Source organism: Oryza sativa, chromosome 5, assembly GCF_034140825.1.
Source record: "Oryza sativa Japonica Group chromosome 5, ASM3414082v1".
Taxonomy (NCBI): domain Eukaryota; kingdom Viridiplantae; phylum Streptophyta; class Magnoliopsida; order Poales; family Poaceae; genus Oryza; species Oryza sativa.
Window position 1 is genome coordinate 13,203,374 of NC_089039.1, and position 71,762 is coordinate 13,275,135.

Here is a 71,762-nt window from a genome sequence, read left to right on the forward strand (position 1 = left end):
AGGTCCCACCTGTCGGGGAGAGAGAGGGGAAAACGGGCGAGGGAGGTAAAGCAGACTTGAGGGAGGAGGCCGGCCCGAGAGGGAGAGAAAAGGGGCGCGCGGGCCGCGGGAGAGAAGGAAGACTTGGGCCGAAAAGGGGCCCAAAGAGAGGAAGGAGGATTTTATTTGTTTTCTTTTTATTTTAATTGATGCAATGATCTTTGTGCTATTAAAACTATTTCTCGAGCTCCGAAAATTCACAGGAAAATTCCGGAGAGTACATTAGGGCACAAAGAATATTACAAAATATTTCCGGCCAATAAATTTTAAAGGGAAAATTTTAATTCTCCCAATAATTCACTTGATTAAGTTGATTTAACTTTTATTTAATTTCTAGAAGATGTATTATTAATTGATTTTTATTCCCGAACGAAAATCGGGGCGTTACAACAGGGACCCTCTCCAGCTCTATAATAGAAGAAACTTATCATCTTATACACATTGCAGCAAGGGATCTAGATAAGAACATAGGAATAGGGTGTTACGCTTCCGAGTAGTCCAAACCCATATAAACCACATGTCTCCCTCTGATTCTCACGTAAAAGAACTTTTGTGCATACCTACACCCTGGCCGAATCAAAAAGAGGAGTATCACTACTCCCCGCTATTCACAACCCCCTCTACACACAACATCAACTATTCGCAGTGCACTTATAATTGGTATAAGAGCTTTTAAGCTCTCCAATTGATCTTTCACATGGCACTATAATATAAGTTGTCAATCTTTTTCAGAATTTTTCATGATAAAGAAAAAATTTAGCCAAGTGCATTGAAGTGGTGGGGGAGGGGGGGGGGGGGCTCCCGCAGCCCATTGGCATGAAGGCCACAAAAAGCACACATCCCAGAACCAAGCCAAAGACAGGCAGACACCAAAACAGATGTCACGCCCGGAAATTCACTAGTAATTTCCGAACTTATTTGTGCATAAAATCCTCGTCCAGGAATCAGCCGAGGTACACAAACTGACAATTTAATATACAGATTCATCAATAACTAAAGCGAATAAATACTTACTTAAGAGGCACTTAGTCCTCAACATGAAGAAAACTGCAGCGGAAAATAAAATCTAGCGAAGCTCCAGCTCCACTCCCACAGGCAGCTCAACTGGGGTATAAGCCAAACGTCTTCTCCTTCTGGATCCTTTTTCTTCAACTGAGGTTGATTGATTATTGCAAGGTGAGCATATGACATACTCAGCAAGCCACACAGCAAATATGCAAGTGCACAAGGATACCAAAGGATGGCATAATATTGGCTCATTTGCAAAAGCAGCATTTAGCAAAACATTTAAGAGAAGTAAAACAGTGGAGTAATTCATCAGGAATTTTAATCAACACTGAACAGCACACCCATGCTGCACAGGCCCAACCATCCTGAACAACCATACCCGGCTGTACAGATCTAATCTCCAAACCAGGAGCTAAGCAAATTATTATCAGGTATAACATCCATAATTATTGTGAGAGGTGTGGGACTAATCACGAAAAACATTGCTCAACTCGCCCATAACCGCGGGCACGGCTATTCGAATAGTTTTACTCTGGCCAGAGGTGTACCACTGTACCCACAAGACACAGCCTCAACATCATGTCTACCATGCGTCGCGATACTGGAAAGTACCCGAATAGAGGCTGTGACAATACCCTCTGCATAACACAACTCACCACAGTGCACCATTCCTGGATCATAATCACCCCCTTATAAAACAAGGCATGGACTCTCCAGCGACCCCCGTGGGCTTATCTCCGCCACTTCTCAGTCTGGTGCTCCGCAATGAATCATGTTATACAAAAGGTAAAGCCGTTGCCCACGCTGGCTTGTGGTTGGCACGGTTAATGTTTCACAACAGTAGCTCGCGAACCGGTCCTTAATTGTCATAAGCACGACTCTCAAAACCATGTGCTCACAACCCACCATTATCAAGTTTTAGTTGGCAAGTAATTAATTAACCAATCACGATTGACCATCGTGAGCTACCATTAAACATAACCATAAGTGATAGTGAAACATTAGTTATCCCAATTGTGTGCTAATGTTTCTAAGCATGGCTAAGCGATCACATCTAATATCTAGCTGAACCAATATATAAAGCTCAACTAGTCAAATTATAATAACCCAAGGTATCAAGGATTAAAGTAATCAATGCAAACAGGCCATAACAAAGGAATAGGTTCACACCACCCAGTGACATTCGAAAATAAATGCACAGTTGAAATAAATAGAGAATTTAAATATAGGATCAACATGCTCAAAGGATTGTGTTTAGGATCTGTGTGACTTGCCTTGCAATAATCGGTCTTCAATTAATCTTCTTGAATACTTCCGGCGCACTCGCGAACCTTCGCAACGACGGAAACGACAAGCTATCACGCAAAACGAGGAAAAAGACTAATAAAAACCAAATAAACAATACATAAAAAGTAAACAAACATGTAGATCATATTTTTAGATGAATTATGAGACTTGAACGGCCTCATTCTGACTTCAAATGAATTTATTATAAATTTTACAAGATTAAATCTAATTAAAGCCCATTTAAAAAGAATTAAATAAATTTAATTCAATTTATGGACAATTTTAATATGTAGATCTTTATTTTATACAACTTTTGCAACTTGAACCACATTAAACTGAGTTAAGATGAATTAGTTATGAATTTTTAAAGATTAAATCGGATTAAAACCTTTATATAGATTTTAATTGAATTATGACGCAATAATGAATTATTTTTGAAAAGGAAAAGAAGGATTATTGCGTCAGCGGCTAGGGTTTCGGTGGACCGGGCGCACGGGCGACGGTTCACGGGAACAGACGGCCGAGATCAACCCTATCCAAAACGGACGGCTGAGATCGATCGGTCCACGACCGGCTCACGGAAGAAGGGACGATGACGCCAGCGATGACGTCACTGACAGCGGCGGCGGCTCGGCGGAGCGGACAGCTCGGGCGGCGCACGCTCGCCGGCGAACGGCGGCACTTCGGCACAAACGGAGGGCACCAGCACGTAGAGGACGACGCGGCGAACTCACCGGTGACCAAAACGGCGGCGGAAGACCAACGGACGGCGGCGGCGACGAGGAGGAAGCGGCGAAGCTCTTCGGGTCGACGACGGCGACGGCGCTCCGACGGTCTTCGGCGGCGGCGAAACGGTGGACGGGGACGGCGATGACTTGGCGAACCCGATGGTGGCGACGGCGACCGACGACGGCGACTGCAACGGCGGCGCGGCGCGGCTGAACCGACGGCAACGACGGCGGCGACTAGGGCTACGCGGAGGCGGCGCTAGACGCGACGGCAGGCTAAGGCAAAGGAGGCGACGGGTAGAGGGGAGGCGGCGGCAAAGGCCCACGGCGGCCGGCGACGAGAAGGAAAGCTCGCGGCTTGAAGGAAAGAGGCCGATCCGAATCGAACTCTATTCCACGAACTTCCAAAACGATTTAGCCGATGTTTCCAAAGGAGAAAAGGTAGAGGAGATCCCGGAGATTGTTTCCCCTCAATCAATTCGGCCGGAGAAGGAAAGGAGCGGCCGGATTTGGAAGGAAACGGCGACGGCGGCGCGCTAGGGTTTCGGGCGGCAGCAGCGGCTCGAGGAAGACGAACCTGACAAGTGGGGCCCACCTGTCAGCGGCTGAGAGAGAGAGGAGAGCGGCGGCTCGGCGGACTGGGCCGGCTGGGCCGAGGGAAAGAGAGAGAGAGGTTTTGGGCCGACTTTCGGCCCAAAGCCAAAAGAAGACTTTTTAAAACCTTTTTCAATTAAATTATTTCTTAAATGCAATTCCATTTATTAAAAATACTTCCTTAGCTCAAATAAATCCCAGAAAAATCTAGGAATTATAGAATTAAGCAAAGTATTTAATGAAATTTTATCTGGCCCCTTTTTATATTGAGATTTAGCAAATTAAAATTAGATCTTCTCTTTTAGGCTTTTAAAATCATTTCTAATAATTCCTTTTAAACAACAATTTATAAGTTAAGGATTTTTAAACAAGAAAAGCTCTTAACAATTATACTTAGATCATTAATGATCAAATAATTACTAAACTGTTCTTTGTATTATTTAAGAATTGAGCTCTGAAAAAATCCGAGAAAATTTCAGAGAGTTGACTTAACCATGGAGAATTTAACAAAAATTAAATCCATCCATGCTTTAGATTTAAGAAATTTCATTTCCCACATTTTACTTCACTTGAAAATTAAAGATCATTTAATATAAATTCTATTAATAATTTATTAAATAATTTATAAATCCTGAAACGAAAATCAGGATGTGACAACAGAACATCAACATTGTCAGGAAGATCATCGAAATTCATATTCTCACGCTTTTATGATCACTGAAAATCATATTTTCACGCTTTTATGATCACTGAAAATCATATTTTCATTGCATGACCCTTAAAAAAGTATTCAACCCACTCGTCATCTCGAAGGCCTCATAGTAATTTAGCATTAATACATGAATTAAAAGAGTTGTTATCTAAGAAAGGTTAAGATTTTCTTTACCTGTAGTAGCGTTCAGAACAAAGAAACATGCCATAGGGATAGGCTCTGGCGGTGGCCGGGCGACCGGGAGACGCTGACCGATCCTCAACCTCTGAATTGGCTATGGATGGAGTCCTTCTCCAATCTGCTATGGAAGTCTGCAGGGGCTACGCCTGCTATCCGGTTGAGCCGGGAGGAATCAGGATCTGATACGAGATTGAACTCTGCCCTTGGGTTCTTCGTGTTCTTTCTGAGAACTATATGCAACTCTTGGAAAGATATACATGGGCCTGAAGGATTTAGCCCTTCTTTTGAAGTCCGAATCAAACTTGATGTACCTCAGATTGGTAACCTAAGGTTGTTTTGGAGTTATGATTGGTGGAGATCGGATTGGTCTGATATCGTGCGGGTAAGGGACTTGTTGCTGAAACTCTTTTTAAGGGACGGATCGGTGGTGCGGCAAACGCAGGTTGCAATCTCCCAGAAGCCAAGTTCTCTAGATCGATTCTCTGTTCGTCCTCAAGGTTTCGGTTCTACTTCAATGGTGTCCGCAGGCGGTGGGGGTGACAAAGGGATCATCAAGGCGATGATTACCCACCCGAAGCCGTCTGAGGAGGCTCTGATTGTGCCGACGAACAAATCCTTAGTTCTGCAGGATTCGATGGTGAGAACAGATTTGCCACCCGGAGCAAAAGTGGATCCCAAAGTGAAGACTATTGTGCAGAGATTGTTGTCAACGTTAGAGCATGAAGGGGCTAGATCCCAATCCTAGCCACAGGGACTAGAGGCCTTTACATAAGGGGAAATTGAAGGGGAAGAAGATAAGGTGGTTGAAGTGAATATTGAGGAAGAGGAGTTGAAGCAGGCAGGGCAGTGAACAATGTTGGCTCGTTTCTACTCTCTTAAAGTGCCGAAACAGAGTGCTCTCTTTGATGACATGGGTCGAGCGTGGAGGCTGCGGTCTGATATGAGCTATAAGTCCCTACGTGATAACCTGTTTATCATTACATTCAGCACGGAAGGGGATTATAACTTTGTTCTCCAAGGGGGGGGGGTCCCTGGCTACACAAAGGAGATGCTTTATTGGTAGCTGCTTTTCCTGACATGCCCCTCAAAAGTTCCATTGGAAGTGGTTCCTATATGGATCAGAATATACGATCTTCCGTTAGCCCTGATGATAAAAGCTAGAGGTCAGTTGTATGGCAGTCGGTTTGGTCATGTGAGGAAGGTTGATGTGGAAGAGGATGGTCGCAATAGGCATGATTTCTTCCGTATTCGTGTGGACTTGCCAGTGAAGAAGCCTTTGAAATCCAAGCTAGCAATAAAAATCAATGCCCAGGGCACTGAAGTAGTCATACGGTTCGATGTTCGTTACAAGTGGATTCCATACTTTTGCTTCTGCTGTGGTTTTATTGGACACTCGGATAAGGATTGTGAGAAAAAGGTTGCTAACAGTGATGCCCCCTACCAGTTCTCTGAAGAATTGCGGTGCTCCTTGCTGAAGGCATATGAGAGGAAGGTTAGCAAAGTCAAAGCAACGCATTCTACCATTGTACCTCGTAAGCTAGTTTTTCGGGGTGCAGGGAGTGCAAACTCCTCTTCGTCCAGGAATGCTCAGGAGGAGAAGTGGGATGAGGCTATCCCACCAAGGGTGGATGCACACGATGGGTTTGATACCAGGGAGGAAGCGGGGGATGAACGGGTTGATGATCAGTTGGCTAGCCAGGCAAATAAGCTTTCTGTTTCTGGCAAATCTCAGGGATAGCCTGTACAGGTGAAGGATCCAAAGGATATCACGGTTTCTGCTAGTAGTCTGAAAGGAGATATGATTCCTGCAATTGCGAATCTACATCAACCTGCATCCTTTTGGGAGACGTGGGCAGAAGATACAACCAGTATACTCAAGAGAAGAACTCCAGACCTAGTAGCAATCAAGGAAACAGGAAGAGTTAAGCAGGCTCTTCTTCAATTTGGGCAGGAGGATACAGCCTCTAGGAAGGATCAAGCTGAACCCAGCCTTCAAGGGAGGCAGCTTAAGCGTTTCAAGCAGGTTGATACAGATAAGCAGGATTTGGAGGATATGGAAGCAACCAGCCCCGGGGTTGTTGGTAAATTGGTGGGTCCTACGATGGGATCCCGCCAGGAGCAATGAGTTGCTTAAGTTGGAACTGTCGTGGTATCGGGAACGCCACGACAGTTCGAGATCTGTGTGCCTTGGCTCGCGAGGCAGGATCTAAGCTTGTGTTCCTTTGTGAGACCAGACAGAAAGTTGATAAGATGCGTCGTATTCGTAATAAGATAGGTTTAAGGGGGTTTTGCTGGAGTTGATTGTGAGGGTTTAAGTGGTGGTTTGGCTCTGTTTTGGGATGAATCGTTTCATGTGGAAATAAAAGATATGAATGAAAGATATATTGATGCGTATGTGCGCTTGTCTGTGGATGATCCTTTGTGGCATGTTACATTTGTGTATGGTGAAACTAAAGTAGAGAACAGGCACCGGATGTGGTCATTATTGAATTTGCTAAGACAGTCATCCAATCTTCCCTGGCTGGTTATGGGTGATTTCAATGAAACCTTGTGGCAATTTGAACATATGTCCAGGAGACAAAGGAGTGAACCCCAGATGCATAGTGTCAGGGTTATGGATACCACATACCTAATACCTTCAAACCGCCATGTCGACAACAGTTAGATAGGCTACCCCACATATTGTACTGGTGTGATTATGGTGAATAAGAGCAATACCGGCTCCGGCCAACAGGATGTAGGGTTATTACCTGACAATTCAGGGGCCCGAACCTGTATAAAAATCCTCGTCTCCATCTCTTTTACCTCAGTCTCGCATATATCTTAGCACCGACGATCCCCATACTATTCAAATACCATAATTGCGACATCAAACGTCGACAGTGGCGCGCCAGGTAGGGGGATTTTGGTGCTTCAGGGTTTCGAGGAGATGGGTTTAAGAGATGGATTCTCCAATAACAAGCTACTCAACGACTTCGGCTGTGGAGATCTAACCTGACCAGAGCATGTCTTCCGACGAGATTGGAACCATTATCGTCATCGACAACTTGGTCTATCAAGATCACCCAAGCCTCAAGATACGCGGTGTACCAAAAGATGTCAGATCATATGATGTCGAACGAGTACGCAATAAGGTAATTGGTAGATGGGTTTCTCAAATTGATCTACAAATTCCGTAGATACATCCGGTATGTATCTACAAAGGTACGCAATATTTTATATGCAATTTATCGTACCTATTCAGATGATACAACATTGTCAGATCTATAATTTATTATGTTTACCTAGAGCATGTTTTTTATACAATATCTATTGTGCGAGTGTTTCCGATGTTAAGCCGACTACGGTCTAACACTGGGGGCTCGCTCTGTTTTTGTCTGTATAAATCATGTTTGTTTACGGTTTACATAATGCCTGATATTTACATCTGCTTGTTGTCTCCTGATAAGACTAGAAGATTCATGCAGTTTTTCAAATACATACTCGATATTATCTACTATATGTCTTGCCTTCTAGAAAATAATTTTCAGGAACAATTGAGCATTCGAGTAGGTTGTGGTCGAGTACACTCCATTATCGAGAACATTCTTGACAAATGCGGAGTCATCGCACCCAACCTACCAACAAAGACCGACGACCTATCTCACAGCACCAGCCATGGCTGGACTACTCGAGAAAAGGTTGTCAACGGATAATTCCTCGCGAACGTCGTCGGCTTGATCACCCGACATGATTGCGAACGGACATCCGGATATGCTATAAGTTGGGTATGTGAGTCATGCTGGCCACATGAGATACACATGTAATAAACCAACTCTAGCACTTTCATTGGTGTTCGAGAGATAATTCTACTCGCTCACTGGTCCTCGCACCAGTACGTAGCAATCTCTCGCACCGCAACTTCCATTGGTGTTCGAGAGATAATTCTACTCGTTCGCTGGTCCTCGCACCAGTACGTAGCAATCTCTCGCACCGCAACTTCCGTTGGTGTTCGAGAGATAATTATACTCGCTCATTGGTTCTCGCACCAGTACGTAGCAATCTCTCGCACCGCAACTTCCATTGGTGTTCGAGAGATAATTCTACTCGCTCGCTGGTTTTCTCGCACCAGTACGTAGCAATCTCTCACACCGCAAACTTCCATTGGTGTTCGAGAGATAATTCTACTCGCTCGCTGGTTCTCCAACCAGTACGTAGCAATCTCTCACACCGCAAACTTCCATTGGTGTTCGAGAGATAATTCTACTCGCTCGCTGGTTCCCGCACCAGTACGTAGCAATCTCTCACACCGCAAGCTTCCATTGGTGTTCGAGAGATAATTCTACTCACTCGCTGGTTCTCGCACCAGTACATAGCAATCTCTCACACCGCAAACTTCCATTGGTGTTCGAGAGATTATTCTACTCGCTCGCTGGTTCTCCAACCAGTACGTAGCAATCTCTCACACCGCAAACTTCCATTGGTGTTCGAGAGATAACTCTACTCGTTCGTTGGTCCTCGAACCAGTACGTAGCAATCTCTCGCACCGCAACCTCCGTTGGTGGTTGTCACGCCCAGAAATTCCCGAATAGAATTCCAAGCAGAATGTGCATTAAAATCCCCGTCCAGGACCAGCCGGGGTACACAAACGACAATGTTGACATTCAGATCCACGTCTTACAAACATCATAAAAGTCTTACATAAATGCAGCGGAAAGAAAGAAAGACAACAGGAGCTAAGCCTTGACTTGAACTGCAGCGGGAACACCACTCCACAGGCATCCTCGACGGTACGGACAAAGCCTACTCCTCGGAGAAACCTTCATCTGACCCGAACTCGAACTCTGGGGGTTGGGAAAAGAAGAGCAAGACTAAGTACTACCCACTGTACTCAGCAAGTCATACCGGAATAGGGGTATGATGCAGGGAATCATCAAAGAAGAGCTAAAGTGGTTCATTTGCATAAAGCGAGCATTTATAAACAGAGATTGAAAGATTTAAACAGTTGTAATAATTAATTAATATTAACTATCCACTGTCCAACGCTAACCCACGTTGCGACAGAACCAACCATCCACCTAAACTATCCAAATTAAAGGATTACACTAAGGTGAGACTAATCACGGTGAATCTGGTTGACCGCCCATAACCGCGGGCACGGCTATTCGAATAGTTTTACTCTGATCAGAGGTGTACAACTGTACCCACAAGACACAGCCCCACGACACGTTTCCGTGCGCCGACATGTCACCACGACATACCGGAAAGAGGCCGTGACAGGACCATTCGCATAACCCCCTCTAACCAAGCACACCACACCTCAGGTTTCACCCCCACTCCTCGCAAGGCAGCGGGCAGTCCCCTCTCGTGCCTAGGTGAATCCGGAAGCCGCATAGGCCGTCGCAGGGCCCATCCAAACTCCATCACGCCCACCCTTGCCTGGATGCGTCGGCTAGAGAAAAGTTACACTACAAGCCCAGCCGTTGCCCACGCTGGCTTGTGGTAAGTACTATAAGTTCTTCCAGGGCATCCCGCGAACCGGTCCTTAACTGCCATGGGTGCGACCAGCAAAACCATGCACCCACAGCCCACCATGTGATTCATTTTAATTAACCAACACCAGAGCGGTGGTACTAATCCAACATTATCATTAGAACCAACAGTCTAAACATTAATATGATTTTCCCTATTGTGAACTAGTTGAACTAAGCATGGCTAAGCAATTCCTAGTCCAAACTCTAATCATGTTATAACCCCAAGCTAACAAAGGAGCATGATATCCAAAAAGCATGGCTGTAACAATAGGTAACCATCCCATAGTAATATTATAAAACAATGCAATATTTGAAAGAAAACAATAGAGCATTTGCAATATAGGATCAACATGTTCAAGTGACAAGCATGACTTGCCTTGCTCTGCTGCTGGAGGAACCTCGGCGACTATCTCAAAGTACACCGGAGCGTCGAAGGAATCGGAATCTAGCGACATACAAAGCAAACATTGCAAACAGGCTATAAGACTACTGAAACAGGGAACAAAACCATTTTTAATGGATTCTACACATTTTTCTTGATTTACTGAGACTTGAATGGGCTTAAACGGAGCTCAGATGAATTAGTTATGAATTTTAGAAGATTCACTGTGTTTATTACTATAAAAGAAAAACCTTAAATCATTTATTGCGCAATATATTCCAGGGCTGACGTCAGCACGGAGGGGGGGGCGCGGCGCCGACATGCGGGGCCCACTGGTCGCGACACACGGGTGGCCGGTCTACCGTGGACCGGGACCACGCGGGTGATCCACCGCCGGTCCACGGGATCGACGGCCCGGATCGGCCTGGGGCCGATCGGACGGTGCGGCGGCGGCCAGGCTAGGCTCGGCTCGGCACAAAGCCGGCCGACCGGTCACGGCGACGGCGCGCGCACGCGCATGCGCGAACGCGTTGCCGGCGACGCATGCGACCGACGACGGCAGCGACCGGCGGCACGCGAGGCGGCGGCGGTCGAAGGCGACAGCGCGCGACTTGAAGCGGCGGCGCGGCACTAAGAGGAGAGAAAGGGGAAAAGAGGGGAGGGGATGCCTCACCGAGGGTGGCCGGCGCGGAGGAGGACGATGGCGAACGGCGACGGCAAGCCACGGGAGGACGACGTCGGCGAGCGGACGAGTTTCGGGGTGCCCTAAGGAAGGAGAAGAGAGGGATTAGAGAGAGGGAGATGGACCACGGCGACCGGAAACCATGGCCGAAGGCGGCGGTGGAGGTGGTGCTCACCCGAGTGCGAGGGAACGAGGGCTCCGGCGACGAACCTCGACGGAGGAGAGGTGGACGGGGTGGACCTCGGCCACGCGAACCCGACGGCGGCGAAGGCGCGGCCTGGCGGCGACCCTAACGGCGGCTAGCGGCGGCCGGAGTAGCGGAAAAGGCGGCGGCAAGGGGTTGCACGGCGCGGGAGCGATGGGAGGCTCGAGAGAGTGCGGCGAAAAGGGGAAAAAGTGAGAGGGGACGACGGCGATGCTTAAGTAGGGGAAGAGGGAACCGGACGTGGCCGGGAGAGGCGGGAATCGCCGGCCGACGTGGGGAGTGGGGGAGGAGAGAGAGGTGGGATTCGAAAATCGAATCCCGGCCATCTCGGGCGCGGCGCGAGCGGGAGAGAGAGGAGAGTGGGCGCGGGAGACGCGGCGCACGCGCGGGCGTGGTCGACGTGGCCCGGAGGAGGCGGAGACGTGGGCGCGGCGGCGGTTGCGGACGCGACGGCGCGAGCGAGATCGGCGGAAGGTGGGGGAAGGACCCGACAGGTGGGCCCCACCTGTTGGCGACCCCGAGAGAGGAGGCGGCGGGGCGGCCTGGCTGGGCCTCGGCCTGCGGCCGGCCCAGCAAGGAGGAGGGGAGAGGAAGGAGGGAATGGGCCGGCGGCCCATTCGAAAAAAAAGGAGGAAAAAGAGAGGAAAAAGAAAAAGAAAAAGGAAAAAGGATTTTCCCTGGAATTAAAATATTGCTTGCTCAATTTTAATTGGTTAAAATTATTTCTAGAGCTCTGAAAATTCCACTAAAAATCCTGTTAATGAATTTCGACATGTAGAACTCAAGAAAAATTCCACATGTCAAATCCGATTATTATTTGCATTACTTTCTTAGGGTTTTCTCCTGATTTCACCAGCATTTTCTTAGGGTCATTTATAAAAATTACAATTTTGGCTTGGGAGGAAAACTTCGGGGTGTGACAAACCTACCCCCCTTAAACGGAATCTCGGCCCCGAGATTCGGAGGAGCTGGTGAAGAGGTGCGGATGGGCGGCTTTCAACTCATCTTCCCTTTCCCAGGTTGCTTCCTCTTCCGAATGATGACTCCACTGAACTCGGCAAAACCGGGTGACCTTGTTTCTGGTTCTCCTTTCGCTGGTATCAAGTATACGAACCGGCTTCTCCACATATGTTATGTCCTCCTGGATATCAATGTGTTCCGAATCAGCCTGTTCTTCAGGTACCCTTAAGCACTTCTTTAGTTGGGACACGTGGAACACGTCATGGATGCCGATCATGTTGGATGGAAGTTCTAGCTGATAAGCAACTTCTCCCCTTCGTTCCAAGATTTTGTATGGTCCCACGAAGCGTGGTGCCAACTTGCCTTTCGTCTGAAACCGGTGTACTCCCCGGAGCGGAGTGACACGAAGATACACGTAATCTCCTGCCTCAAAAGTGAGCTCCCTTCGACGGTTATCCGCGTAGCTCTTTTGTCGAGACTGGGCAATTCTCAACCTTTCCCTGATGATCCTGACTTTCTCTTCTGCTTCCGCTAATACCTCTGTTCCGAACAGTTGACGCTCGCCTGTCTGATCCCAGAAGAGAGGTGTGCGGCACTTCCGGCCGTATAAAGCTTCAAACGGTGCCATCTGTAGACTGGCCTGGTAGCTGTTGTTGTACGAGAATTCCGCATATGGCAAGCTTTTGTCCCAAGCTCCACCAAAATCAAGAGCGCAAGCTCTCAACATATCTTCCAAGATTTGATTGACTCGCTCGGTCTGACCATCAGTTTGCGGGTGATAGGCCGTGCTGAAATTTAAACGGGTCCCCATTTCTTCCTGCAACTTCTGCCAGAATTTTGAGGTGAACTGACTCCCTCGGTCAAATACAATCTTTTTGGGTACTCCATGTAGGCACATGATTCTCGAAAGGTAAAGCTCCGCCAAACTTTTGCCCGTATATGTGGTATGTACTGGTATGAAGTGAGCAACCTTAGTGAGTCGATCCACGACTACCCAGATCGAATCGTGACCCGACGATGTCCGGGGCAGTCCCGTTATAAAGTCCATTCCAATCTCCTCCCATTTCCATTCCGGGATTTGAAGAGGTTGGAGTAAACCTGCTGGTCTTTGGTGCTCTGCCTTCACTCGTTGGCAAACATCGCAGAGTGCGACGAATTCAGCTATTTCTCTCCTCATGCTGACCCACCAAAACTTTTCTTTGAGGTCTTGATACATTTTAGTGCTGCCTGGATGAATGGAGTACTGGGTCTGATGGGCCTCAGTGAGTATCAGATCCTTCAATTCCTTGTCGTCAGGTACACATAATCTTTCTCCCAACCAGATTGTGCCGTGTTCATCTTCGTGGAAATCCCGGGCTTTCCCGACTCTCATATTCTTTTTCAGCTCTGCTATTTCAGAATCATTTACTTGAGCTGCTCTGACTTGATCCACGAGCGTAGGCCGTGCCTCCAGAGCGGCTACGAACCCGTGTTCAACAATTCCCACGTTGAGATGCTCAAACTCCTGCCGCAATTCCTCACACATGCCTGCGATGCATAGGGCAGTGCAGTAACTTTTCCGGCTTAATGCGTCTGCCACCACATTGGCTTTACCCGGGTGGTAGTGAATGCTCATGTCATAGTCTTTGATTAGTTCCAACCATCTTCGTTGTCGGAGATTTAGGTCCGGTTGGGTGAAGATGTATTTCAGACTCTTATGGTCCGTATATACTTCGCAGCGGTTGCCAATCAGATAGTGCCTCCAGATCTTCAAAGCATGAACCACTGCTGCCAATTCCAGGTCATGAGTTGGATAGTTCCCTTCGTGTGGGCGCAACTGCCGTGAGGCATACGCAACCACTCTGCCCTCTTGCATTAGGACACATCCAAGTCCGTGACGGGATGCATCGCAATAGACTTGGAAGTCTTTCATCTGGTCGGGCAGAATCAAAACCGGTGCGGATACTAATTTCTTCTTGAGCTCCTCAAAACTCTTATCGCACTCAGCTGTCCATTTAAACTTCTCATCTTTCTTAAGCAACTGAGTCATGGGTCGGGCGATTCTGGAGAAGTTTTCGATGAACCGGCGGTAATAACCTGCCAGTCCTAGAAAACTTCGAATCTGCGACACGGTCTTCGGTGGGGTCCACTTGGTGACTGACTCTACGTTCGACGGATCAACTGCCACACCCTGGGCTGTAATGACATGGCCCAGAAATTTGACTTCCGTCAACCAGAAGTCACACTTGCTGAACTTGGCGTATAGCTGGTGCTCCTTCAACTTCTCGAGTACCAGACGGAGATGTTGCTCATGTTCTTCCTCGGATTTTGAGTAGATAAGTATGTCGTCGATGAATACCACAACAAACTTGTCCAGAAATTCCATGAACACTTTGTTCATCAGATTCATGAAGAATGCAGGTGCGTTAGTAAGTCCGAAGGACATAACCGTGCACTCATATAGCCCGTACCGAGTGGTGAAGGCCGTCTTCGGAATATCCTCTTCCCGAATTCTCAACTGGTGGTAGCCTGATCACAGGTCTATCTTAGAAAACACTTTAGCTCCTTTCAGTTGATCAAATAAATCGTCGATTCGCGGCAAGGGATATGTGGATATTGTGGGTACCCCATACCCATACGGCATGGTTATCCGACTAGTCATAGGGGATAACTTATATCTATGGAATATGTAATAGATCATGACTCGGGTATTACGTTTCCTTGTATATTACGGAACGGCCTAAAGTCCTGGTTTGATAATATTGTAAAGTAGATTTAGGAAACCGATACCGTATTGGTTAAGGTTTCTATCTTGTAATCCTGCCCCCCATCCTATATAAGGTGGGCAGGAGGCCCTCTAGGGGGCAAATGACATAACCTGATCGTCAGATCAATACACACCCGGCGGATTCAAATCCCCAAACAGGAGTAGGGTATTACCTCTCATTGAGAGGGCCTGAACCTGTCTAAATCCTTTTTCTCCGCATCCATCCACTTTTAGGTCTCGTGCGCTACCCCCTTTTATTATTGCCGAATTCATGTTTCGACAGTTGGCGCGCCAGGTAGGGGTTGCGTCGAGTTTCCTATCAACGAGCGCGATGGAATCAATTTCATGAGTCGCCGACTTCGCTTTCGCTTTGGGAGTTTTCACTTCCTTTCCGTCGACCACTTCTTCAAGCTCCTCTTCTCTGACTTGATCCAAATCAGTCAGGGGGAAACTCAATCTGATTTTTATCATTATTTATCATATTGATTTTTAATCTCAGATTAATTTCTTGCTATTTTTTGTTGTTGTTCGCATATAACTACGCGGCACTATTGAGGCGATTGATGCTGGTCATGGACTCGAGGCGTCTCAGCTTTCCGGTCGATCGGCCGCGAGTCCACTCCGCCGGCTTGTCCTCGCCACCGCCATTGCTGATAGCAACAACGACTTCACCGCCGGCCTGCCTCCGTCGCCGCCGACTGGTGTCATCGCCTATACGGTTGGTCGGTCACACCACCGTTCATGGGCGTCCATGTCTTCACCGACCGGCTGGCCTTCGCCGCCGCCGACTGGTGTTTCCGCCTGCACGGCTGGCCTATTATGCCGCCGCTGTTGGGCATTTACGACTTCACCACCGGCCTGCCTCCGTCGCCGCCGAGTGGTGCCTCCGCCTACACGGCTGGCCTATTATGCCGCCGCTGTTGGGCGTCTACGACTTCACCGCCGGCCTGCCTCCGTCGCCGCCGAGTGGTGCCTCCGCCTACACGGCTGGCCTATTATGCCGCCGCTGTTGGGCGTCTACGACTTCACCGCCGGCCTGCCTCCGTCGCCGCCGAGTGGTGCCTCCGCCTACACGGCTGGCCTATTATGCCGCCGCTGTTGGGCGTCTACGACTTCACCGCCGGCCTGCCTCCGTCGCCGCCGAGTGGTGCCTCCGCCTACACGGCTGGCCTATTATGCCGCCGCTGTTGGGCGTCTACGACTTCACCGCCGGCCTGCCTCCGTCGCCGCCGATTGGTGCCTCCGCCTACACGGCTGGCCTATTATGCCGCCGCTGTTGGGCGTCTACGACTTCGCCGCCGGCCTGCCTCCGTCGCCGCCGATTGGTGCCTCCGCCTACACGGCTGGCCTATTATGCCGCCGCTGTTGGGCGTCTACGACTTCGCCGCCGGCCTGCCTCCGTCGCCGCCGAGTGGTGCCTCCGCCTACACGGCTGGCCTATTATGCCGCCGCTGTTGGGCGTCTACGACTTCACCGCCGGCCTGCCTCCGTCGCCGCCGATTGGTGCCTCCGCCTACACGGCTGGCCTATTATGCCGCCGCTGTTGGGCGTCTACGACTTCACCGCCGGCCTGCCTCCGTCGCCGCCGATTGGTGCCTCCGCCTACACGGCTGGCCTATTATGCCGCCGCTGTTGGGCGTCTACGACTTCACCGCCGGCCTGCCTCCGTCGCCGCCGAGTGGTGCCTCCGCCTACACGGCTGGCCTATTATGCCGCCGCTGTTGGGCGTCCACGACTTCACCGCCGGCCTGCCTCCGTCGCCGCCGACTGGTGTCATCGCCTATACGGTCGGTTGGTCACACCACCGTTCATGGGCGTCCATGTCTTCACCGCCGGCATGCCTCCGTTGCCGCCGAGTGGTGCCTCCGCCTACACGGCTGGCCTATTATGCCGCCGCTGTTGGGCGTCCACGACTTCACCGCCGGCCTGCCTCCGTCGCCGCCGACTAGTGTCATCGCCTATACGGTTGGTCGGTCACACCACCGTTGTTGGGCGTCTACGTCTTCACCGATCGGCTTGCCTTCGTCGCCGCCGACTGGTGTCTCCGCCTGCACGGCTGGCCTATTATGCCACCGTTGTTGGGCGTCTACGTCTTCACCGACCGGCCGCCTCGTCCGCCGCCGACTGGTGTTTCCGCCTGCACGGCTGGCCTATTATGCCGCCGTTGTTGGGCGTCTACGTCTTCACCGACCGGCTTGCCTTCGCCGCCGCTGACTGGTGTTTCCGCCTGCACGGCTGGCCTTTATGCCGCCGTTGTTGGGCGTCTACGTCTTCACCGACCGGCCTGCCTTCGCCGCTGCCGACTGGTGTTTCCGCCTGCACGGCTGGCCTTTATGCTGCCGTTGTTGGGCGTCTACGTCTTCACCGACCGGCCGCCTCGTCGGCCGCCGACTGGTGTTTCCGCCTGCACGGCTGGCCTATTATGCCACCGTTGTTGGGCGTCTACGTCTTCACCGACCGGCCGCCTCGTCCGCCGCCGATTGGTGTCTTTGTCGCGTCCCAAATCGACTCTAAAATCTATCCTCGAAATTGTGCAAAGAATAATTAAAAATCATGTGAAAGCCTCCAACAATTAAAATGTGCAAAGATAAAAGTCAAATGAGGCTTGGAGGATTTTTGTATATTTCCTAAAAGCCTAAAATGCTTAAATAAATTTTAGTGGAATTTTCAGAGCACAAATAATAATTGAAAAGAAATAAACAAAGTGGAAAAGGTTTTATAAAAAGAAAATCCTAAAAGAAGTCTGTTTCCCCCCCCTTTTCCCTCTTGGGCCGGCTCTGCCCATTCCCTCCCTCTCTCTCTCTCTTTCCCCCCCCGGCCCATCGGCTCCCCGCGCGCGCGCGCGCCGCTGACAGGCGGGCCCGCCCGCCACTCTCGCTGACGAGTGGGACCCACCTGTCATCCCCCTCCTCCCGCCGCGTCCGCCGCCGCGCCCGTGCCCTAGCGCCGCCGCCGCCGCGAATCCCGCCGCTCCCGTCCGCCCCGCATGCAATCAAGAGGGGGGGAATTAATCCCCGCGATCCCCTCCCCCGTTTCCCCCTCTTTCCCCTCTCTCTCTCCCTCGGATTCGCTCGGAATCAAGCCCGAAATCCTCGCCGGCGTATTCAATGGAGCCGAATCTTCCGCGCCCGTTTCCTCTCTCTCCGGCCGCTCTTTCCTTCCTCCGGCGCTATTTAAGCCCTCCCCGAGCTCCGCCCTTCCGTTTCCGCCGCTCATCGCTCGCTCTCGCCGTCGGAATCGTGCTCGCGCCGCTTTCCCTTCTCTCCGCCGTCGCCGCCGTGCTTCGGTTAGCCGCCGCCGTCGCTCCGCTCTTCCTCCCGGCTCGGCGCCACCTCCCTCGGCATCGCCGCATCGCCGTCGACCTCGTCCGTGCCTCCGTTCCGCTCGCCGACCGTCGGAGCGCCGTCGTCGTCGTCATCCCGAACCGCGCCGCCGTCTTCCTCCGCTCCGGCCGCCGTTCCCGTCGTCGTCGTTGTCCCGGGGTGAGCCGAAGACCGCCGTTCGCCTTCCCCCTTTCCTCCTCTCTCTCGGGTGCCACTCCGCCGCGCCGTTGGTCGCCGGCGGCGACCATCGGGGCGCGGGTGCGCGCCGCTCCCGTCGGCCGCGCCGGCGAGGCCGCCCTTGGGCGCGCCCTCGCGGCTGCCAAGTGGGCCCGGCCGTCAGCCGCCCGCGCCCGCGGGTGAGGCTGACGCGCGGGACCCACGGCGCCGACCGCCGCCAGCCGCGTGCGCCCGGTCCACCGTGGACCGAGCGGCTGACGCGTGGGCCCCACTTCCCGTGGACCCGGTCCGCGCGCCCGCCCCTCGGCTGACGCAATAAATAGAATTTTTAATTGAAAATTAAATGAAGAAATTCGCAAATATCCATTTAAAGAGCATATAAACTTCAAATGGCCATATCTTGGCCATTTGAACTCGGAATTGGACCGTTCAAGTCTCTAATTTTTCCTTAAGATGTAAAGAACCCATTTTTGTGCTTTGTTTCTGCTGTTATGTGGAGTTATTTAGTGTTAAAGCCTTTTTCTTTTCCGTTGGTCGTGTAGACGCTGCAGCTTCGGAAGATCCGCTCTTCGTTGAAGTCGAAGCCGTCGATTGGGAAAACGAGCAAGGCAAGACACATCATCTTGATCATATTGAATCCCAGTTTACAAAATTATGTTGATTTAAATTATTGCATTATCGCTTTATTTAAATTCCCGCGTTATCACTGTTTTATTTAGCCATGCCTATTTACCTTTGTTATGACCATATTATTATTGTTATTGTTATTATTACTACCTTGTTCACCCTAGACAAACAAAACCTCAACTAGTGGACACTCTACTCATAGTACCACTAGTATAATTCTAGGTAGATGCTTCGCAAGTTAATTAGGCAACATTAGGTGGTTTTACAACTCTAGACTTGGGAAATTCTCATATCACTTGGACACTCTGGAATTGTTGGATTATTGTGGAATTGGCTTCACACCGCCCCCTCTATTCAAAATTCCCTAAAATGGTTTTAGGCTGGGCTCGGGGTGCATGGTTTGGATGGTAGCACCTTGGCCGTTTAAGGACCGGTCTTCGGGCCTCTGTTGCAAAGCACTACCGTACTTCCACATGTCTAGTGGGTAAGGCTTAGTTTGTGGCTCAGTCTAGTCATAAACAAAAGTACACGGATTGGAGATGGATGAAGTCGGGGGTCGATGGACATTCTCCAGGGCAAATGAAGGCTACACGAGCTGCGGCCCGGTAGTCGAGATGTCAAAAAGCACAGGGTTGGTGCCCTGCTGCGAGGGGCTCAGTTCCGTCTGCCTGTCCCGGGGGTTCCGGCCGTAGGCGGAATTGGGTCGGTACTCTTGTCTAAGGCTAGGATGGGTTGGAAACTATGTCACGTCTTTCGTCTGTATACCGTGGTGGTATGTGGCACGTGGTTACACGTGAGAAAGATGTGTCTTGTGGGTAAAGATGTACACCTCTGATCAGAGTATAATCTATTCGAATAGCCGAGCCCTCGGTTATGGGCAAGCCGAGCAATGTACCCAAGTTAGTGTTTTAATTCTTAAAACTTGCTTAACAACTAAAATATGGAATGGTTGGCCTGGGTTGGCTTAGGACGAGCTGGGACCCAGGGTCGGGTTGCCAGTTCGGTCTGAATCATCAAAGGCCTTGGGTTAAGGCAGGTTCGTGTGGGTTCACGGCCTTGATTAATAATATTGTATAGTTCTAAGATCGTGTTTACAAAATAGCCCTGAGCAACTAAATGTCTTTAAATGCTGATTACTGCAACTCTAACCCTTTATGTTATAATTCCCTTGTACTCCCTTGCATTTATTATGCATTCGTGGGTGTGTCTTGTTGAGTACGGTGGTTGTACTCAGTCTTGCTTAATTTTCCCAAGCCCAGATGAGGAGTTCCCTGAAGATGAAGGCTTTGGTGTCTAGCTCGTGCCTGCCGTCAAGTGCCTGTGGTCGTCGCCCTAGTCTTCCGCTGTTTTTCGTTGTCTTTGAGTGTGCTGGGCCGTTGTTGCCCGTGTAATAATTTTATATACGCTTCCGCTTGTTAAACTCTGTATTGTATCAACTTTTGGTGTACCTTGCCTCCTGGGACAAGGAATAATACACGCACGTCAGGAACGCCTGTTGGGTGATTTCCGGTCGTGACAAGTTGGTATCAGAGCCAGGTAGTATCCCTTGACCCTAGGACGAGCCGTAGATCCCAAGCCTTAGCAATATTTTCAAAAATAAAAATCCTTTATTATTTGTGAAAACCCGCTATTCTCTCTTTGTCTTGCTGCTTCATTTATCGTCAAAATCTGATCTTTTAAATGCTGCTTTTCTCTTTGTTTTTGTTTGTAGATGGCCGGCAGCGTTACCCGTCGTGGTTTGAGCATGACTGGCTTCGTCTTGGAGCTGCGAGGCATGTGCGTGGTCTTGGGGTATCCACATGGAGTGGATTACCAGGCCAGGCCGCTCCCGGAGCAGGAGGGTGAGGATGCAGAGCCTCACGCTGGTTGGGAGGTCACTGCAGTGATTCTCTCCGGCTCTCCCGAGCGGACTTCGCTGGCAGTCACCGCGGGTGGGGATTCCTTCCCCGCCGCTTGCCAGAACGCCGCTCTCCTCGCCATCGGCACCCTTCACCAGCGCTACCCGGACGAGTTGCAGCACTCGCCCTACCGCTACCACCCCCGTCGCGGAGGAGCCAGCGACCACGCCACCTTCCGAGACGCCAGCTCGGAGGATGACGCTACCGTCGTGCATCTGGCACGCATGGTGGAGGCGTACGACGCGGCTCGTATCGACTTCCACCAGATGGTGCGTCGTGGCATGGTGGAGAACAACATGAAGATCCTGGAGCTGCGTCAGGAGAACCTGCAGCTCAAGAAGGACCTCGACGCGTTGGAGGCGCAGCTGCACCAGCTCAAGGTCGCCCAGGGAGAGATCAGCCGTCCCAAGCGTCGCCGCGTCTGCCGCAGCCAGAAGATCACCGCCCGCAAGAGCACCTCCAGGCCCGAGCTTGTCCGTCAGTCCCTGGCGTGGACTTGCTTCGTCGAGACCCCTCGTGCCGAGCCTGCGCCCGTGGTTCCCCAGGAGGGGGAAGCCTCCGGCGTTGGTAGCTCGGAGGGTGCGCTGTTGCTCACCTTCCGTCCTGGCCCGTCGCAGCGGTAGACGAGCAGTTAGTAGGCTCGCGTGTGTTTTTCCTCGTTTGTCTTTTTGAGTTGTGTGGGGCATGGTTACGCCGGTGTGTGGTGTAACTATGTCGGAGCCTGTCTTATTTTATTTGCCTAAGCAACTTGAACATTAATGAACCAATTTAATAGCAGTGATAAATTTAAGAATAATAGTAGTCGTGGGTGGTTAGTTTTAATCGTCAGCTCTCTCTCTCTGTTTGCTGGTTCTGTGTGGGGTTTTCAGATGGTGTCGACCAGGAGAAATGTTAACACCGGTGAAGGCAACCAACCCGAAGGCAGCAACCCCAACCCCCAAGGCAATCCACCTCCACCACCACCACCAGACACCAACGCCATTCTCACCCAGATCCTCGCCCAGCAAGCCAACATGATGAATGCTTTCCTCCACCACCTCCAAAATCCACCACAACAGAATGCTCCACCACCACCTCCCCAACACTCCAAACTCGCCGAATTCCTCCGCATCCGCCCACCCACCTTCTCTAGCTCCAACAATCCTGTAGATGCGTTGGATTGGTTGCATGCCGTGGGGAAGAAGCTAGACACGGTGCAGTGCAGCGACGAAGAGAAAGTCATCTTCGCCGCCCATCAGCTGCAAGGACCCGCATCTCTCTGGTGGGACCATTTCCAGGCTGCGCAGCCAGAAGGGCAACCGATCACTTGGACTCGCTTCACCGCCGCTTTCCGGAGAACCCATGTGCCCGCTGGAGTCGTGGCTCTTAAGAAAAAGGAATTCCGGGAGTTGAAGCAAGGCAACCGCTCCGTGATGGAGTACTTGCATGAGTTCAACAATCTGGCCCGTTACGCCCCTGAGGATGTGCGGGAAGATGAGGAGAAGCAAGAGAAGTTCCTGGCAGGAATGGACCCCGAGCTGTCCGTTCGTCTAGTCTCTGGGGACTACCCGGACTTCCAACGACTGGTGGACAAGAGCATCCGCTTGGAAGCCAAGCACAAGGAGCTGGAGTCGCACAAGCGCCGCTTGGCGAACATCCGCAATCAACAGGGTGCTAACCAGAGGGTCCGCTACACCAATCCCTACCCAGGGGGATCCTCCTCGCAGCAGCAGCAGCAGCAGCAGCAGCAACCTCGCTCCGCGCCTCGACCTCAATTCGTGGTGCGCGTCCCACAGCAGCAACCGCAGCAGAATCAGCAAGGGACTCGTGCACCCCGTCCTCCTACGCCAGCTGGGCAGCCCGTTCAAGGCCGCAGGGACGCTTCAGGTCCGCAGCGGCTGTGCTTCAACTGCTTCGAGCCCGGGCACTTTGCGGATAAATGCCCAAAGCCAAGGCGTCAGCAAGGCCAAGCGCCTCCCCGCCCCAACAACGGTGGCAAGGATGTCATCCGTGGTCGCGTGAACCACGTGACGGCCGAGGACGTGCTGACAACTCCGGACGTCATCGTTGGTACGTTCCTCGTCCATTCCATCCCCGCTACAATTTTGTTCGACTCTGGAGCTTCCCACTCGTTTATATCTGTGCCATTCGTGGGGAAAAATCAGTTGGGGGTAGAAAGGCTTAGAAACCCTCTGCTCATCACCACCCCTGGAGGGGTTATGACAGCAAAGTATTATAGCCCCGCCGTTCCTATAGAAATTCAGGGAATTCCTTTTCCCTCGGATCTGATTCTGTTAGACACAAAGAACTTGGATGTGATTCTTGGGATGAATTGGTTGGCTCAATTCCAAGGAGTAGTGGATTGCGCGAGACGCACTGTCACTCTGTACCGAGGACCGGAACAGCCGGTTGTTTTCTTTGCACCTCCAACCTCTGTCCGAAGTTCAGAACTGCATCAGATAGGTCTGTCAGAAATCCCCATCGTCAGAGAGTTCGGAGATGTGTTTCCGGAAGAACTACCTGGTATGCCGCCTAAGCGAGAGATTGAGTTCCGGATAGATCTTGCTCCAGGAACCACTCCTCTGTACAAGCGACCCTACCGTATGGCAGCAAATGAACTGGCCGAAGTAAAGAAACAGTTGGAAGAGTTGAAAGAAAAGGGGTACATACGTCCGAGTACTTCCCCATGGGGTGCTCCTGTGATTTTTGTGGAGAAGAAAGACAAAACGAAGAGGATGTGCGTTGACTACAGAGCTCTCAATGAAGTTACCATCAAAAACAAGTACCCTCTTCCTCGAATCGATGATCTGTTCGACCAGCTTAAAGGTGCCACTGTATTCTCCAAGATTGATCTTCGTTCCGGATATCACCAATTACGTATTCGTGAAGAAGATATTCCGAAGACCGCATTCACCACGCGATATGGGCTGTATGAATTCACGGTGATGTCGTTCGGTTTGACCAATGCTCCTGCCTTCTTCATGAACTTGATGAACAAAGTGTTCATGGAATACTTGGATAAGTTCGTTGTGGTTTTCATCGACGACATTCTGATATACTCACAAACAGAAGAAGACCATCAGCACCATCTCCGTCTGGTATTGGGAAAGCTGCGGGAACATCAATTGTATGCCAAGCTTAGCAAGTGTGAGTTCTGGTTGTCCGAAGTCAAATTCTTGGGGCACGTGATATCTGCTAAAGGAGTTGCTGTGGATCCCGAAACAGTGACCGCCGTCACCGAATGGAAGCAACCCAAGACAGTCACTCAAATTCGCAGTTTCTTGGGTTTGGCAGGATACTACCGGAGATTCATCGAGAACTTCTCCAAGATCGCTCGACCCATGACACAGTTGTTGAAGAAAGAAGAGAAATTTGTGTGGAGCCCGCAGTGCGAGAAGGCGTTCCAAACTCTCAAGGAAAAGCTGGTTTCCTCGCCAGTGTTAATCTTGCCGGATACTCGCAAGGATTTCATGGTGTATTGTGATGCTTCGCGCCAAGGATTGGGGTGCGTGCTCATGCAGGACGGTCATGTGGTAGCCTATGCCTCACGTCAGCTACGTCCTCATGAAGGCAACTACCCTACGCATGACTTGGAGCTAGCAGCGGTGGTTCATGCTCTAAAAATTTGGCGGCACTATCTCATTGGGAACCGCTGTGAAATATATACTGACCATAAGAGTTTGAAATACATCTTCACCCAGTCGGATCTGAATCTTCGGCAAAGGAGATGGTTAGAACTCATCAAGGATTATGATGTGGGAATACACTATCATCCTGGTAAGGCCAACGTGGTTGCCGACGCTCTAAGTCGAAAGAGCCACTGCAACACTCTCAACGTCCGAGGCATTCCACCCGAGCTTAATCAACAGATGGAAGCCCTGAACCTAAGCATAGTTGGTCGCGGATTCTTGGCTGCGTTGGAAGCCAAGCCTACCTTTCTCGATCAAATCCGCGAGGCTCAGAAGAATGATCCGGACATGCATGGACTCCTCAAGAATATGAAACAGGGTAAAGCCGCAGGTTTCACAGAGGATGAACACGGAACTCTATGGAACGGAAAGCGGGTGTGCGTTCCCGATAACAGAGAACTTAAACAGCTGATACTTCAGGAAGCTCACGAAAGTCCTTATTCCATTCACCCGGGCAGTACCAAGATGTACTTAGACTTGAAGGAGAAATACTGGTGGGTCAGCATGAAGCGGGAAATTGCAGAGTTTGTGGCTCTATGTGATGTGTGCCAGCGTGTCAAGGCAGAACACCAACGACCGGCCGGACTTCTCCAACCTCTCCAAGTGCCGGAATGGAAATGGGATGAAATTGGGATGGATTTCATCACCGGACTTCCAAAAACCCAAGGAGGATATGATTCCATATGGGTAGTTGTGGATCGATTAACCAAGGTAGCTCGATTCATTCCTGTGAAGACCACCTATGGAGGGAACAAACTAGCGGAGCTCTACTTCGCTAGGATCGTGAGTCTCCATGGTATTCCCAAGAAAATCGTATCTGATAGGGGAAGCCAATTCACCTCTCACTTTTGGAAGAAGCTCCAAGAAGAGCTGGGTACTCGATTGAATTTCAGCACCGCGTATCACCCGCAGACAGATGGACAGACCGAGCGTCTGAATCAGATTCTAGAAGATATGCTTCGCGCATGTGTCCTAGATTTCGGGAAGACTTGGGATAAGAGTCTCCCCTATGCCGAGTTCTCCTACAATAACAGTTATCAAGCCAGCATACAAATGGCACCCTATGAAGCGTTGTACGGGCGCAAATGCCGGACACCGCTATTGTGGGACCAAGTCGGAGAAAGCCAAGTGTTCGGGACTGATATCCTGAGAGAAGCTGAAGCTAAAGTCAGAATCATTCGGGATAATCTAAAGGTGGCACAATCTCGGCAGAAAAGTTATGCAGATAACCGTCGTCGTGACTTGGAATTCGCAGTGGATGATTTTGTGTACCTTCGGGTCACGCCATTGCGAGGCGTGCACAGGTTTCAGACGAAAGGGAAGCTCGCACCTCGGTATGTGGGTCCCTTCCGTATCATCGCTCGACGCGGAGAAGTTGCTTACCAGCTGGAGTTGCCCGCCTCCTTGGGCAACGTGCATGATGTGTTCCATGTGTCGCAACTCAAGAAATGTCTCCGAGTGCCATCCGAGCAGGCCAACTCAGAGCAAATTGAAGTCCGCGAAGACCTGACCTATGTGGAGAGGCCAGTGAAAATCCTGGACACCATGGAGCGCAGGACCAGGAACCGAGTAATCCGTTTTTGCAAGGTCCAGTGGAGCAACCACGCCGAAGAAGAAGCTACTTGGGAGCGCGAAGACGAGCTGAAGGCAGCCCATCCTGATCTCTTCGCCAGTTCTTCCGAATCTCGGGGTCGAGATTCCGTTTAAGGGGGGTAGGTTTGTCGCGTCCCAAATCGACTCTAAAATCTATCCTCGAAATTGTGCAAAGAATAATTAAAAATCATGTGAAAGCCTCCAACAATTAAAATGTGCAAAGATAAAAGTCAAATGAGGCTTGGAGGATTTTTGTATATTTCCTAAAAGCCTAAAATGCTTAAATAAATTTTAGTGGAATTTTCAGAGCACAAATAATAATTGAAAAGAAATAAACAAAGTGGAAAAGGTTTTATAAAAAGAAAATCCTAAAAGAAGTCTGTTTCCCCCCCCCCTTTTCCCTCTTGGGCCGGCTCGGCCCATTCCCTCCCTCTCTCTCTCTCTTTCCCCCCCCGGCCCATCGGCTCCCCGCGCGCGCGCGCGCCGCTGACAGGCGGGCCCGCCCGCCACTCTCGCTGACGAGTGGGACCCACCTGTCATCCCCCTCCTCCCGCCGCGTCCGCCGCCGCGCCCGTGCCCTAGCGCCGCCGCCGCCGCGAATCCCGCCGCTCCCGTCCGCCCCGCATGCAATCAAGAGGGGGGAATTAATCCCCGCGATCCCCTCCCCCGTTTCCCCCTCTTTCCCCTCTCTCTCTCCCTCGGATTCGCTCGGAATCAAGGCCGAAATCCTCGCCGGCGTATTCAATGGAGCCGAATCTTCCGCGCCCGTTTCCTCTCTCTCCGGCCGCTCTTTCCTTCCTCCGGCGCTATTTAAACCCTCCCCGAGCTCCGCCCTTCCGTTTCCGCCGCTCACCGCTCGCTCTCGCCGTCGGAATCGTGCTCGCGCCGCTTTCCCTTCTCTCCGCCGTCGCCGCCGTGCTTCGGTTAGCCGCCGCCGTCGCTCCGCTCTTCCTCCCGGCTCGGCGCCACCTCCCTCGGCATCGCCGCATCGCCGTCGACCTCGTCCGTGCCTCCGTTCCGCTCGCCGACCGTCGGAGCGCCGTCGTCGTCGTCATCCCGAACCGCGCCGCCGTCTTCCTCCGCTCCGGCCGCCGTTCCCGTCGTCGTCGTTGTCCCGGGGTGAGCCGAAGACCGCCGTTCGCCTTCCCCCTTTCCTCCTCTCTCTCGGGTGCCACTCCGCCGCGCCGTTGGTCGCCGGCGGCGACCATCGGGGCGCGGGTGTGCGCCGCTCCCGTCGGCCGCGCCGGCGAGGCCGCCCTTGGGCGCGCCCTCGCGGCTGCCAAGTGGGCCCGGCCGTCAGCCGCCCGCGCCCGCGGGTGAGGCTGACGCGCGGGACCCACGGCGCCGACCGCCGCCAGCCGCGTGCGCCCGGTCCACCGTGGACCGAGCGGCTGACGCGTGGGCCCCACTTCCCGTGGACCCGGTCCGCGCGCCCGCCCCTCGGCTGACGCAATAAATAGAATTTTTAATTGAAAATTAAATGAAGAAATTCGCAAATATCCATTTAAAGAGCATATAAACTTCAAATGGCCATATCTTGGCCATTTGAACTCGGAATTGGACCGTTCAAGTCTCTAATTTTTCCTTAAGATGTAAAGAACCCATTTTTGTGCTTTGTTTCTGCTGTTATGTGGAGTTATTTAGTGTTAAAGCCTTTTTCTTTTCCGTTGGTCGTGTAGACGCTGCAGCTTCGGAAGATCCGCTCTTCGTTGAAGTCGAAGCCGTCGATTGGGAAAACGAGCAAGGCAAGACACATCATCTTGATCATATTGAATCCCAGTTTACAAAATTATGTTGATTTAAATTATTGCATTATCGCTTTATTTAAATTCCCGCGTTATCACTGTTTTATTTAGCCATGCCTATTTACCTTTGTTATGACCATATTATTATTGTTATTGTTATTATTACTACCTTGTTCACCCTAGACAAACAAAACCTCAACTAGTGGACACTCTACTCATAGTACCACTAGTATAATTCTAGGTAGATGCTTCGCAAGTTAATTAGGCAACATTAGGTGGTTTTACAACTCTAGACTTGGGAAATTCTCATATCACTTGGACACTCTGGAATTGTTGGATTATTGTGGAATTGGCTTCACACCGCCCCCTCTATTCAAAATTCCCTAAAATGGTTTTAGGCTGGGCTCGGGGTGCATGGTTTGGATGGTAGCACCTTGGCCGTTTAAGGACCGGTCTTCGGGCCTCTGTTGCAAAGCACTACCGTACTTCCACATGTCTAGTGGGTAAGGCTTAGTTTGTGGCTCAGTCTAGTCATAAACAAAAGTACACGGATTGGAGATGGATGAAGTCGGGGGTCGATGGACATTCTCCAGGGCAAATGAAGGCTACACGAGCTGCGGCCCGGTAGTCGAGATGTCAAAAAGCACAGGGTTGGTGCCCTGCTGCGAGGGGCTCAGTTCCGTCTGCCTGTCCCGGGGGTTCCGGCCGTAGGCGGAATTGGGTCGGTACTCTTGTCTAAGGCTAGGATGGGTTGGAAACTATGTCACGTCTTTCGTCTGTATACCGTGGTGGTATGTGGCACGTGGTTACACGTGAGAAAGATGTGTCTTGTGGGTAAAGATGTACACCTCTGATCAGAGTATAATCTATTCGAATAGCCGAGCCCTCGGTTATGGGCAAGCCGAGCAATGTACCCAAGTTAGTGTTTTAATTCTTAAAACTTGCTTAACAACTAAAATATGGAATGGTTGGCCTGGGTTGGCTTAGGACGAGCTGGGACCCAGGGTCGGGTTGCCAGTTCGGTCTGAATCATCAAAGGCCTTGGGTTAAGGCAGGTTCGTGTGGGTTCACGGCCTTGATTAATAATATTGTATAGTTCTAAGATCGTGTTTACAAAATAGCCCTGAGCAACTAAATGTCTTTAAATGCTGATTACTGCAACTCTAACCCTTTATGTTATAATTCCCTTGTACTCCCTTGCATTTATTATGCATTCGTGGGTGTGTCTTGTTGAGTACGGTGGTTGTACTCAGTCTTGCTTAATTTTCCCAAGCCCAGATGAGGAGTTCCCTGAAGATGAAGGCTTTGGTGTCTAGCTCGTGCCTGCCGTCAAGTGCCTGTGGTCGTCGCACTAGTCTTCCGCTGTTTTTCGTTGTCTTTGAGTGTGCTGGGCCGTTGTTGCCCGTGTAATAATTTTATATACGCTTCCGCTTGTTAAACTCTGTATTGTATCAACTTTTGGTGTACCTTGCCTCCTGGGACAAGGAATAATACACGCACGTCAGGAACGCCTGTTGGGTGATTTCCGGTCGTGACAGTCTTCGCCTATATGGTTGGTTGGTCACACCACCGTTGTTGGGCGTCTACGTCTTCACCGATCGGCTTGCCTTCGTCGCCGCCGACTGGTGTCTCCGCCTGCACGGCTGGCCTATTATGCCACCGTTGTTGGGCGTCTACGTCTTCACCGACCGGCCGCCTCGTCCGCCGCCGACTGGTGTTTCCGCCTGCACGGCTGGCCTATTATGCCGCCGTTGTTGGGCGTCTACGTCTTCACCGATCGGCTTGCCTTCGTCGCCGCCGACTGGTGTCTCCGCCTGCACGGCTGGCCTATTATGCCACCGTTGTTGGGCGTCTACGTCTTCACCGACCGGCCGCCTCGTCTGCCGCCGACTGGTGTTTCCGCCTGCACGGCTGGCCTATTATGCCGCCGTTGTTGGGCGTCTACGTCTTCACCGACCGGCTTGCCTTCGCCGCCGCTGACTGGTGTTTCCGCCTGCACGGCTGGCCTTTATGCCGCCGTTGTTGGGCGTCTACGTCTTCACCGACCGGCCTGCCTTCGCCGCTGCCGACTGGTGTTTCCGCCTGCACGGCTGGCCTTTATGCTGCCGTTGTTGGGCGTCTACGTCTTCACCGACCGGCCGCCTCGTCGGCCGCCGACTGGTGTTTCCGCCTGCACGGCTGGCCTATTATGCCACCGTTGTTGGGCGTCTACGTCTTCACCGACCGGCCGCCTCGTCCGCCGCCGATTGGTGTCTTCGCCTATATGGTTGGTTGGTCACACCACCGTTGTTGGGCGTCTACGTCTTCACCGATCGGCTTGCCTTCGTCGCCGCCGACTGGTGTCTCCGCCTGCACGGCTGGCCTATTATGCCACCGTTGTTGGGCGTCTACGTCTTCACCGACCGGCCGCCTCGTCCGCCGCCGACTGGTGTTTCCGCCTGCACGGCTGGCCTATTATGCCACCGTTGTTGGGCGTCTACGTCTTCACCGACCGGCCGCCTCGTCCGCCGCCGATTGGTGTCTTCGCCTATACAGTTGGTTGGTCACACCACCGTTGTTGGGCGTCTACGTCTTCACCGATCGGCTTGCCTTCGTCGCCGCCGACTGGTGTCTCCTCCTGCACGGCTGGCCTATTATGCCACCGTTGTTGGGCGTCTACGTCTTCACCGACCGGCCGCCTCGTCCGCCGCCGACTGGTGTTTCCGCCTGCACGGCTGGCCTATTATGCCGCCGTTGTTGGGCGTCTACGTCTTCACCGACCGGCTTGCCTTCGCCGCCGCTGACTGGTGTTTCCGCCTGCACGGCTGGCCTTTATGCCGCCGTTGTTGGGCGTCTACGTCTTCACCGACCGGCCTGCCTTCGCCGCTGCCGACTGGTGTTTCCGCCTGCACGGCTGGCCTTTATGCTGCCGTTGTTGGGCGTCTACGTCTTCACCGACCGGCCGCCTCGTCCGCCGCCGATTGGTGTCTTCGCCTATATGGTTGGTTGGTCACACCACCGTTGTTGGGCGTCTACGTCTTCACCGATCGGCTTGCCTTCGTCGCCGCCGACTGGTGTCTCCGCCTGCACGGCTGGCCTATTATGCCACCGTTGTTGGGCGTCTACGTCTTCACCGACCGGCCGCCTCGTCCGCCGCCGATTGGTGTCTTCGCCTATACGGTTGGTTGGTCACACCACCGTTGTTGGGCGTCTACGTCTTCACCGATCGGCTTGCCTTCGTCGCCGCCGACTGGTGTCTCCGCCTGCACGGCTGGCCTATTATGCCACCGTTGTTGGGCGTCTACGTCTTCACCGACCGGCCGCCTCGTCCGCCGCCGACTGGTGTTTCCGCCTGCACGGCTGGCCTATTATGCCGCCGTTGTTGGGCGTCTACGTCTTCACCGACCGGCTTGCCTTCGCCGCCGCTGACTGGTGTTTCCGCCTGCACGGCTGGCCTTTATGCCGCCGTTGTTGGGCGTCTACGTCTTCACCGACCGGCCTGCCTTCGCCGCTGCCGACTGGTGTTTCCGCCTGCACGGCTGGCCTTTATGCTGCCGTTGTTGGGCGTCTACGTCTTCACCGACCGGCCGCCTCGTCGGCCGCCGACTGGTGTTTCCGCCTGCACGGCTGGCCTATTATGCCGCCGTTGTTGGGCGTCTACGTCTTCACCGACCGGCTTGCCTTCGCCGCCGCTGACTGGTGTTTCCGCCTGCACGGCTGGCCTTTATGCCGCCGTTGTTGGGCGTCTACGTCTTCACCGACCGGCCTGCCTTCGCCGCCGCCGACTGGTGTTTCCGCCTGCACGGCTGGCCTATTATGCCGCCGTTGTTGGGCGTCTACGTCTTCACCGACCGGCTTGCCTTCGTCGCCGCCGACTGGTGTCTCCGCCTGCACGGCTGGCCTATTATGCCACCGTTGTTGGGCGTCTACGTCTTCACCGACCGGCCGCCTCGTCAGCCGCCGACTGGTGTTTCCGCCTGCACGGCTGGCCTATTATGCCACCGTTGTTGGGCGTTTACGTCTTCACCGACCGGCCGCCTCGTCAGCCGCCGACTGGTGTTTCCGCCTGCACGGCTGGCCTATTATGCTGCCGTTGTTGGGCGTCTACGTCTTCACCGACCGGCCGCCTCGTCCGCCGCCGACTGGTGCTTCCGCCTGCACGGCTGGCCTTTATGCCGCCGTTGTTGGGCGTCTACGTCTTCACCGACCGGCCGCCTCGTCCGCCGCCGACTGGTGCTTCCGCCTGCACGGCTGGCCTATTATGCCGCCGTTGTTGGGCGTCTACGTCTTCACCGACCGGCCGCCTCGTCCGCCGCCGACTGGTGCTTCCGCCTGCACGGCTGGCCTTTATGCCGCCGTTGTTGGGTGTCTACGTCTTCACCGACCGGCCGCCTCGACCGCCGCCGACTGGTGTTTCCGCCTGCACGGCTGGCCTATTATGCTGCCGTTGTTGGGCGTCTACATCTTCACCGACCGGCCGTCGCATCCGCCGCTGACTGGTGTCACCGCCTGCACGGCTGGCCTGTTATAACGCCAACTGATGCTATCTTCTTCACGACTGGCTACATCGCTGTCACTACTAATAGGCATCAGTATCTTCAACACAAGCTGCCTACGTTTGCCATGGCTGCCGACTGGTTTCTTCACTTCCATGGCTGCATGATTCTGCCAGTGTTGATTGGCCTTACCATCTTCATCGCCGGTCGTCTCGTCTGCTGCTGACTAGTGCCCTCGCCTCTACATTTGGTTTATACAGCTACCACTACTGATGGACATCATCGTTTTCTGCCGCCGACTCGTGTTATGCCGCCGTCGACTGGTGCTTTTATCTTCACAACTGCGCGTCTTCACTACCAGTTTGCTTCTGTTGCCGCCGACTCGTGTTCACTTCATCACGGCGATGCAACTTTGTCATCATGGTGGAGCGACTTCATCTTTATTATCTTCGGCACTGGCAAACTCTATTGCTGCTACTTCGCAAGTTTTACTACTTCACCAACCACGACGTCTTTGTGAACCTCGACATCTCGGCATGCAATGCCATGTTATTTTACTACAACAAGTGACTCTCCAATATTCAGGATTTCTACTTGGACATCTTCAACACATATCTTCAATCAAGCAATGACTACTCGACGACAAGAAGCTATAATTCTCGACTCTATAGTCAGTTGTTTCCCAACTAACCAAAGAGTCGGGGGCTACACAAATATAAGGCTCAAAATTTGACAAATTTTATGTCAAGCTGAAGAAATCAATTAATCAGCCAATGAGTCAACTCCAGGAGTCATTATCTTCATCTTTGCTTCGGAACAGACATTCTACTTCAACAACTTCAAATATTTCGGTTTAGACGAGTTGGGCAACAACATCAACTCTCCTCCAATTATTTGTCTTCACGGTTGGCCTACTACGCAACTGCCGATAGAGGATCTCATCGTTATCATCGGCTGCTACATCGCTATTGACTGGATCACCGACATCGTCATCTTCATCAACATCTTGTCCAGCCTCATCAACATAGCCAACTCTGCTGCCGTTGATGGGAAACTTCGTCATCATAGTCGGCTATCTCTGTTGCCGCTAATCATCATTACCGTCGGATGCGTTTGTCGCCGCCGATTATTTTCTTCATCTTCATGATTGGTGGATTTCGCCATCACCGTTGATGCGCGTCTACGTCTTCATCGTCGGTTTGCTTTTGTCACCACCGACTGTTCTTTCGTTGTTGTTGGGCGCCTACATCTTCACTGCTAGCTGACCTGACTGTTGCCGACTGGTTTCTTCACCTCCGTGGTTATGCAACTTCATTACATTTGATTGGTGACATCTTTACTACCATTGACATCTTTCGTTACTTCTGATGAGCAATTTCGTCTTCATGTTGGTCATTTCATCTCCATGCCGACTGCGTCAGCTACCATCAATGGACAATTTTGACTATGACAGAAGGACAAGCTATATGTTCAGGGGCTCATCAACTCAAGCGTGAGGATTATATCTCCAATTTGGACTTGTTCCGGATACATTCCACATGGATTCATAGTCATGAGTCTATTTTCTATGCTCAAAGACTGGACCAATTATTATTCCCCGTAAGGGCTATCAACCGAATACTTGCGCCAGTCGGGATTCAATTATTATATTTATTTTTGGAGTATCCCATAAGGGATAATCATTCAGATCAGAAGCTATTCATATGAGCTACACTTGGTCTATATTACCCGGAAGATTTATTACTCAGGAGCATGTTACATGCGTCATCCTTTAAAAGGTGTCGAAGGCATATTTTTTGGCCTAGGCCTAATATGTCTGCAGCCCATATTTTCAGGTGTGGCCTGTCACGTTCTTTTAGGGACTTAGGCACTTTTTGCTTAGGCCAAAGTGCGCGTGATCAAGTGCCCAATACCTTAAAATCCTTTTATACCGCAGTTACTTAACTTTTTAGAAGTTGGTACAATGCATCTTAAAAGGTGTCAAACAGTAAAGCTTTATATAGCTGGCCCGCTGACTTTTTTATATAGTCATGGTGCTGTTTGGGTTTTTAAGCAATTGATTGGATACAATATCATTGCTTTTTGCCACGTAAGTGTGCATTTTTATTGACCAATATTATGGCTTAGGCTGATTATATATTGTGGTCATTTTCTAGGCGGTTGGTAAATCCTTTATGAGTTTATTTACTCGGATTTTACACCACATATGCCATATATTTCCAGGTGTGGTGAAACCATGTGTCTTCTAGGGACTTAAGTACATCTGTTAAAGCAGTGTGCGCATGGCGTATGCCCAATACTTTGGAAATTTCTTTATTCACAATATACAAGCTTCTTTATAGCTATTTTGCTATATCACTCATCATATTTTACAAAGCGGTTGGTATATCACTCGGATCATGTTATTTGGAGGATTCACACCGCATATGCTATATATTGATATCAAGTCACTTGGTTGGTTACGATTATCAAAACCACTCGGTTGGTTGGATTATTTATTCCTTGACTATATGCTTGGTTTGTTCAATTAACCACATTGTCGGGGGCTACACCTATTAGGTGCATCTAGTCGGTGCACCTGACTTTATTTTCCAGCCCTCCACAGTCTTCAGATTTGGTAAAAGTACTCGGGAGACCATGACAAAGATGATTGAAGCACTCGGCTTTGGAGTAATCTGGTTCGAGAGAAGATTATCTTTTCGACTGCGAAGGTCTCAGGGGCTACTGTGGATATTGTGGGTACCCCATACCCATACGGCATGGTTATCCGACTAGTCATAGGGGATAACTTATATCTATGGAATATGTAATAGATCATGACTCGGGTATTACGTTTCCTTGTATATTACGGAACGGCCTAAAGTCCTGGTTTGATAATATTGTAAAGTAGATTTAGGAAACCGATACCGTATTGGTTAAGGTTTCTATCTTGTAATCCTGCCCCCCATCCTATATAAGGTGGGCAGGAGGCCCTCTAGGGGGCAGATGACATAACCTGATCGTCAGATCAATACACACCCGGCGGATTCAAATCCCCAAACAGGAGTAGGGTATTACCTCTCATTGAGAGGGCCTGAACCTGTCTAAATCCTTTTTCTCCGCATCCATCCACTTTTAGGTCTCGTGCGCTACCCCCTTTTATTATTGCCGAATTCATGTTTCGACAGGATATTTGTTCTTGATTGTGACCTCGTTGAGTGCGCGATAATCAACGCACATCCTCTTCGTCTTATCCTTTTTCTCCACAAAAATGACCAGAGCACCCCAAGGTGAAGTACTTGGTCGAATGTACCCTTTCTGCAGTTGCTCATCAACCTGCTTCTTGACCTCTGCTAGTTCGTTGGCTGCCATTCTGTACGGTCTCTTGTAAATTGGAGCGGTTCCCGGTGCCAAGTTAATCCGGAATTCAATCTCTCTCTTGGGTGGCATGGTAGTGAGGTCTTCAGGAAACACTTCTGGGTATTCGCAGACTATGAGAATCTCTTCCAACTTCCTCGAATTCTTCTCCTCGGTGACCACTGGGACTTCTGCTTCAATCTGATTCAAAGAGACCCCTTGCTTTGGTGAGACTAGTGATTTGTACCCTACCGTTTCTCCCTTCTCGTTGGTCAAGGTGACAGTACGATTCGCACAATCGATGACTCCCTTAAACTTGGTCAGCCAATCCATCCCAAGAATGACGTCTAGGTCTTTGGATTCAAGAAGAATGAGGTTGGCTAGAAATGGTGATCTTTGGATTTCTATTAGCACTGAAGGGCTAAAACTGACTGAGGTTGAACTATTTCCCGGGGTATGAACTCTCATTGGTGTGCTAAGCTCTTCTTTCCTTAACCCTTACATCCCCACGAATTTCTTTGAAATGAAAGAATGCGTTGCACCAGAATCAAAAAGTACTGTTGCAGGGATTGAGTTAACAGGAAACGTACCCAGTACAACCTCTGGTGCTGCTTGTGCCTCCTCCGCAGATGCGTGGTTGACACGAGCCTAGATAAACCTTGGCCCGGCACGCCTGGGCTTCGGGCATTTGTCAGCGAAGTGGCCAAGCTCGCCACAGTTGAAGCAGGACCCTGGTTTTGCTCCAGTCTCCTTCTTGGCTTGCGCGGGCGGGCCTGACTGTGCCGGTGCCATTGGTGGGCGTGGAGCTGCACCGCGGTTGGACTGACCTCCATGGTGGTTCTGACTGCCACTGGCGCCCTGAGGAAAGTTGCTAGGATTGAACGGGCGGTGCTGGCGGACGATCATGGTGGTAGGTCCACCCTGCTGCCCGGGAGTGAAGCGCGGCCTCTGGTGAATTCCCTGAGGTGCCCTGAACTGTGCGGCCTTCCTCTTCCTGTCCATCTTGTTGCGTTGGTCCTCCTGACGAATTGCCTTGTCAACCAGCCTCTCAAAGTCAGCGTAGTCCCCAGATATCAGTTGGTTGGTCAGCTCGTCATCCAGACCCGCCATGAACTTCTCTTGCTTCTCGGCGTCGGTGCGGACATCCTCTGGTGCATATCGCGCGAGGCGATTGAACTCATGGAGGTACTCCGTCACAGTCCTGTTGCCCTGATGGAGTGCACGAAATTCCCTCTTCTTTTGTGCCACAACCCCATCTGGCACCTGTGCCTTCCTGAAGCTACGGCAGAACTCTGCCCATGTGACTTCAGTACCCGGTGGGCGGGTGGCCATGTGATTGTCCCACCAAGCCGACGCAGGACCTTGAAGCTGGTGTGTGGCAAAAGCGACCTTCTCCTGATCATTGCACTGCAGGAGATTCAGCTTCTTCTCTATTGCATGGAGCCAGTCATTTGCCTCCATAGGGTTGGTGGTGCTGGAGAAGGTGGGTGGCCTGACACGTAGGAACTCAGGCAACTTGGACTGAGGGGGAGGGGGACCAAACTGCTGGTGCTGCTGTTCGGCGTGCTGCATCATCCTCTGGTGCATCTGCTGATGCTGCTGCTGCATCTGCTGCATCATGGCTGCCATCATCTGAGTCTGATGTGCCATAACTTGGGCAAGGGTCGGATTCTCGGGAAGTGGTGGCGGACCATTGCCGGAATCACTGCTGGGGTGCACACCATCAGCGCGTTCTTCGCCGTTGCTGCCCTCGCCTGTCGTGCGGGTGCCAGTCCTAGTGTAGACCATCTGGAGGGAAAAGCAGACGGGGGAAAAGAAGAAAAACAGATGCTCAGGAACTAAGCTTTATTACAAAGGAATTTAAACTGCAATTGTTCTTATCTGAATTAAAACACTTAAAAGAGCAAACAAAAATCCTTATTAAGACAGCCATATCATAGGCACATGATATCGACCGTCGACTGACCCCAAACAAGCAACCTAAACACACAAACTAACAAGCAGAAACTAGACAGTCGATAAACTAATGGGAAAAACGAGCCTAATGCTCGGAACGGCTCCTGCGGTCGGTGGAGTCGAAGGCGTCCTCCTGCTCGTCACCAGGTCCCTCTGAGCGACTCCTGGAGCCTGGCAGATACGTCTCGCCGCTGCCTGACTGTGAGCCACTGGAGCTGTTGCTGCTGAGATCGCGGCTGCCACTGGGAGTAGCAGACAACCAACCTCCGGTGCCACTGGCTGGACCTCTGGCGGCTGATGCTGGAGCGAAGGAGAGAGCGGACGCGGGAGCTGGAGCTGGAGCTGCAGGAACTGCGGGCGGAACTGGAGGTGCTGCGGGAGCTGCTGCTGGAGGTGGGTTCCTGGGCGCAAGCTGGATGCGCACGGGTGCCGTCGTAGTCTTGCGGGGCGTAGTGCGGATCCGGACTCCTCCTGGCGCTGGAAGACCCTTTAGCTGAGCGTTCTCCCTCTTCAGGCGCGCTATCTCGTCCTTCAGAGCGACGATCCTCATGAGCTTCCCATCGTTCAAGGCCTTGGTCGCCTTGTGCAGGTCCGAGTGCATCCTATCCAGTCCCCTCATCACAGCACACATGTGACCAAAGGTGGTGTCGTTCTCGCCGGCTGTCGGACGGAAGGAACTGACATCATCACCGTTGGCTCGACGGGGGTGGAAGCGGTACGCCGTGTCATGGAAGATGTAGTTGTGGCGCTCCCGTAGTCTGGCCATCATCAAGTAGGCTACCTCCTGACAGGCGTGATCTGCTGTGCCTCCTGACGCCTCAACTGCCATGTTAGCGAGACAAGTCCCCACGTAGCCATGGACCTCCAAGCGGACACGGTGGGGAAGCTCGCCACTGAGCGGTGGAATAGTCGTGTACTCCGGCGCGTTGGGGTAGCCCACCACCAGTGTCATGCGTGCCAACTCTGCCACAAAGTCGATCATGCCTTCTCCGCGGTGGTTGGGTGGGTGACCGGCCATCTAGAGAAGACAAGGGAGTAGGATCAATGCATGCTCAAATCCAAATTTAAACAAAGCAATAAAGACTCAAATAAGGGAATCGAATAAGAGCGAAATTTTATGCATAGATCATTTTGCATGAGAGCGAACAAATAAGACAGACTCACATAACGATAAAATAATGAGAAATTAGATACATACTAATAATAACAAACAAAGCATAAATACCTTGCAACCAATGTTACTGAGCTAGGACCTAATGAATTTCACCCATCAAATCCCAACCGACTGACGAATAAATCCCAATAGTTTTACTAAAACCCTAGACTGACTCGTTTTGGCAAATCCCACTTAAATGAGCGACAAGATTTTTCCCCTGAACCACAAGAACAGATCCCAATTTTCCCGGAACAAATCCAATTGCAAAGAACATATGCAATGAAAAGGATTCAGAGGGCTCTTAGGTTTTTCCATTTGGCTTGTCCTACGGTCAAGGTCGGCTCTGATACCAACTTGTCACGCCCAGAAATTCCCGAATAGAATTCCAAGCAGAATGTGCATTAAAATCCCCGTCCAGGACCAGCCGGGGTACACAAACGACAATGTTGACATTCAGATCCACGTCTTACAAACATCATAAAAGTCTTACATAAATGCAGCGGAAAGAAAGAAAGACAACAGGAGCTAAGCCTTGACTTGAACTGCAGCGGGAACACCACTCCACAGGCATCCTCGACGGTACGGACAAAGCCTACTCCTCGGAGAAACCTTCATCTGACCCGAACTCGAACTCTGGGGGTTGGGAAAAGAAGAGCAAGACTGAGTACTACCCACTGTACTCAGCAAGTCATACCGGAATAGGGGTATGATGCAGGGAATCATCAAAGAAGAGCTAAAGTGGTTCATTTGCATAAAGCGAGCATTTATAAACAGAGATTGAAAGATTTAAACAGTTGTAATAATTAATTAATATTAACTATCCACTGTCCAACGCTAACCCACGTTGCGACAGAACCAACCATCCACCTAAACTATCCAAATTAAAGGATTACACTAAGGTGAGACTAATCACGGTGAATCTGGTTGACCGCCCATAACCGCGGGCACGGCTATTCGAATAGTTTTACTCTGATCAGAGGTGTACAACTGTACCCACAAGACACAGCCCCACGACACGTTTCCGTGCGCCGACATGTCACCACGACATACCGGAAAGAGGCCGTGACAGGACCATTCGCATAACCCCCTCTAACCAAGCACACCACACCTCAGGTTTCACCCCCACTCCTCGCAAGGCAGCGGGCAGTCCCCTCTCGTGCCTAGGTGAATCCGGAAGCCGCATAGGCCGTCGCAGGGCCCATCCAAACTCCATCACGCCCACCCTTGCCTGGATGCGTCGGCTAGAGGAAAGTTACACTACAAGCCCAGCCGTTGCCCACGCTGGCTTGTGGTAAGTACGATAAGTTCTTCCAGGGCATCCCGCGAACCGGTCCTTAACTGCCATGGGTGCGACCAGCAAAACCATGCACCCACAGCCCACCATGTGATTCATTTTAATTAACCAACACCAGAGCGGTGGTACTAATCCAACATTATCATTAGAACCAACAGTCTAAACATTAATATGATTTTCCCTATTGTGAACTAGTTGAACTAAGCATGGCTAAGCAATTCCTAGTCCAAACTCTAATCATGTTATAACCCCAAGCTAACAAAGGAGCATGATATCCAAAAAGCATGGCTGTAACAATAGGTAACCATCCCATAGTAATATTATAAAACAATGCAATATTTGAAAGAAAACAATAGAGCATTTGCAATATAGGATCAACATGTTCAAGTGACAAGCATGACTTGCCTTGCTCTGCTGCTGGAGGAACCTCGGCGACTATCTCAAAGTACACCGGAGCGTCGGAGGAATCGGAATCTAGCGACATACAAAGCAAACATTGCAAACAGGCTATAAGACTACTGAAACAGGGAACAAAACCATTTTTAATGGATTCTACACATTTTTCTTGATTTACTGAGACTTGAATGGGCTTAAACGGAGCTCAGATGAATTAGTTATGAATTTTAGAAGATTCACTGTGTTTATTACTATAAAAGAAAAACCTTAAATCATTTATTGCGCAATATATTCCAGGGCTGACGTCAGCACGGAGGGGGGGGCGCGGCGCCGACATGCGGGGCCCACTGGTCAGCGACACACGGGTGGCCGGTCTACCGTGGACCGGGACCACGCGGGTGATCCACCGCCGGTCCACGGGATCGACGGCCCGGATCGGCCCGGGGCCGATCGGACGGTGCGGCGGCGGCCAGGCTAGGCTCGGCTCGGCACAAAGCCGGCCGACCGGTCACGGCGACGGCGCGCGCACGCGCATGCGCGAACGCGTTGCCGGCGACGCATGCGACCGACGACGGCAGCGACCGGCGGCACGCGAGGCGGCGGCGGTCGAAGGCGACAGCGCGCGACTTGAAGCGGCGGCGCGGCACTAAGAGGAGAGAAAGGGGAAAAGAGGGGAGGGGATGCCTCACCGAGGGTGGCCGGCGCGGAGGAGGACGATGGCGAACGGCGACGGCAAGCCACGGGAGGACGACGTCGGCGAGCGGACGAGCTTCGGGGTGCCCTAAGGAAGGAGAAGAGAGGGATTAGAGAGAGGGAGATGGACCACGGCGACCGGAAACCATGGCCGAAGGCGGCGGTGGAGGTGGTGCTCACCCGAGTGCGAGGGAACGAGGGCTCCGGCGACGAACCTCGACGGAGGAGAGGTGGACGGGGTGGACCTCGGCCACGCGAACCCGACGGCGGCGAAGGCGCGGCCTGGCGGCGACCCTAACGGCGGCTAGCGGCGGCCGGAGTAGCGGAAAAGGCGGCGGCAAGGGGTTGCACGGCGCGGGAGCGATGGGAGGCTCGAGAGAGTGCGGCGAAAAGGGGAAAAAGTGAGAGGGGACGACGGCGATGCTTAAATAGGGGAAGAGGGAACCGGACGTGGCCGGGAGAGGCGGGAATCGCCGGCCGACGTGGGGAGTGGGGGAGGAGAGAGAGGCGGGATTCGAAAATCGAATCCCGGCCATCTCGGGCGCGGGCGCGAGCGGGAGAGAGAGGAGAGTGGGCGCGGGAGACGCGGCGCACGCGCGGGCGTGGTCGACGTGGCCCGGAGGAGGCGGAGACGTGGGCGCGGCGGCGGTTGCGGACGCGACGGCGCGAGCGAGATCGGCGGGAGGTGGGGGAAGGACCCGACAGGTGGGCCCCACCTGTCGGCGACCCCGAGAGAGGAGGCGGCGGGGCGGCCTGGCTGGGCCTCGGCCTGCGGCCGGCCCAGCAAGGAGGAGGGGAGAGGAAGGAGGGAATGGGCCGGCGGCCCATTCGAAAAAAAAAGGAGGAAAAAGAGAGGAAAAAGAAAAAGAAAAAGGAAAAAGGATTTTCCCTGGAATTAAAATATTGCTTGCTCAATTTTAATTGGTTAAAATTATTTCTAGAGCTCTGAAAATTCCACTAAAAATCCTGTTAATGAATTTCGACATGTAGAACTCAAGAAAAATTCCACATGTCAAATCCGATTATTATTTGCATTACTTTCTTAGGGTTTTCTCCTGATTTCACCAGCATTTTCTTAGGGTCATTTATAAAAATTACAATTTTGGCTTGGGAGGAAAACTTCGGGGTGTGACAGTGGTCGAGAGATAGCTCTACACGTTCGCTGGTTCTCGCACCAGTACGTAGCAATCTCTCGCACCACAACCTCAGATGATCGAGGTACGACTATAGTAATAACGCAGCGGTCCTCGTACCACGACTCCAAATGGTCGAGAGACACCTACTCACTGGTTCTCAACCAGTCAATCGTAGCGATCTCTCGTACATTTACTTCTAATGGTCGAGTTACAACTACTACCTGGTCCTCGACCAGTGGTGTAGCGTTTCTCCCACTATTTTCACTTCTAGTGGTCGAGTTACGACTACTACCTGGTTCTCGACCAGTGGTGTAGCGATTCTCCCACTACCTTTACTTCAAGTGGTCGAGTTGGGACTACTACCTGGTCCTCGACCAGAGGTGTAGCAATTCTCCCACTACCTCTACCTCAACAAAGTTGATATCAGGTACACAATATCGCCAAGTGTTTTACCCAGAGATCCCTTACCACGACGACACCTAGCGTTGAAACCTATCCTACTGTCCCTTTACGCCGTCTTGACAAGGCCTCCGAGGAACCTAAGGGAACTTCGGCTGGGGACGCCCATAGCCGATAAGGCCTTGTCAGATCCTGTAGAGACAAAAGACCATGTAAGATCTGGTCGTGTAAGAGTTCTCGCCGTGCGTATTAACCAAGCCGTGTAATCGGAAATTGAGCTTTCCAACTTCACAGCTGGGGGCTAGGATCAGTGCTTATTCAACCAAGGCAGGTCAAGGGTCCAAGAGCCTTCTCCTCCGAGAACGATTCTCCGACGATAAGGCTGGGGGCTAGGGAGAGTGTATGACTCAACAAACTGACTGATCGAAGTCGGTAAGAGAGAAGACGCTCATATACAAAACATTGGTCTGTAAATTTAATTCATTTTCAGTTTTCCATACATATTATAATATGTGACCCTTTGAGCATTCGCTCGGGGGCTATTTCTATCTAATATTCTTTTCTGAGTATTTATTTCAGGAAAATTCTATTCGACATTGACGAAGACTCCATGTCTCTATGGTTCTATACCAAGATCGACTAAGGCGAGTACGACCAATGTTGACAAGGCTCCGTCGCGGACTCTACGCCTTCTCGATCGCTCGAGAACGGTTGCTGGATCTCGACAAGGAATACGGAATGAAGAGATAGTGTACCCGCCGAGATAAAATTTCTTGACTTCAATCCAAATTCTCGATTACAGCAAGACGGGAGACTTAGTCGCATGCTCTGTACTTTCTTGGTTGACATCGGAGATTGACTCAGACAAACCCTTTAGGTGCCCGCACGAGGCTGACAAAGGAAGTCTAACGTTATCTCTGAACTCACCGAGAATGGTCATTTGAGCTCGATAACAGTTACTCCATGGTCAGCGGTCGAGAATATGAATTCGTTCATTTGCATTGAAGTCGGGGGCTACTGTCAGGGTTATGGATACCACATACCTAATAATAGTCGACTACATCTCGGCAGGACCCACCACATACCATGTCTTATACGAAAACGGACTTCAGATATGGAGGGAGTTCCGGATAAGGAAGGACAACCAGAGTTCTACATGGAATCAACAAGGACTGCTCGGATTGTATCCATATTGGTTTCCCTAGTTCTACTTGGACAAGGGGACACCTATGGGTATAAATACAAGGCCCCCTAGGAGGAGAGGGGACACGGACAATCAACACGACCACCTCAATCAACACCACCACAATACACGGGACAACATACAAGCCAACATCCATCAAGACAAGACGCCGGATATCGACTTCAGGGATAAGCACGGCTAGTCCCCTACGGTGTCTCCGGATACCGTCAGGAGAGACGAAAGCGCTATCTCTGATCTCGCCGGGCATGGATTCGAGGAGGGAGACTACCCTGTTGTCGACTACGAGTCAGATCTTCAGACCGTCATGTCGACAACAGTTAGATAGGCTACCCCACATATTGTACTGGTTTGATTATGGTGAATAAGAGCAATACTGGCTCCGGCCAACAGGATGTAGGGTTATTACCTGACAATTCAGGGGCCTGAACCTGTATAGAAATCCTCGTCTCCATCTCTTTTACCTCAGTCTCGCATATATCCTAGCACCGACGATCCCCATACTATGCAAATACCAGAATTGCGACATCAAACTTCGACACATAGCTTTCGTGATACCTTACAAACATGTGATTTGCATGACTTGGGTTTTAAGGGGTGCCGTTTACGTATGATAACAAAAGGGTTGGATGGAATAACGTGAAGGTTCGCCTGGACCATGCGGTGGCAGATGAAAATTGACGTGAGATTTTCAGCGGATCGCAAGTTATCCATTTGACCTCTCCTTGTTCAGACCATGCGCCTATTGTGTTGCACTTTTATGCTGATCAAAATACACAGATCAAAACGAAGTGTTTACATTACAAAATATTCTGGAAAGAGAAGCAGAGTTGCCACAGGTAATTGAAGATCAGTGGATTTCATCACGGGATAAAACAAACTTTTCTGATATTAATAAGGCCTTGGGGAGAGTAATGTTGAATCTTCATAGTTGGAGTAAACGAATGTGCAAGAATGTGGTTAGGGAGATTGAAAATGTTTGGAAGGAGCTTGTTGCTGCTACCCTGTCGAATGCTGATAGTGGTTCATTGAGGCGTTTGTCAGACAAACTACATGAACTACTTTACAGGGAGGAAATGCTCTGGCTTCAGCGATCTCGTATAAACTGGCTTAAAGAAGGTGATCGCAATACCCGTTTTTTCCACAGTAGAGCAGTTTGGCGTGCGAAGAAGAATAGGATTTCCAAGTTGCGAGATGCAGATGGTAATGTAAAGACCTCAATTCCTGTTCTGGAGAATATGGCGACAGAATATTTCAAGAACCTGTTTTCTGCTGATAGCACTCTGGATCATTCAAAGGTTACACGACTAATTCATCAGAAGGTTAGCCCAGATATGAATGAAGGCCTATGTAAAGACTTTTCGGATGAAGAAATTGCAAACGCTATCTTTCAAATCGGGCCGATTAAAGCACCGGGTCCCGATGGTTTCCCGGCCCGTTTTTATCAGCGGAATTGGGGGGGTCCTTAAGGACGATATTGTCAGAGCGGTGAAAGATTTCTTCCTGTCAAGGATCATGCCAGAAGGGGTTAATGACACAGCTATTGTGCTCATCCCTAAAGTGGATCAACCGATGGAGTTAAAGGACTTTAGGCCGATCAGTCTGTGTAATGTTCTGTACAAGGTGGTATCCAAATGCCTGGTGAATAGGTTACGTCCCTTGCTTGATGAACTAGTTTCTCAGAGTCAGAGTGCCTTCGTGCCTGGACGAATGATTACTGACAATGCTCTTTTAGCCTTCGAGTGTTTTCATTTCATCCAGAAAAATTCTAGCCCAAACAAAGCAGCGTGTGCCTATAAGCTTGACCTATCTAAGGCTTATGATCGCGTGGACTGGCGATATTGGAGCAGGCAATGTTTAGGTTGGGGTTCTCTCACAGGTGGGTTAACTGGATTATGCAGTGTATAACCACGGTGAGGTACTCGGTAAAATTCAATGGATCCCTTCTTCCTACATTTGCTCCTTCTCGCGGGTTGCGTCAGGGAGATCCCTTATCTCCCTTCTTGTTTTTGTTTGTTGCTGATGGGCTATCTTTACTGCTGGAACTGGAAGAAAAGGTGATTCAGGGGGCAATTTCACCGGTGCAAGTCTGTCGAAGGGCACCCGACATTTCACATCTCCTATGTGCTGGTGATACACTCTTGTTCTTCAAAGCAGATAATCAACAGGCTGAGGCTGTTAAGGGTACCTTAACTAACTACGCGGCAGCAACAGGTCAAGTGATTAATCCTTCGAAATGCTCTATAATGTTTGGTGATTCCTCCCCGACCGAAGTGAGGGACGCCATCAGCCATACCCTGCAAATTTCAAGTGCCGGTTTTGAGGACAGGTATCTAGGGTTCCCTACTCCTGATGGTAGAATGCATAAAGGGAAGTTTCAGAGTTTGCAGAGCAAGATGTGGAAAAGAGTGATACTATGGGGTGAGAATTTTCTTTTTAGCGGCGGTAAAGAAATACTGATTAAGTCAGTTCTCCAGGCTATCCCTGTTTATGTGATGGGGTTATTTAAGTTACCAGATTCTGTTTGCGAGGACCTGACCAGAATCTCGAGGAATTTTTGGTGGGGAGCAGAAAATAGGAAGAGGAAGACTCACTGGAAATCTTGGGATTGTCTGACCAAGCCAAAGAATCAGGGGGGACTTGGTTTCAGAGACTTCAAGCTCTTTAACCAAGCACTTCTTTCTAGACAAGCCTGGAGACTTATTGACAATCCCGACAGCTTATGTGCTAGGGTGCTCAAAGCAAAATATTATCCAAATGGTTCCCTAGTGGATACAAGTTTCAGTGGCTGTGCTTCACCGTGCTGGAAAGCAATAGAGTTTGGCCTGGCTCTGCTTAAAGAAGGGATTATTTGGAGAGTGGGTAATGGTAAATCAATTCGCATTTGGCGAGACCCGTGGCTGCCAAGGGACTTTTCGAGACGTCCTATCACTCGGAAGAACAATTGCCGTCTAAAGTGGGTGTCTGAATTGTTCACTGAGCAGGGATCATGGGATGAGGCGAAAGTTAGAAGGCTTTTCCTGCCAATAGATGCTGAAACTATAGTCAAAATTCGTATCCGTTCTAGAGAAGAGGATGATTTCGTTGCATGCCATCCTGATCAACATGGCAGGTTCTCTGTTAGGAGTGCCTACAGCTGGGCGTTGAGAATGAAACTGTCCAATGAGAATTCAAGTTCGTCGGGTATGAATCCTAGGAATGCCTGGAACATCATATGGAAGTGCAATATCCCCCAGAAAGTAAAAATTTTTGGGTGGAAGGCAGTGTCTAATGGCCTTTCAACTCTGGAAAACAAGGTTAAACGGACTTTGGAAAGGGATGCCACATGCCAGATTTGTGGGACAGAAAAGGAAGACACTTTACACTCTACATAGTTCTGGGAACTTTTCTTCTATTAAAATTGGGGGAGGGGCAGGGCCGTAGCGGCTGCCAGATCATGAGCGGCCAATGTTTATGCTGGTTTTATGGCGTAATTGGTTTGTCCGAAATGAGATTATGCATGGGAAAGTGCCTCCTCCAATTGAGGTTTCCAGGCGGTTCATAGAGAGCTATGCTCACTCACTGTGTCTTATCCGACAACAGCATCCAGTCGATCTAGTGAAGGGGAAGTTCACTTTGAAGGGGGCGGCAGGAAATCATCCAGTTCCTGAAGATATGGACAAAAATCCCAGGAAGAGATGGGAGAAACCACAACTGGGATGGATGAAAATTAATGTTGATGGTTCCTTTGATGCGCATGTGGGATCTGGAGGCGTCGGAGCTATTATGAGAGATTCTGATGGTGCAGTTATGGTTGCTTCGTGCAGCCACCTTAGCCGATGCAACAGTGCTCTTGAGGCTGAACTCTTGGCTATTAAGGCAGGAATTATTATGGCTTACCAGTGGACTATGTCCGGTTGTTGTGGAAACGGACTGCCTGGTTGCTGTGCAGATGATTCAATCGAAACTGAAGGATATGTCAGAGATGACTTATTTAGTCAGTGAGATAGGTGATCTCCTGGCTGGAAACAGGGAAATTCACCTCAGGAAAGTGCATAGAGATCAGAATGTAGTTAGCCACACCCTTGCTAATAGTGGCCGTAGCGGTGGCTTGTCGAGTGTTTGGTGTGGTATAATAGCTGTCTTTTGATTTCAAATCTTGTAAGAGATGATTTAATTCCTGAGTAATATATTCCCTTTTCCCCGCAAAAAAAAAAAGAAACATGCCATGAAATTACTTTGGAATTTTTTTCCTACATTTTGCATTTGCTTTATTTTTAAAATAAATCAAACATGAGTTCGATCCTTTTAGGGAAAAAAATCCATGTGACAAAGGAAAAGTGCAAGTTTTTGCCATTCACATCAAATTTCAATCTAGCTAGAAAACGCCTGAAATGGTCCTACCTCTAAGGTTCTTAAGTTCTTCTAAAAACTATTCATAGGGATATTCCACTCACATGCATATGATACCACCTTTCTTTTCTAGAAAAAAAAAATGGTCCACCTAAAATATGCCTTGGCTTGATCAATGATGCGAAGGAATATGTTGCAGACTGGTGGATAGGTACAGAGTGCGCGTGGCATATTCTGGTTCTAGGTTCCCTCTTGGTTTCTCTTTTCTTGCATCTCTTTCTGGCTGGGCACCAATTCAATTCAATTTCTTTCTTTTCCTTTTTCTTTCTCTTTTTAAAAGATTTATGCGACTGATCTATATATGTGATAGATCCATAGTGATCACGGGGAACGGCTGACTACAAAAGGTCCCTCTATCCTCTCAAACGAGCGACTTTTTCTCTCGATCGTCTCCTCTTAAACTAGCAACATGATTTTGGGTCGTCATGCATGGCTTTTGTGAAGTGTTAATGGAAGGGTTAACAAATTTTTTTTCTTCCTTTTTGGCTTGCCGCACCAATTTTTAATTGTAGGCTTGTAGCAATTGATTTTAGGATTAATTCAGGTTTTTTCCCTTGTTATCACTTCGATTTTGCTTCAAAAGTAAAAGTATAAAAGTCTTGACGTAAATTTATTTTGTATGTGTTTCTGACTCATAAGATGCAGAGAAAAAAAAACTCAACCAAATATGCACCCCCTCCCCCAAGAGAAAAAAAAAAGAAGCACAAGGGAGAAGTACTTTAATCCTCATCAGTAGTTTTTGGTCAGAGGCTCGGCTAATTAAGAGTATTGAGCCATAAGATTAATTACTAACTACCTAGTCAACTGTATAAAACATATTTACTCATAGTTCCTTAATATTACTTTATGAACCCACATATCATTGGGTACTCTCGGTCTCGGAAGCATCATATCAAATGCTTGGAGAACACAGACAGTTTTTTTTACAAGGGGCTAAGCTAGCTACAGCTGCCTAGTTGTTGATGTGCCTTGGACGTAAAGGAGATTGCGACGAGTAGACGCGTAGCACCGAGGATTTAAGTTTCTGTAACATCTCTTCCTCAGAAAACATATCTTAATCCAGTTAATTATGCGTAAAAACTTAGAAGGTACTAGTATACGGCATACTAGAATTACAAGTAGGATCCGATTTTCCTCTTTCTTGAATGAGAAGAAAGAATGGCCAAGTATAAAACTAATTCAAGTATACAACAATAATTAATCAATAATTACAGGCCGAGAACAGCCGCCGGTTACTTCAACCTCCTTTATGGAATTTTTTAAAAAATAATACGATTTGGGAAGACCTATACATTTGTCGACAAATTTTCTCCTAAAAATTTAACAGATATAATTATATTACAATCGTAGTGTAATTATACTATAACTTGCATGTAACTACAGTGTAACTTGTATGTAAATTTTACTTAATTTTGAATCGTTAGATCTATTACAAGATTTGTTCTTGTGAGGAAGAAAAAAAATCACAGCACACACATATATGAAAGGATTTGATCCCACGGCCTCCATTTTACCGAAATAACATGTTACGGAGAGATTTTTAAAAGTTACATATAAGTTACATTATAGTTACAGTGTAATTATATGTAAGTTACAATATAATTACACTATGATTGTACTGTAATTAGATCTGTCAAATTTTTGAAAGAAAATTTGTCGACAAATATATAGCAAAATTGTACGATTTTAATGGAAAATCGCAAAATTATAGGTCGGTTAGGTGAAATCGCAAGTTTAGTACTATGTCGAACATCCGTGGTTCGACAGGGTACCTATCGAACTGCCATGTCGAACTGGGGCAGCTCGACAGATTGAAAAATAATTTTTAAAAGGAGAAAACACACTGTAGCGCCAACCATATCGAACAGGTTGCCCCGTCGAACTTTCCATGTTCGATATGTCCCTGCCATGTACTGTGGCACGTACTTTTTTATTTTTTTTCTTGGATCAACTACCCTATCGTTCGACAGGTACCTGTTGAACTGCACTGCAGTTGTTCGACAGGTTCCCTGTCGAACCTTCGACAGGGTGCTAAACTTGCGATTTCGCCTAACCGACCTATATTTTTGCGATTTTCCATTAAAATCGTATTATTTTCAAAAAAAATTCTTCTTTATGATGCGAGAAAAAAAAGACATGATCTACTACAAAAGAAGGGGCATATATAATATAAATTTGTATGATTTTACATAGGTGACTTATAAATCATGTGTACATTCATTACTTTATTTATTACGTACATTTTAGCAAATACAGTACAGAATACTAGTACTAGCTAATCACATTTCATTGCTGTAGTATCACACGGTTCCTGAAGAAAAATTAAACCAACTATTCGTATATTATTTTATTTATTTACGGATATTAAATCTTACCAATAGAATCTTCATATGTTAACACATCTCAATGTCCTATCATATCATTAGTGCAAGCTAAGCTAGTAATCTTTATATACATATTTGGTTTGTTCTCTTCACACTATTACTTTTCTTGACCTCTTTGGCCCCACCACCATTTTGCTAAACTAGAATAAATGCTTTCGTAATGCCATTTGCCCGTTTATCCATTTATTTTCTTAGATGATTAGTAATTATTTATTTATTATTGGATGTATTTAGTATACGAGAGAAATGCGTAGCTTGCTTGCTTGCCAACCACTTCTACCCCCTTGACCCAGGCACATCCCAACCGCACCCAACCCAGCAACCACCGTCTCGTCTCATTGGTGAATCCCACACATTTGCCCAACCACACATGCGCCCAGTCGTCTGTGTGTGTGCGCGTTGTATGTATCCCAAGCCCCAATCCAACCAACCACTTCCGCAATCTTCTTAACCAACCAACCAAGCAACCCACAACCAAACCATCCCCAACCCAAGGCCCCCAACCCCAAGAACCAAGGAGGAAGACGACGATGAAGAGGGAGGGATGGCAGCACGGCGCGGTCCGGGTCAACCGCAGCAAGCTTCTGCGGATCGAGGCGGCGGCGGAGAAGGCTGGGGAGGCGGCGGTGGTCGCGGCGCCGTCGAAGCCGACGAACGCGTCGAGGATCACGGGCAAGTGCCGGCGGCCGCGGTGCCGCGGGTGCCACGACCACCCCGCGGACAAGGCCCGGGACAAGGCGAAGGGGGCGCACAAGCTCCGGGCCTGCGACGTCGCGCTCAACCACCGCCTCGTGTCCTGGCGCGTCGTCGACAGCGCCGGGGCGTGGGCGGCCGGCACGGGAATCCCGGACTACAAGGGCGCCTCCGCGTCCGCCGTGCTGGCCTACCTCGCCGGGGGGAGCAGCTACCACGAGGACGACGACGACGGGGGCGCCCCCGCCCTGGAAGCCGCCCCGCCGGCCAGCGGCAGCGGCCTCTCTGACCTGTACGACCTCATCGTCGGCCACCACGCCGCCGCCCGCCAAGAGCCGGACACGGCGCGCGCCACTGACATAGAAGTAGCAAACAAGGACGGAATCGAGGAGGAGCCGGATCAAGATGCAGCAGCAGCGTCTGGTGAAGAGGAGGAAGAAGACGACATGGGCTTCTTCATGGTGGGGATCACAATTGCGCTGGAGTTCTCAGATGGGGAGGAAGACTGGATCGTGGTGGAGGAGATCTGATCCGATCTCGGTCAGTTCGATCAAGAATTGCAAAATAAAGAATGCAAGAGAGGTCATCCATCCAATCCAATCATCCATGTGTTGGCTCTGTATGATCCTGTCTCTCCCATCTGCTGGTGGTGTTCATATTATTGTTGCTCCAGTCGATTGTGTCCATGTGTATATGGTGACTTTTAATCATCGCTTAATTTAGTTGTGGTCAATTAATTGGTCATGGATTATGATGCATGATTCAAAACCTGAATTTATCTCATGTGTGAATAAAATGGAGAAGGGAACTATTCTTCTTCACTTGTTGGTTCTCGCTGCGTGATTTATACTGAATCTGTTGAATCTTAGTTGTGCTGATTGCTCTTCAATTTCCTGCTGAAAGTGCCATGTTCTGGAATCTGATGATGAGTTCATGGTTTGGGAGATAAAGGGTAAATAATTCAGTTCTTCAAGTGGCAGTTTGAGTTTCACGAAAGCGAGATGAAACATGGTAAGTAACATGGAAAAGGATGGTTCCCCCAATTCTTCATCTATGCTGCTGGCAGGATTCCTGTCTATCTTTCTTAATCTTGCTCCCTTTCTTGAAGTGTTTTTCTTTTTGTGTCAAAATCACATAACCACACCTAATATTTGGTAGCGTTTAAATTCATGGTTATTGTGTTGTATTAGCCTCTTTTCTGATCAAAATTGACACCCAAGTGGTGAACTTTTTCTGTGCCGAAAGCGTTGCTCCATGAAAGACAAGAGTACAAGACCCCTGCAATTTTGTACTAGTGTTTATTTTTTATGCGGGCAAAGCAAAGGTTTTCAACTTTTCACTTCAAATTCAGAAGTATGTTTCACCAAATTTCAGCAGCTATGTAGTCATTATCATCATATCATTTGATGGCGGTGTTTCAACGGTTGAAATGGAGCCGCATCTTTCTGATGAATGCGATTGATAAAAGGAATAGAAAACTTATGAATTAAGAATGCAGTTAGACATCACATACGAAAACCTATATCCGTACGCATGAAGGCAGGCAGGCAAAAGAAATTCAACTCTCTTTCGGATGTACACGGAGAACTTTCTTTCATCCAGATATCACACTGGCTCAAAAAACACGAAACCTATGAAGTACAAGGCCTTGTCCTGTTTTCAAATTTTATAAGCCTTGGTCCTGGTTAAAAGACACCCCTTTACTGATTTTATAGTATTGTCACAAGAATTTCACATAAAACATCTCAATTTCTACATGACTTTGGGAGGAAAAAAAATACATTCTAAACAGGGCTTAATATATAGAGCGCATGTCCTCCCAATAATTTTTTTTAGCACAGTTTGCTCTTTGTTGTTGCAGGTAGCTTCATTTTCTCAAACTTATGTTAATTGCACTAGCATGTGACGAAGTGACAAAATGCCACTGCTATCGGGAAAGCCAAGGGAGAAATTTTGTTCATTTGTGTCGGTACTGAATTGCACAAATTAGGTCTTGTAAACCTTAGCCAAGTTCGATTGGGCGTTCCGATGGGCCATAGAGAAACAAATCGAATGGTACCTCTGTGGAAAATAAAGTACAGTAGTTGTGTTTTATCTAGGGCGAGATAAGACTATAAGAGACCTTGGATTAAGAACTTGGCTAAGGTTTTATCTAGGGGCGAGACCGCGACATAAGACTATAAGAGACCTTGGATTAAGAACAGGGACGGACAAGAAAAAGGGCGTAGTATTTTTCCTCTTCTATATTGCTTTGCTGTTGTGCATAAGCATAACTGCATACAATGTGGGTGGGGGGACCTATATGAAAGGTGTGTGTGAAAATGCTGAAATAATGCAATAGGAATTCCTTGAAAAAGAAATATTCCACAAGACCAGCCTTGGAAACTTTCCAACACCATCATGCACGTTCCTTGTTGAAACTATCCTATTGCAAACACATTGGGCGAAAAACGGACCATGCGAACAAAGTAAAATAGCACACGTATGGTTTGTAAAAAAAAAAACCGTGAATATTAGGGAGGGACCTAATATCAAATAATAAAAAGGTGTGAGGGTGAGGATTCGAACTTAGGTCGTCTAGCCCACCACCTTGTAGAGCTAGTCGGAAGACCCTGATGTTTCTCGCACGTATGGTTTGTATATGTGTCGTGGCATGTAAAAAGAGAATTTTGAATAAGAAAACCCTACGAGAACAAAATCTTAATTATCATAGTCCAAGTTTAACCTTGGTGTGTTTTCCCAAATGAGGACAACTCATAAATACAAACAATACAACTTTTAATGAAATGAAAAACGACAATGTTGGGTTTGTTTTATTTGAGTTAGTTTTGTTTTCTAACATCTCATAACGTACTTGCCAAACGACGCCCTAGGGGTTTCAATCCTTCTCCTGAAATGAAAAAACCGATTTTGAACTTTTGTCAGTTGGGCCGAATCTTCTTCACCCAATCTCAACACTTTCCTCCACCTAAGCCATGGCACATTTCCTTTTTTCTTTAGGCCAGGCGACCTGCCTGTATTTTCTCATATGCTCTTCTCCCACTTACCAATATTTTCTTCCTCTCCTCTTTGAAAGAGTATACTCGCTCCATCTTAAAATAAATTTATTTTTTATCCATCCTATACATTCTAATGCAAAATTTTAAAAGCTATGAAACTAAAAGTCCTAGAAACCTTTACTTTATCAAATCTCAATATAATTATTTCTAACTTTATCCATTTCTAGTTAAATTATTCCATACTTTTATATAAAATCCTATAACTATCTAAAAAAATTATAAAATCCTATACAATGATTAGTAAATTTAGAATTATTTTAGATAAATAAAAGGAGCCAAAATAAACTTATTGTGAGAATGGATGGAGTAGTACTAATCTACGCTCCCATCCGTAGCCAAAGAAAAAACCAAAATTTAAATTTTCAAACTTAATTTTGAGATTGATTTTGATATATTCTCAACGTAATTTTTTTTCAGCATTAGCTTTTAAGTCATTAAAAACACATATATAAAAGTTTTACCTACAAATTAATTCATTTTTGTTAGCCAAACGATGGGGCCTTTAAAGGAGTGGTGCTTATGACCCATCGTACTCTTATCCCTCACTGTGATTTTTCCTTTATCGGACTCCTCACGCCAGATATAATTGGAGTAGATATAATCAAATATGTTAGAGAGAATCTATTATATACAACTTAGTTTGTTTTGATTTGCCATCGACATTATCTCTTTCTATAATATACCGGCGACTTTATCAATTATTCTACAATACGCCATTGGACTGGACATTCTTTTCAAAAATACCCAAAATACCCTTATGGACATACAAGGATAATAATTGATTTATCAAATTAGAAGTTTCAAAAAAATATGAAAACTTTTATGTGGCATTCTTACACAATATGGAAGTTTATATAGAAATTTCAAGTTTTTTACATTTATATTTTTTAAAAAATATATAACTTATCTGTTATATGCTATATAAAATACTTTTTATTGAATTTTTTAATATAAATCATCTTTCATACACTACATAAGATATTTTTGTGCTATTATCTCTCATATAAGCAATTTTTCTCTCATATACCACATAAAAAATATTTTTTTCTAAAAACTAAATATACCAGAAAAACTTGAAACATGTTTACACTTCTATGTTGAGTAACGAGACCACATAAAAATGTTCATATATTTTGTGAAACTTCTAATGAGATAAATCAATTGTTAATCTTTTACGTCTCCAAGGATATTTTGGGTATTTTTGAAAAGAAGAAACAACCCAATAATGTATTGTAGAACCATTGATAAAGTCGTTGTCAGTATATTATAGAAAGAGATAATGTCGATAATAAATTGGTGAACAATATGTTATTGTCACAAACAGAGAACAAGTTGAACAACACTCTGCTAGATGAGGCTCCTCTAATTGTGAACAACATTAAAACTATTGATTGACTTCCAGCAAATCAGGGCAGATCCAGATGCTGAGGGACTAAGGTCCCGTTCTTTTCTCCAACAAAAATTAGATGAAGATTAATTCTTTTCTCCAACAAAAATTAGATGAAGATTAAGATTTTCATAGCACGTTTTTCAAACTGTTAAACGATGTGTTTCGTGCAAAAAATTTCTATACGAAAATTGCTCTAAAATATCATATTAATCTAATTTTCAAGTTTGTAATAATTAAAACCCAATCAATGATACGTCAATACCACCTCGTTTTACGTAAAAAAAACTTAATCTTCATCTTTATCTTCAGGAGAAAAAAACACCACCTAAGTCTCTGTTGGATTATCACTTAGAGAAAGGGAAGATAGGAGGGGGAAGAAGAGGAAAAGAAGGAAGAGCAGGAGAGGCTGAAGAAGGAAGAGCAGGAGATGATAAGTCACTTTCTATACATTTCCCGATCCGCCCCTGCAGCAAACCAAGACCAAACTTCACTCATAACGCTATCTTAGAAGTTGCTCGTATTAATGACATTACAATCCATATCATTTTTTAGGTTGTCAAAGATGTGCACACGTTTGGTTTTTTAATCAAACTTTGATAAAAACATAAGGAATTTAACACTATCCTACAAAACATGGCAATAAACTTATTAGAATTTGGTAAAATTTATTTTGGCTTGAAGTACAATCTAAACAGTCCCTCGTAACCAAGATGATCACTCTAGTACTCCAGTGTCACATTACATGTTAAATAGAAAAGGAAGGAGAAATTAGTAGCACAGGAGGAGTGATCGGCTGTTCTCCTGCCACGTCACCGGAATCGGATCGCTAGTGGCTAGTGCACCTGGATGTTGACGACCTTGCCGCCGGAGGCCACCTTGGGGATGGTGAGGTAGAGCACGCCGTCCCTCACCTCCGCCGCGATCCGCTCCACCTCCACGTTCTCCGGCAGCTCCACCCGCGTCCTGTACCTCCCGAAGCTCGCCGCCGGCCACGCCTCCCCCTCGTCCTCACCGTCAGCCGCCTCCACGGCCTCCCCATCCTTGGCCGCCTTCTCGGCGACCACCACCAGCTTCCGGTCCTGCACGCTCACCGTCACGTCCTCCCTCGTCATGCCCGGCATGTCGTACCGCACCAGGTACGCCCCGGCGCGCTCCTTGATCTCCCACGGCGTCCGCCCACGCCTGTAGGCGGCTGTGGCGGCGCCGTTGTCGACGGCGCGGGCAGCTGCCGGCGCCGCCGTCACCGCGGAGGCCGGCACGACGAGCATGCGGTCGCTGTCGGCGTCGCCGTCCATGATGCGCTCCATGGTCCGCATCATCTGGTCCAGCGTCCTCGCCTCCGGGAAGCTGTCCCATAACCCTGCCCATGTTCGCAAATGGAGTAATTAATTAGCCAAGCCAATTCTTTTTTACAGTTTTAACACTCTTTAGAAATCCGTTATGTAAATTCAATTAGTGAATTATAAGTAATCGAAAAAACAAGCCAAAAATGATGATAGCTAATCTCCTCCACCCAAACTCATATTGTCCAACATTGCAAACCACAACAACATTCTTTTGCGACAAAAGATGGTAAATTTTTTTTTTGACTAACTCACCGGGGGGGAGAGGTTCCCCACCTAAATTGTCATTGCATTAATTAAGGAAGAAATGTCTTATTACATCGGATGAAGAGTCTGTAGACTAGAAGAGAAAACACCTTTCCAAACATCTATTACAAATCTATCATCAGGTGTAAAAGTTTCAGCCCATAGGGAGGATTCCGAAATTCCGCGTTGCAAGCATGAAGCAATTGAAGGTGGTCTTCCTCGGAATACAACATCATGCCTGTGGTTCCACAGGACCCAAAAGCAGAGCATGAAGAAACTCTGAAAATGTCTTGTTGGGATAGTTGCTGGTGCCTTTAGTTGGGACAGGTACTTAGTCTCATTGATGATCGGTTGGATATGAAGTGCTTGCCAGAAACTGATAGCAAAAGGGCAGTTGAAGCTGAGGTGATCTGCTGTTTCATCAGTGGTGCTGCATATGTCACAGGTTGCTGTCTGTACTATTTTCTTTTTCAAGAGATTCAATTTTGTGGACAGTCGATCTCTGACTAGAAGCCAAGCAAAGAGCTTGATCTTTAATGGCATTCTGCAGTCCCAAATGAATTTCCAATTTGGTGAAGGAAAGCCAGGCGGAGACCTTAAATCATAGATTGTCTTGGTTGTTAAATTGCCAAGGCGATTGTTGAGCCGAGTATCCGATTCATTTGTCAAGGAAAAATTCTGAAGAATGGTTTGCAGTTCTTGTAGGTCGTTTTGCGCTGCAGATGAAAGCCTAGGGGTGAGAATATCGTAAATTCCGAAGGATAAAATTTGCTCAACAGTGGCTAAGTCGTCAGTTGAATGCGAGAAGAGAGATTCAAACTGTGCTGCAAGAGTCATATTGCCAGTCCAGCGATCATGCCAAAAGGATGTTCTCGAGCCATCCCCAATGTGCACCGTAGTTATCTTGAAAAGCTCTGGCAGCAGTTTCTGAAAGACACTCCAGTGTTGACCTAACGGTAGAGATTTTAATAGTGATCTTCCATCAAATTCTTTCCAAATCCAATTAGTCCAGGAGGAATTGTCTGAGAAAAGGTTGAAAAGTCTTTTGAGAAGAAGAGCTTCATTTTGAGTCTTTAAACTTTTGATTCCTAGTCCTCCCTTTTCTTTTGCGGTACAAACCTCATCCCAGGCCACTAAACACTTTGCTCCGGAGCAGGTGTCATCACCGGTCCAAAAAAAGGCTCGTCGCCGTTTATCAATTGCTTCTATTACCTTTGGTGGGAGTTTGAACGCGGACATTGCATAAACTGGAACACTGCTTAGCACTGCATTAACTAGGATTAGGCGTTCGGCCTGTGAAAGTAGAGATGCCTCCCAGCCTGTAAGAAAACTATCCACTTTGACCACAATTGGTTGTAGATCATTGTTGGTGAGTTTATGCAAGGATAGAGGTAGGCCCAAGTAAGACATTGGAAGCGATTCCAGCTTGCACTGTAGCAATTCCGACAATGACGATTCCTTTGAACGGTCGATATGAAGGGAGATCATTGTACTTTTGGCAAAGTTGATTTGTAATCCTGTGGCTTTGGAGAATTGCAGCAAGGTTGATCTAAGAGCAAGAACATCATCCTCCTCTGCTCGGCATATCACCAGCGTGTCATCGGCGTACTGAATGGTCGCACATGGTCTGTCCTGATAGATAGGGTGCCGAATCTGAAAGTTTTTCTCCAGCAGTCGTTGCAGCACATCTGCCACTAGAATAAATAAATAAGGAGATAAGGGGTCTCCCTGGCGAAGCCCTTTTTTGCAGTTAATCCATTTTCCTGGAATTCCATTAAGAAGCACTGCCGACTTTGATGTTTGAAGTAGGCTTTTGATCCAAGAAATCCAATTGTTTGGAAACCCCCGGACAGCCAAGATTTGGAACAGGCTCGTCCAGAGAACTGAATCGAAAGCTTTAGCAAAATCTAGCTTGATAATGAGGGTCTTGCATTTCCTTGCATGGCACGCTTGTATCAGTTCAGTGGCATAAATTAAATTTTCAGAGATGCATCTACCTTTAAGGAAGCCTGTCTGGTCCAGATGAATCATTCTTGTCAGAACTTTTTGAAGCCTATTTGCCAAAACCTTTGAAAGAATTTTTACTGAGCAGTTTTGGAGGGAGATTGGTCGATAGCCATCTACTGTATTCTCCTTGCCAGGTTTTGGAATTAGAACAATGTGAGCTCTGTTAATTCTTTCCAGTTGGACTGAATTTGAGCAGAAACTCGCAGCCAGCTTGATAATATCCTCCTTTATAGAATTCCAAGCTGAATTGTAGAAGCTTGGTCCGAAACCATCCGGTCCCGGTGCACTGTTGGAGTTCATGCCTTTAATTGATGTTATTATCTCTTCCGTAGAAAATTGCAATCCTTGCGAAGCCAAAAGATTATAGTCTCGTTCATCTTCTGAGTATAGTGTTGACAGATCGAAGTCCCACAACGGCTGACAGTCGGACCCTAGAAAATGTTGGAAGAAGGAGTGCAGAAGCAGAGCTTTTCCATTGTGATCTGCAATTTCTGACCCATTGTGCTTGATTGATCTGATCCTTGAATTCCTGTAATTTTTTGATGCATGAGCCTTGAAGAATGCCGAATTGTCAATTCCAATCTTTAGCCGCTTGACCTTTCCCCTTTGTTTCCAGTATGCAACCTTGCTTTGGATGGCCTGAAACAATTTCTCCTGTACAAGATTTCTTAGGCAGCGTTCCCCATCATTCAAAGGTCTGAGTTCTTCAATATAGTCGAGGAGATCAATTGTGAACTTACAGTCTTCATTGAGAGAACTACGTTTCCTGTGTTCTTTCATCCAAACTTTGATGATAGATCTTGTCTGTTTTAGCTTGGCAGCAAGGCAAGCAGCCGGATCATTCATATTGAGCTGTTGTGGCCACCTGTGCATGACTGAAGGAAGAAAATCTCGGTCCAGCAAAAGATGATTCTCAAAGCGGAAAGTTTTCGATTTTGGAATGGAAGTAGAAGCAGTGAGAAGAAGTGGAACATGGTCAGAGGTGGTTCTAGTGCAAGAAGAGAGGGAGGTGTTTGGGAGGGTGTTGTTCCAAGCATTGTTGAAGAAAGCTCGGTCTAGCCTTGCCAGGACTGGAACTTCTCTTTTGTTCGACCAGGTGTATAGTCTGTCTGGAAGGGGTAATTCAAACAGGCTTAGGGAGTTTATTGTTTGGTTGAAAGCAGCTGCAAGACCAGTTGAAAAGTTTTGGGAGTTCTTGTCGGAAGGGGATCTAGTAAGGTTGAAGTCTCCTATGAGAAGTCTAGGGCCCTGGATTAGGGGATCTATTTCTAAAAGCTCATGAAGGAAGTCTTGTTTTTGATCAAGCTCGGCTGGTCCATAGATGTTGGTTAAAGAAAAGGACAGGTCTGTGAAGGTTGAGGTGAAGGAGATTGTCAGCGAGAAGTGTCTGGAGATGAAAGAAGTTTTTGTAAAGTCAGCATTCCAGGCAGTAAGCATGCCCCCTCTAGAGCCATAAGAACCCACAAAATCATAATTAGCGAGGTTAGGAGGTAGAATAGTTTTTGCTTTTTCAGGTGGGATGTTTTGAAGTTTAGTTTCCTGAAGGAGAACAAAAGACGGGTTGCAATCTGAAATCGAATTTTTCACAATGTCACACTTGTTTTTGTCGCCCAAACCACGAACATTCCAGCAAAGAACAGAGAAAGAACGATTCATGAAATAATAATAGGTTCACCGAAATAGCACATGGCAGACCCAAGAGCAAAAGGCCACAGCATCACATAATCCAGCTTACATGGAGTAAATAGACTGAAAGAGAACATAACGAAGGGAGAGAAGACACTAGAGAACTGAAGAAGAGCTGAAAGAACATAACAAAGGGAGAGAAGCAGACGCATGCTGGGCTTGTCCATCCCATTGAGGGTATTGATCACCATCAGTCCACTGACGAGAACACCTTTCGAAGCTGGGCAATATCGTGATCATTCAAACTGCAAGCAATAGCCAGATCTTCCAACGCTTTCGGAGTAGTCTTGAAGTTAAGGTCGAGCAGATTGTGCTTGTGTACCGCGTCATTGAGTTTGGATGAGCATTTGGCAAGTTGTTCCTTTAGTTTTTTCGCTCTGGCTGCTTTGGATTCCATTGAAATGTACAAATGTCCTTCTTTGGCCGCCAGTCTTTCGCTATATCGCCTCTTGACATCTGAATCAATTGTCCGTTTCTTCTGCCTTCTGCGTTTCCGGGCTGAAAGCTCATGTTCATTTTCAGTATCTGAGGGCACGAGGTCCTGGAGGCAGTCATGGATACTGGAGGGAGCAGAATGGATTGACGGAGGGACAAAAAATTCAGGTGTATCAGAGATTTCCTCAATGAAGACAGTGCTAGCTGCAGGCAGAATCGCAAGCAATCTTCCCCTGTTCTGAAGTCTTTGGTTGTTAGAGATTTGATTTGAAGGAGCCTGATTCAAGTTGCCCAACTCTGCCTCTGGTCCAACAGTTGGTCCTGAACGGGGAGGATCCAGCTGATGAGGGAATAGAAACTGTTCATAATGCTTAATGTAATTTCCATCTTCATCCACGTTCATGGCCAGCTCCCATGTTCTTAGAACCCTGACATAGACAGTGCAGACAATCCCCAAATTGTAGCGCAGCCGAAATCTAGGGCTCATCCTCTTGCCAGGATAGTGCAGAACAACAAGACGCAGAGAGGATTGTTCGTCCCCATAGAGGCATTGATCATCTACTTCCATCAGCTCGCCGTAATTTTCAAAAGCATTTCTTATCTTGTTAGGGAACAACATCTCTGGCGGGAAGTCAATACAGTCTAGTTCGGACAGCATAGTGTTGTGTTGAATGAAGCGAGCCGCACTGTCCTCAGGCCGTTCAAGCCTAACCAAGTGGCCTTCAGCTGTAAGATTCTCCTGGTGATCAACTGCAATGTCTCTGTCCTGACTGTGAATAAATCTTAGAGTCATTGCACCTCTACAAGCTGAGATGAGAGTGAACTGAAAACGAGGGTGAGCATCCTGCATTGCTTTTCGAATTACTCTGCCAGGGCATTCACATGGAGGGGTAACATAAGCAGTGGCGTAATGAGCAGTTACTCTCATGTCAACAAAGGGGATAAAGATATCAAGAATATCATCGTCACTGTCTCCTGATATGTTAACTGGATCTGGTTCCCCAAAAGCAAAGTCCTGCGCAGCAGTAGTGTCATCGGAAGTAATGACTGGCACCCGACCTGGAGAGAGTGAAGCAGAGTGAATAGATCCTTCTGGACTTAGACCTGCTAGAGCTCTTCTGATTTGCTCAGCAGCTGAGGGGCCACTCAATGTCGGAGGTGGCGATCTCGTGCTATCAGGATCCTGAGGTGGAGACAGAACTGGGTTGGCAGACAACTGTTCCGAACAGACGAAGATATCCCTAGGTTCCTGTGGGGGGACCGAGCTTGGCTGCCTCGAAGATGGACAGGCGCCGTACCAAGCGAGGAAACCTTTATTCTTGCATCTGAGACGAGGTGGCATACTGCTAAGGTTGACCGCTGGCGAGAGATCTTCGCTGACAGAGGACGGAACAACAACGGACTCAACAGTAGCATGAGCAACTTCAGCAACCGCAGCAGCTCTTGTAGGCATAACAGACACCAAGGAAACAGTCGCAGGTACCACTTCAGTTGAGACAGTCTCTAGATCATTAACAGCACATGCAAGAACTGGAACTAAGGCAGCCACTGAGATTGAACTATCTTGCACACAGACTAGGGCATTTCTTACGTCCGGTAAAGGAGAAGCAACAGAAGAAGTGACCGCATTCTCAAACCAAAAACCACACGAAGCTCAATTATGTTAACACAAAATTGAAGACAAACACCAAAAGAGCTTTTGCTATACGTACCAAATGGCGTGGTTTGGATGACTCTCCTCCTGGCGCTGGGAGTCCCCTGCTGCTGCCGCGGTCTAGCCTTTGAGGCCCTCTGCAGATGGTCCAGGCTCTCGGTAGACCCGTTCCTCATGGACCGTACTCTCACCCAGCATCTGCTGGGCCGGCACGAAGCGCCGGTCCATGAGAGCCTGCCTGCTCTAGGAGCGTGAGCCACTGGGGATGTGGTGAATGGTTGCATCATCCCGCTCCGATTATGGATGGCTTTGCTGGGAGTACGAGCGTTGACTTTGTGAGACGAGAGTGCAGAGAGATAGGCGCAGGGCTGTGGGGCTTTATATAGAGGAAGGGAAGGGATCGAGATGTGACGGGTGAGGGTTGAAGGGAGGAGAGTGTGGGGGGTTCTGGAAAATGGTTAGCCCGTTCTAGAACTATCGGGACATATCCTGGACTGTGGGTATATTTCCTTGTTTCTGTCTGCAGAGCTGGATAGTAGCAGCATATTTATTTAATTTTTTTGATAGTACTAGTATATTTTTGGATTGTTATGCATGTACTTGCGCTTGTGCATCACTGGTGTAGTCCGGTTCAGGGTGTGAAAAACCGCCGGTAACCGCGCGGTTACCGCGGTTACCGCCCGTACCGCGGGGGTACGGTTACCCGTACCGCGCGGTACGGTTTAATAAAATTCGTCCAAATTCAAAAATTTAAAAAAAAAGAAAAAAATAAAAAAAAATAGTGAAGGTAGTGCTTGATTTATATTGTTTTATGGTGAAGAAATTTCTCAAAAAAGAGTAATATTTATTCAAATTTGAGAGCAAAACGGATAATAAATTTGAAAATTGGAAAAAGAAAAAAAAATGGGCCGGCCCGTTACTGTGCAACCCATTACACATCGCGCGGTAACCGCGCCAAACCGCGTGGTTACCGCGTCAAACCGCGCGGTAACCGCGCCAAACCGCGCGGTTTGCCCGAATTTTTGAATTCAAATTTCGATTTGTAAATTTGTCGCGGTTTTGCGCGGTTACCGCGGTTACCGCCGGTAACCGCCGTACCGCCTGGCGGTAACCGGGCCCCCGGCGGTTTTTGAAACCCTGGTCCGGTTGAAGGCCCTCATTGGTAAGCCAAGAACTTTGGCGGATCAGCCAAAGTTGGTCTTTTCCCTTAAGGAAAAAAAATATTGATTGGTCTGAATGGCTTATTTGGCTTGATGACCATTTTTTTTTGCCCTCATCGTTTGGCTTTTCTTTTAATAAGCCAAAACGGCTTATTAGAGAATAAAAATAAATTTGTAGGTAAAACTTTTATATATGTGTTCTCGGTGACTTAAAAGCCAATGCTGAAAAAAAAACTACGTTGAAAATATCTCAAAATCAATGTCAAAATTAAGTTTGAAAATTCAAAATTTGGCTTTTTCTTTGGCTGAATAGGCCATCCGATGGGAGCCTTTGGCTGGTGGTCATCAGCCCAATAAGCGATTTAATAGGCTTTGGCTAAATGCCTATGCCCAAACATCCATCCGATGAGGCCCGAAGCCAGAGGAAAAAGAGCAGAGCAAAATGTTAAAAATGTTATGTATAGGAGCTGTTCAGATTGATGCTATTTTCAACCATACTATTTTTTTATCAAAGTTACCAAAAAAAAAATGTCTATATTTAATTTGTTATCAAATTTTGATAAATACATAATAAATCCTATCAAAATTTTGGTAATATTGTCAACTTATCAAAATTTTGGTATTGCCAAATTTGGTAAGGTTTATTTTCGCTACAATCTGAATAACCCCAAAGTTCTAAAATAAAACAACATTGTAATGGTTGTGTATGCAATGACTATAAACAGTAACAAAGTACACCAAAAATTTAGGTGGGTCAAAGCCATTGCCGATGAGCGATAGTACACAGTGGATAGGTGATGCTCTCGACTTTGAGGCCCCTATGTTAAAAAACAAAAATGAAGTCTTCTATTTTGCAAATACAAATTAGTAAAATTACTTTAATCTATGCACATGAAAAAAAAAAGCATGAATTGCACTTGATCAACGACCGCTAGAGATAACAATGGTGCTTACTATCTGTCTAAGTAGGAACTAGAAGAAGAATCATGTCCTGATGCAAATTCAATTCTTCTTACTAAGCGGAAAAATGAAACACTTGTTATAGCCAAGAAAAACAAGTTCATTCTTGCTGAATAAATCAAAGAGAAAAATATAAACTTTAAAAAAAATTAAACAAGATCTTAAAACATGTTATGTACCACTGGTGGAGAAACCTTCTTTAGTCCCGGATTGGTAGTCCCGGTTTGAAAACCGGAACCACAGAGGGTTACGAACCGGGACTGAAAATCGAGCTATACTTTTTTTTATTTGTATGGCCCTGTTGCTGCATGGTGTGTGTATATATATATATATATATAGGACACTCATATGGGGCACCATGGTTTCAAATGCACAAAATCACTTAAATTTTTCAAAATTTTCAAATTGTGAGTATATACCTAGTTATAAGAATTCGATTCATACCTATACCTATCAACAAAACAATTCAAATTTAACTTTATTTCACAATCCATGATTACATACCTAACTAATTATATGTATGGATGCTATATACCTAGAATCAAAATCTAACAAAAACAAGTTCAAATTCAGTTCAAACTTGCTTTCAACTAGTTAGTAAAGTAGTTAATATTAATACCTAAATAACTGAAAAAGTTTCATGCTCATTTGAATTGGGTATATACTCAATTTCAACAATGGTGCCCGGGCACCATGGAGCACCAAACAAATTTACTATATATATATATATATATATATATATATATATATATATATATATATATATATATATATATATATATATATATATATATATATATATATATATATATATATATATATATATATATATATTGTCGGTGATATGGGACCGGGAGTATCGTGACTAGAGGCTTGAGGCAGACACAATCGCCCACGTGGCCTGGCACCTTCGGGGACGTCGGGCCCGAGGGTGAGGTGTCCGCCCTCCTCCTGATTTCCCCGAGGGGGGGTCGGGTGACTCCAGCCTCGCCCCCGAGGGCCGAGGCGCCCCGACCCCTCGCGTTTTCTACTCCACGTGTATGGGTTAGGTGAGCACAGCAGGCCTCACCTAACCGCATTTATTGCGCCTCGGCTAAGCGTGTCACGCCGCACGAAGTGCAGTGCAGTGCACTCGATTATCCGGTCTGTGACCAGTCACAGACCGGTCAAATCGCGGGTTAGGTGGCGACAGGCGGTCAGACGCATGCTTCGCCCCATCCTGTCAAGACGAGAGCTTCTAGGCACTCGTCCCCGGCTGGAGCTAGCGTGTTACATCCCAGAGATGACACGTTAGCCCCGATCGATATATGCCAGGCTTCATCCTAACCATTACAAGCAAGATGTTGTTTGAAGAAGGGCAAACATGCACGTTGCTGAGCCGACGTGTGGTGGACAAGAATGACCGATTTGTGACCGGTCTGACACTGCTCACGTCGTCAGCACACAGCCACCTTCCCACGACGTGCCCGCCTCAGGCAGAAGTGGAGGTAGGTATGTGCCGTCCCATCAGGAGGATGTTCGGAGGACGACCGTGCAAATCTCCGTCCATTTATGAAAAGAAGAAAAGTCCAGTTTGGAAAGGGAAGGGTGCATGTGGTATCCCCTTGAAGTATAAAAGGAGGACCTTGCCCATAGAGAAGGGGGTTGGTTGATTCTTTCCAGATTTAGAGCTTAGAACAAGGGAGAGGTCGGCTGACACTTTGTAGCTCCTTCATACACAGATCCACCAAAACACAGGAGTAGGGTATTACGCTTCTCAGCGGCCCGAACCTGTATACATCGCCCGTGTCTCGCGTTTCTTCCTAGCTGGCGATCTTTCCACATACCGAGAGAGCTTGAGATTTCACCCTAAGCCCCCGGCCGAACTGGCAAAGGGGGGCCTGTGCGGTCTCCCGGTGAGGAGCCACGAGCTCCGTCATCTGGCGCGCCAGGTAGGGGGCTCAGCGTGTGTTTTCTGAGCTCTCGTACTCCTCCGTGTGCGCCAAGTTTTTCTTGTTCAGCCTAATGGCCGGGCAAGCAAAGGCGCACGACCTCTCTCCGAGTGTGAGCGGCGACGACGGGGAGCCAAACCCACGCCGTCGAGCTCGTACTCCACCGCCTCCTCCACACCAAAGTCCTAAGCAGGGGGAGGCGCTCGAGAGGGTCGACAGATCCGCGGCTTCACCGATCGCGGGCGATGGAGGAGAACGGCGAGATGGGGAGCGTCGCCTCCTCGTCTATGGCGACGGCAGCACGCCCCAGGGCGCGCTTCAGGCTGCTGGCGCGCTCCTACGTCACCCGCCCGTCGTCCCTGACCCGGAGTCTCCAGCCCAGCGATGGCTGGACGACGTGGCCAACTTGGTCATGACGGCACAGCAGCGCCTGGGTGCTGGTGGACGGTCCGCCACCACCAAGACCTCCGGCGCCGCCACTACCGGCTCCGTGTCGTCAAGACGGAGGGCGCGGCGAGCGGCGGCTGTTGCACGCCATTCGGCTGCCACTCCCTCGTCGGCACCTCCGACTCGGGAGGATCAGCATGGAGAGCCGGATGCCCGCCTCGACATCGAGCGCCGGCGTAATAGCCGGCGTACTCCCCGCGCAACGGAGGGCGCCTCTTCGTCCAGAGTGTCACCTCGACATGGACGTGAGGACCAGCCCTCCGTGCCCCCGGCTGGTGGTGTCGGCTGTAGAGCCTTTGTGGCGAGTCTTCGGAATGTCCGTTGGCCCCCAAGGTTCCGGCCCACCATCACCGAGAAGTATGATGGGAGTGTCAACCCCACCGAGTTTCTCCAGGTCTATACGACCGGGATTGAAGCCGCTGGGGGTGACGACAGAGTCATGGCGAATTTCTTTCCCATGGCCCTGAAGGGACAGGCGCGGGGTTGGCTAATGAACCTGCCACCTGCGTCGGTCCACTCTTGGGAGGATTTATGCCAACAGTTCACTATGAACTTTCAAGGCACTTATCCGCGCCCAGGCGAAGAAGCGGACTTGCACGCGGTACAGCGAGGGGATGATGAGTCACTTCGCTCGTACATTCAGCGGTTTTGCCAAGTCCGCAATACCATACCATGCATCCCTGCACACGCGGTGATCTACGCGTTCAGGGGGGGTGTGCGGCACAACCGCATGCTCGAAAAGATCGCTTCCAAAGAGCCCCAGACTACCGCGGAGCTTTTTCGGCTCGCAGACCGAGTGGCTCGTAAGGAGGAAGCATGGACCTGGAACCCCTCCGGTTCCGGAGTGGCAGCTTCGGCCGCCCCTGGATCCGCCGCTCAGACAGGGCGGCGTGACAGGAGGAGGAAGAAGAGGTCGGTCCATTCCGACGACGAGGGTCATGTCCTCGCCGTCGAGGGCGCTTCACGGGCCACCCGAAAGGGGAGGCCTGCGAGCGACAAAAAGAAGGAGGCCAGCGTTCCCAGCAGGGAGCGCCCTACCGGCAAGTGGTGCACCGTCCACAACACCTCCCTCCATGACCTTGCGGACTGTCGCGCAGTCAAAAGCTTGGCTGAGCGGACAAGGAAATGGGAGGAGGAGAGGAGGCAGGAGCGCCGGGAAGGCAAGTCCCCGGCGGTTCCTTCCGGCCGTCGGCGAAGTGAGGCCAAGCAGAAGGCCCCCGCTGAGGACATCGATGATGGCGATAATGACCTAGGTTTCCAAGAGCCTGGGGCTACCATAGCCACTGTCGATGGGGGAGCGTGTGCTCACGTCTCTCGCCGGAGCCTCAAGGCCATGAAGCGAGAGCTTCTGGCCGCGGCCCCTACTCATGAGGCGACGCGCCGGGCGCGGTGGTCGGAGGTTGCCCTCACTTTCGACCAGACCGACCACCCACCGTGCGTCGCCCGGGGAGGGCAGATTGCGATGGTGGTTTCCCCCACCATCTGCAACGTGAAGTTGGGGCGTGTCCTCATAGATGGGGGAGCGGCCCTCAACATCATTTCCCCCGCAGCTTTTGATGCCATCAAGGCCCCGGGGATGGTGCTCCAGCCGTCCCAACCGATTATCGGTGTGACGCCGGGGCACACATGGCCGTTGGGTCACATCGACCTACCGGTCACCTTTGGTGGATCAGCCAACTTCCGCACGGAGCGGGTGAACTTCGATGTGGCGGACCTCAGTCTGCCCTACAACGCGGTCCTGGGGAGGCCCGCGTTGGTGAAGTTCATGGCGGCGGTCCACTACGCCTACCTCCAGATGAAGATGCCGGGCCCCGGTGGCCCCATCTCTGTCCGTGGCGACCTGAAAGTCGCGCTCGCTTGCATGGAGCAGCGCGCGGACCACCTCGCTGCTGCGTCCAAGCCCGAGGGTGGTGACGAGAGGCTTGGCACCTCCGCCCCCACCGCCCCGAGGCAGCGGATTGTCACATGCGCCGAGGTCCCGGTCAAGGAGGTTGCCCTGGGCGACGGCCCATCCAAGACCACATGGATCGGTGGTCTTCTGGATGGCAAATAGGAAGACGCGCTCGTCTCCTTCCTGCGGGCAAACGCTGACGTCTTCGCATGGAGACCGGCGGATATGCCCGGGGTCCCCAGGGAGGTGATTGAGCACCGTCTCGCCGTGCGGCCGGGCGCAAGGCCGGTCCGGCAGAAAGTGCGGCGGCAGGCCCCGGAACGTCAAGCCTTCATCCGCGAGGAGGTGGCGAGACTTCTGGAGGCCGGATTCATCCGTGAAGTCATCCATCCGGAGTGGCTGGCGAACCCGGTGGTCGTTCCAAAGGCGAACGGCAAGCTTCGGATGTGCATCGACTACACCGACCTTAACAAGGCATGTCCTAAGGACCCTTACCCCCTGCCTCGCATAGATCAGATTGTCGACTCCACCGCGGGGTGCGACCTTTTGTGTTTTCTAGATGCATACTCTGGTTACCATCAGATTCGCATGGCTAGGGAGGATGAGGAAAAAACTGCGTTCATTACCCCTGTAGGAACCTATTGTTATACATCAATGCCCTTCGGGTTAAAGAATGCAGGTCCTACTTTTCAACGTACTACTCGAATTTCTTTGGGTAGCCAAATAGGGCGTAATGTTGAGGCTTATGTCGATGACTTGGTTGTAAAGACGCGCAACCAAGAGACTTTACTCTTAGATCTAGAGGAAACTTTTGAAAATCTCCGCTCCGCCTGCATAAAACTGAACCCCGATAAGTGCGTGTTTGGTGTACCTGCGGGCAAGCTTCTCGGGTTCTTGGTCTCTGCCCGAGGCATCGAGGCCAACCCCGAGAAGATACGAGCTATAGAGCGGATGCGCCCCCCCAGCAAACTTAGGGATGTGCAATGCGTCACCGGTTGCATTGCCGCCCTAAGTCGTTTCATATCGAGGCTGGGAGAGAAGGCGCTACCCTTATTTAAGCTCCTCAAGCGCTCGGGGCCGTTTACTTGGACGGAGGAAGCTGAAAGTGCCCTCACTCAGTTGAAGACATATCTCAGCTCTCCCCCAGTTCTAGTCGCCCCGGGGCCAAACGAGCCCCTACTACTCTACTTAGCGGCGACCCCCCAAGTAGTTAGTGCAGCGTTGGTTGTGGAGCGCGATGAAGACAATCCTCATTTCGCGCACCCCCGCCCTGTACTGACTTGGCCCGGGAGCGAGCAGGGAGGAGAAGCCCCCGAGTCGAACGGTGGCCTAAGGCCCCTGACGACCGGAGTCGGCCCTCTGCCCGCTTGTCAGACGGTGCTGGGTGCCCCCGACCCTCAGGAAGGCCCCGAGGCCACTGCGGGAAGGCCGCACCTATCGCCCTTTGGCCCCGAGGCTAACCCTGTGCTGACTCGACCCAGGAGAAAGCAGGGAGAAGAGGCCCCCGAGCCGAACGGAGGCCTGAGGCCCCTGACGACCGGAGTAGGCCCTTTGCCCGCTTGTCCGACGACGCCAGGAGCCCCCGACCCCCAGGACGGCCCCGAGGCCACTGTGGGAAGGCCGCTCCTGTCATCCTCCGACCCCGAGGTCATCGGCACAGAAGACGAGTGCGCCCCGAGAGGCCACTTGGACGAAGAACGCCCCGGGGATGCGGCCCCTAGCGAAGAGGATCGGCCCCGCCGAAAGGTGCAGCGGCCTGTCTACTTTGTTAGTGAGGCCCTCCGGGACGCCAAGACCCGATACCCTCAGGCCCAGAAGATGCTTTACGCTATTCTGATGGCCTCGAGGAAACTGCGCCATTATTTCCAGGCGCATCGGGTCACTGTGGTTACGTCTTACCCCCTCGGTCAAATCTTGCATAATCGAGAGGGTACAGGACGAGTGGTAAAATGGGCAATCGAGCTTTCTGAGTTCG

At 49.2% G+C, this 71,762-nt stretch overlaps 3 protein-coding genes across 3 annotated transcripts; 2 read left to right on the plus strand and 1 right to left on the minus strand.

Moving 5' to 3' along the window:
• Positions 1-4,558: 4,558 nt before the first annotated feature.
• On the plus strand, positions 4,559-6,923 carry LOC4338327 (uncharacterized). The gene has a single exon (XM_015783537.3). The coding sequence runs from the start codon at positions 4,649-4,651 to the stop codon at positions 5,291-5,293; it is 645 nt and encodes a 214-aa protein (XP_015639023.1). The 5' UTR covers positions 4,559-4,648; the 3' UTR covers positions 5,294-6,923.
• A 44,438-nt stretch (positions 6,924-51,361) lies between these two features.
• Positions 51,362-52,399, plus strand: LOC107280835 (uncharacterized). The gene has a single exon (XM_015782062.3). The coding sequence runs from the start codon at positions 51,416-51,418 to the stop codon at positions 52,106-52,108; it is 693 nt and encodes a 230-aa protein (XP_015637548.1). The 5' UTR covers positions 51,362-51,415; the 3' UTR covers positions 52,109-52,399.
• A 4,273-nt stretch (positions 52,400-56,672) lies between these two features.
• On the minus strand, positions 56,673-63,748 carry LOC9271911 (small heat shock protein, chloroplastic). The gene is made up of 2 exons (XM_015782094.3): positions 63,457-63,748; positions 56,673-57,387 (listed from the first exon to the last, which is right to left on the minus strand). The coding sequence occupies exons 1-2, from the start codon at positions 63,683-63,685 to the stop codon at positions 56,861-56,863; spliced, it is 756 nt and encodes a 251-aa protein (XP_015637580.1). The 5' UTR covers positions 63,686-63,748; the 3' UTR covers positions 56,673-56,860.
• Between the last annotated feature and the right edge of the window lie 8,014 nt (positions 63,749-71,762).

Bases quoted from the DNA above. Each gene is read 5' to 3' on its own strand.
- LOC4338327 (XM_015783537.3), top strand. From the start codon at position 4,649: ATGGAGTCCTTCTCCAATCTGCTATGGAAGTCTGCAGGGGCTACGCCT.
- LOC107280835 (XM_015782062.3), top strand. From the start codon at position 51,416: ATGAAGAGGGAGGGATGGCAGCACGGCGCGGTCCGGGTCAACCGCAGC.
- LOC9271911 (XM_015782094.3), bottom strand. From the start codon at position 63,685: ATGATGCAACCATTCACCACATCCCCAGTGGCTCACGCTCCTAGAGCA. The intron at 57,388-63,456 runs GTACGTATAGCA...GAACATGGGCAG, and splicing joins CATCCAAACCACGCCATTTG to GGTTATGGGACAGCTTCCCG.